This window comes from Adiantum capillus-veneris, chromosome 15 (genome assembly GCF_014529385.1).
Source record: "Adiantum capillus-veneris isolate H3 chromosome 15, ASM1452938v2, whole genome shotgun sequence".
Classification (NCBI taxonomy): domain Eukaryota; kingdom Viridiplantae; phylum Streptophyta; class Polypodiopsida; order Polypodiales; family Pteridaceae; genus Adiantum; species Adiantum capillus-veneris.
In genome coordinates this window covers 42266123-42338211 of record NC_140945.1, presented here as the reverse complement: position 1 = coordinate 42338211, position 72089 = coordinate 42266123, and positions in this window count along the sequence as shown.

Below are 72089 nucleotides of genomic sequence, written 5' to 3'. Positions count from 1 at the left end.
AGAGAAATGCATCCATTTCGTCTGTGAGAAACTGCAAGTAGAGAACCAAGGAGTAACAAGATCTACAGTCATAAACTTGCATATTGCAGAGCTCCTAGCCATATTAGTGCTCCTAAGATTGCATTGAGACAAGATCGTGAAGCTTTTAAGCAAACTCCTTGTAGCAAAGTATCTGCAATGGCTTTGGGAACATGCCAAGAATGGAAAGCTCATGCATCGGGATGTGACACAATCCTCCGGTACGGTATGATTGTATGATTGTGTCTCATTCACATCCAAATGGCCTAAGATCCTAGTGGGTAATTACTTATGATATCTTAGTTCCACGCCAGCAAATTTCACACATAGGCCCTTCATTTCTTGAGGCTGCCCCCATGATCCCTCCTTAGGGATATTTCCCCACTTGATGTACATTCGCGATGATTGATGTACAGTTATTTCGATAGGTTATATCCGGCATCGGATGCCCTTCGAGCACGTGCATTTGGATCTCGGATGAGCGCACATCCAACATAACGCTAGTGGACAGGGTCTCTTGCAGAAAGCTCGTAAGCAATCATCTGTAGAACTTTTCTAAGCCAGAGGGAGAAGATGCGCTTTGTGATGTAGCTTATCATTCTGCTTTGTGATGTAGGAAGGACGAAAACATTGGCAAATGATAGCGTGGAGAGCAGATCAATTTTGTACCCAGTTATAAATAAAATGAATCTATACCCCAGACGCGCGCGGACGAGCAGCGAGCTCGTCCGAGGGAGGAAAAGAGAGAGCAAGGAGCAAACGTGTGAGAGGGGGAGCGCAGGACGTTCGCGACTTCACAAAGCAGGAGCCAAACTCTACAAGCAGACGACAACCACCATTGGTGGAAAATTCATTTTCACAAACATACAAAAACTCTATTTTCTTAAATGTTCCAAACTGATTTTCTCTTTCTCTTCACCTTTGGAGGTAGGCCTGAGGCATATTTTTCTCAAACACTGACGACCATACCTTTTTGGCTTAGAGAATTTAAGAAAATAGAGTTAAATTGCAAAATACTGTCGATTATTTTACAAAATTTCCTCTTTGGATCTACTCCAAAGGGAATTTTGTATTTTTGTGAAATTGATCTTTCCTGAACTCTGCTTGTGTGCTATAGCTTGCCTCCCAGGTGCAAGAATTCTATGTTAAAGTGCTCACCTAGAGAGTCTGCACATTTCTAAGGGGCACATGTAGTGTTTTGTAAAAGTGTGCCTCAGCTTAGCCTCCCCCATAAGTCGGCTCAAGGCCATAGATTAAAGAAATAAAATAATGTGAGGATAATATAAAGTTATGGAGAAATATATATTTTTAAACATATTTATATATATACATATACAAAAAATGTGTGTATATACATTCATGTATGTGTGTGTGTATTTTAATGTATAGATAAAAAAAATGTACTTAATTGCATCCCACTTATTTTAATTATACATGTGCGTGTGTATTCTAATGTGTGGGTATATATCTATATCTATATATATATTTGTTTATTTATTTATTTACACTGGTGTATATGTGTATGTGTGTGTGTGTGTGTGTATGTGTGTAGACATGCTTACTCAATCAATTTCTGAAATAAAGAAGACAAATAGATGTAGTCACTCATTCTCTCTCTATGTGTGTGGGGGATGAGAATTCATTTTTCATTCTTTTGACGGGTATACAGTTTATCCCCATTAATTTTGAATCCTTCCACACAATCACTCATTTTATTATGTGAGATCTTCCCTCTCATTTGATTATGTGAATCGACATGATTTTTCCACATTCAATCAGTCTTCCTTAGCTAACAACACTCAATCATGAGTGCTCCAAGCTTTGTGTTGATCTCTTGGCACATGGGTGGTGCAAGGATCTGTCCGAGGCACATCAATGTGTGCAGATCCCACACTACATGGTGACAAGGAAATTGCGCAACAAAATAAGAGAGGGACAAGCAATGTCGTTAGTTCTCATCGTCTAGAATATGGAATGGAGTCAAAAGTTGGAGGTCATCCATGACATACTAGATTTGAAACCATGGAGTCAGGCAATAGTGAAGAAGAGGAGATAGAGGAAGACTAAACGCCCAAAAATGATTATTTGATATGCAAAGCAAAGCAACCAATCTATGGTAGAGGAAGTTGATGTTCATGTGAACAATGGGCCTTGTGCAAGATGCCAGTTCATTGTATTAGAAAGTGCTTTGGTTATATGGGCAGAAAAATTTGTGAAAACACTCTTAATAGTCATAGCATACGTTTGGTTATACCATGCATGTGGTAAAAAGATCCTACAAAGACAAGACCATAGCACAGTGGCTATGGTTTTACAATCATGATGTGGAGCACGCAAAGGCAGCTAAAAACCAAGTGAAGGAGGTACCAACTGCCCCTACACTCTGGACCATTGCAAGGAGGCTTGTCCAACAATGGCAGGTTTTCAAGTGGCTAGTATTACTACACCAAATTGCAAGGGAAGCAGGGTTTCCTCGCAATGTGGAGAAGGAGGTTCAAGTAGTAGGCAATAAAAGTGGAGGCATGTTATTTAAAAGGAAGCATAGAAAAGGTTTGAGGCAGCTAGTCTCTATGATTCAAAGGAACATGTGTTGTTAAGTATACTCCACTGAAAGCTATTATGATATTCACATCAAAGGCGAGTCAAGGTGTACATGTCTAGATTTCCAAAAAAGAGTGCTATCTCAAAAGTTGTTCATTGCTTGCAAGCACATGTATTATGTGTATGTACATGTCTTGGCCTTCAACCTAAGGAGCACATGGTAACACATCAACCTACACTAACCCCGATCGATGTTGCATTCATACTTAGTCAACCTCGTATTGAAATCCCCGTTCTATGAACCCTAAACCCCAAATATAGAAAATAGGCAACTCCATTTTTCCCCTCCCCCCAATTTAGTGTACTGTGCTCTTAAGTTTTTGATCACACAATGTTTTAAGGCTTCTTCACTACCACCTTTTGCTCTTTGTGCTGAAGTAGAAAGATTCACTCTTTGGCCCTTAATTTTTCCTTCTTTCCACAGCTTGAAAATATCTTCTTGATGCTCCCAAAGGTCACCATCACGAAAAGTCAATTGAAAAAAGTTATCATATCCTCGGATGTTATGCTTAATACCCCTCTCACCCTTCTTCAACTTCTTTGTTGCAAGTCCTACTTGTTCATAGAGTGTGACTCTAAAAGCTTCATCTGCCTTTTTACCTTGACTTAAGTGATTGACCCACTCATTGTGAAAATAATGTATCGTCTGAAGAAATTACATGGAAAGTCGCATTTTTGAATCCACATTATGATCCCACGCCAATTTTTTAGCATCCTCATCAGAAAGACCTGCGTAAACCCATGCTAAAACTATCTTGTAACTCTCAACAAATGGATACTTTGCACAAAGCTCTTTCTTGGCAACAAGAGAGTGTTTTCCATTAAGAACAAAGTACCTGTAACTCTCAATTTTTGACTTAACAAAGGATGCTTTATCTGAACAAGTCTATGGATCAAGAAGAACAAGCAATGGAAGAACATTGGTGGTTGGTTTTTCTTTCATCTGTAACTTCAGATTACTTCCATGAGCAGGAATAATGGAGCGAACTTCCAAAGGTCTTGTTTGAGTAATTAGGTCAAGTGGTGGGTGATAAATTCTCTCAACAAACAAGATAATAGGTCTCTCATCAATCATGTTAAACCTTTTGGTCCTCTCACGGACAATGTTGAAATCAGAGTCACCAGGAGTAGCACTAGGAGCACTAGGACCAAAGAAAAGAGGCTCTCCTTCTTCATGTTCAACTATTTCATGAATCTCTTCAACATCTCTGCCGACATTTGAGTCATTGTCATCAATTTCTCCAGTTTCATCTAAATCTTTAAAACTTGAATCACCTTCGAAACCACCTTTCATGTTGTAGATATTGTCCTGAAACTCAACAAAAGCTTGACAAAATGTCTAGCAAAAAATTAGTCAAGAATAAGAAAAGTGACAAGAAGTGCGAAGATAAATGTGTTTTAAAAATGTCCTCTCAACTTCAAACGTCATTTTGAAAAATCTTTGCAACTAGAAAGTAAAGATCAAGTGTAACACTTGTATTCCGGAATACAAGTGTAAGGCACTTGTATTCCAGAATACATGTACAAAGCAATTGTCCTATAAAATTCATAAGCTAATCACTTTATTTCTAGAAGAAATGTCCTTCACACTGGTGTTTTGGAATGAAAGTACTTGATACTTACATTCTAGTGTGCATTACATTTGTATTCTAGAATACAAGTCCAAAGAACTTGTATTCCAGAAATACAAATACAAAGTACTTGTCTTCCAAAATGCAATTCTAGAGCACTTGCTTTCTTTAATACAAGTAGCATGCAACTCTATTTAACATATACATAAAACTAGTACTTGTTTTTCATAAAAACAAACTGCAAACATAATTGAGAAAAGTTTAGTTTCACTTACTTGTTTCCTAGTAAGCATGGAATCTTTGAATTCGTCTTGTCAAGAAGTTGGATACACTTCTTCTATCTTGAAATTCTTCCGTGCAAGTTTGAAAGCATATTTCTTCTCTTTGTCATTCACAAATTGTTTTTCTTTCCCTTCTACAAAGCAATATACAATGTCTTGCCAGGTATTTTCTCTAACATCAACAAGACGACCTACCACTTTGAAAACACTTTCCTTATTGATGGGATCTTTATCGTCAACGACACAAACAAATGGAATGAGAGGCTCAATAATTGTTCGATTCTACCCAAAACACCTACTCGAATTGACCAAGCATGACCTTCACGCTTCTTGTGTTGTGCATGCTCCCAAAGAACTTGAACATCATGAGTTGATGGTTATTTTTGTTTTTGAGTGGTAGTAAGCATACCTCTAGGGGGAACAATGGCTCTGTCTAAAGGTATTGTCGGTAAAGTCTCATCAGTACCTTGAGCTTGTTCTGGAAACTGATGAGCAGCTAATAATTGTTGTTGAGGAGCATCACTTCCAAAAGTGGGAGGAGGTGGAAGAAGCTGTCTTCTAGAATCTGCTTCGGCAATTGACACACGTACTCTAGGTGCTTGAAAGTGAGGGCTGATGAGAGCAGGTTTATAACAAGAGGGAGTGAGTGAACCTGTACGACCTGAACCAATTGGGACAGTTGGAACAGATGAAGACTGATTAGCAAGAGAAGATTGTTGTCCTCTTCTTTGTTTCTTGGAAACACGAGCATCACTAGAAGGAGAAGCCATTACGAAGAAGAAGCTGCAAACATTGACAAAATAAACATTTTTTCTTGTAAACAAGCATACAAAAACCAAAATATTTACTTAAAAACAATAAGAAACATATTCAATTTACAAAAAATTAAAAAACAGATTAAAAAATCTTTTATATTTCAATGCTTTCTCAAGAAGAAAATTAAGAATTTATGTGTATTTAAACAAAAAACAACCAAAGCATGTCTTTATGTCTTTATTTATGGCACAATAGATCTTTTATATATTAACAAAATGATACCAAAAGCAAGTGCATCATGCTAATCCCATTCCTTGCTCTAGTGTCCCAACAACAACTAGTACTACAACAATACTTACACTATCTCTTTGCAGAGTGGCTAGAGCAACACTCGACACTTGAATTTCCAAGCCAGCCACATAATCTCACAATTTCTTGCAACAAGTGCTTACTTAACCAAGGAAGACCAAAGAGAGTAGTTAATACTATTCAACCTATCCTCATTTGGAAGTACATCAAGAATAGAGGAAGCAATGTTTCTTCGTTGATGTGTCCTTATGCATATAACAACAAATCCGCACCATGTGTACAAAGATCTACACAACCAATAGTAATATTCTATGCACAAGATTTCCAAAACATAGCTCTCTTTGTACCCACAATCCATCATACATGTGTACTTTTAACCTCCACACTAATACATATTTTCTGTAAGATACATACAAGAAGATTTTTTGTATGGCTGAAAACTATCTTTTGTTGTGATACTCAGAACAAAATTCTAAAAGCATAAATAGCTGCAAAAGGGGGATAAAACCTCAAGACACCTATGTGAAATCTCTCGGAATAATGCTGGATATGCGAATCCAAGCTCCGGACCCGAAAACTGCCTGTAAGTTCCACACACGCGCGAAATCGTAAAAACAATTTGCACACAGCCATGCAAAATACACACATGAAGATAAAGAAAACTCACATAGAGAACAAGGACATGGAGAACACGAAGGTGGAGATGAAGATAAAAAAATACATACCTTGATACGATCTCTGGAGAGAGAAAATCCTTCTCGTTGTGTTTTGGATTAAAAGAGCATAACAAAGTTGTATTCTAGAATACACTTGTGCTACAAACTTGTATTCCAGAATACACCTGTGCTACAAAGTTGTATTCTAGAATACACTTGTGCTACAAACTTGTATTCCAGAATACACATGTGCTACAAACTTGTATTCCAGAATACACCAACGTTGCAAACTTGTATTCCAGAATACACTTGCATTCTACGTTTGTATTCTAGAATACAAGATTGTTGCAATCTTGTGTTCTAGAATAGAAAAGTGCTAAAACTTGTCTTCTAGAATACAAGAGTGAAGTACTCTTGTTTTCTAGAATGAAAAAAAAATTGAATCCTAGAATAATTATACATATTAAATGAATAAAAATCTTAACATTCGTTTATTCTAGAATACAAGTGTATTGTAAAGTTGTATTTTGGAAAAGAAATCCAGTGCAAGCTTTTATTCAAGAATACAAGAAGCTTGTACACATGTATTCTAGAATACAAGGAACTTGCACACAAAGTTGTATTTTAGAATACAAGGAGCTTGCACACATGTATTCTGGAATACGTTTATGCTACAAATTTATTTTCCAAACAAAAAATTGACACACAGGTCGTCAATTTTTTTTTAAATCAAATGAGTTTTATTTTAAAAATAAAAATTTTACTTTTTAGAATACACTAAATAAACATGCTGTGAAAATTGCTTCAAAATTGTTTTCATTGTTTTTTTTGTCAAACAACACTTTCGAAAAACAAATTTGCATTCCAATATACAAGTTAGTGATATGTCAGTATAAAAAACTCAAAATTAATGCTTTATTGTACTAGATTTAACAATTTGGTTGAAGTTTTTTTATTTGAAATAGTCTAAAACATTCCAAATAAATAAAAGGCTCTAAAACTAACAAAAATTATACTTTAATTTTTTTTGAGACAATATTGTTCACCATATTACGGGTTAAAAAAAGTCTTAAATACAAATTTGACAATTTTTTTGCAAAAAACAAGAATTTTTTTGCTTTAAAATAATCAAATTCAGAAGGTTTTTTCTTCTATAAACAAATTGTGCAACAATAAAAAGCTAATATATCAAAACATGAAATTAAAAAACATACCTGAAAATAAACGATGGACCAAAACGTGTTGTTTTGCAAAAACGTGCTTTAGAGATCAAATGCACAAAACTCTAAGGAAGAGTGAAAAAAAATGAGACTTTCATATCTTTTTTAAGGCATAAATATATTTTTTTCTTTTTTTAAAAAAACTACATTTAAATAGGGTAAGAAGTCCCTAGGACTGCTCAGACTCATTTTAACAAGAGCTAAAGCTAAAGATTTCCTTTGTGGAATCAATTTTTTTATCATTTTCAATTTGTTGCCTCAAACATGTCATTTTCAAGCACTTCTGAATCTTTTCACTTACCTTCTTTCTTAATTACACCACCAACGGAGAATAATAGTTCTAGCGGTGAAGAGGCAATTAACCAAAGGTTTCAAGAAACGTCGGACATGCATTGAATAGCGCTTTTGGTTCTCAAGGCAATGCTGAAAGTGCTGACGATTCAAACGCTACTCTGAGCAGAACAAAAAGACTACTCAAAGGATCAGCTGTGAAAGAAACTTGTCGAGAGTATTGATGTGCAAAGAATTGTTTAAGAAGTTTAGACTTCAACAAAATCAAGCAAGAAAGAGAGATATTCTTTGGGATGAAGCGATCTAACCAAAATAGTTTCTTACGTGCATCAATTGGGATAACAAATGAATACACAAGATATACAATTTTGGATGAAATTGTATGTAGAAGATGTTTTGTTAAAGTTTTTTACTTGAGCAGTCAGTGTATGAAAAAAAAAATAGCATGTTCAAGATGTGGAGACGAGGTTATGCAGTGCTCATACGCAGCACGTGATACTCCAGAGCTATCATATTTAAAGAATTGGTTGGATGTATTTGTGGGTTACAATGGCAAAAATCTTCCGAATTGTAAGTTTACACACTTACCGGATAACTTTACAAAGGCAGATGTTTACAATCTTTATGCTGAAACTCTCAAGGCTTGGAACATGCTAGTTCTTTCTCTTTGCTCATTTCTAAGAGTTTGGAGAAAACACTTCTCCCATGTAAAGATTCCAAAAAAAACAAGAACTGGTGTGTGTCAAATTTGTGCTAAATTCAAAGCAAAGCAAGCCACAGCCAAAACATCAGAACAAAAAGGTACGTTTGATCTAGATTTTGAAGTTTAAATATAATTTTTTGGATCATTCTATTCCATATCTAATACTGTTCTTTTGTTTTGAAGCTCCTATTCAACTTGCACTCAAAATCCACCAAGAACAACAAAGCGTAGAGTGACAAAAGCTAGCAAAGCATAGGAAAAAGTGTCTAGAGCACAAAGATCAATACTTGGGATTGGTCATTGATGGATGAATCAGAAGAAGACTTTACTGCCTCAACTTTTATGTGCTCCAAAAAATCTCAAAGAAGAAAATTTTGTGCAGCTACATGTGGTTGGAACACTTATCTTCAATGGTGTCATGACATCCAAAGTTTTCATCAACTTACCTAATCTACATAACAATCCAAACCTCACAGTCACTGTGATCCAAAAGATTTTGAATGAGTGGAAGGAGAATTACGAGGAACATTGTACGTGCAGCTTGACAACACAACTCGAGAAAACAAGAACCAAGTGTTGACAACTTACTTAAGCATGCTAGTGGAAAAAGAGGTTTTTAAGAAGATCAAACTTGGTTTTTTACTAGTGGGGTATACTCACAATCAAATTGAAATGTTCAGTAGATTTTCAGTGAAGCTGGCAAAGAAAAGTGCATTTGACCTTCCTGAAATTTGTGAAGTCCTTAGAGAATCTTACGAGCCTCAACCAGAAGTACATGTTCTTAAAGGAACATATGATTTCTATGAGTTTTCCATTGGTGGAGATTTAGGTACATCATCCTTTGTACAACTAAATGATCATAGTTTTCAACATTGATTCAAGATGAAGAAGAAAGATGGTGAAACTCGACTTTGGTGCAAGAAGTATTCTAACACAGAATCATTGCATCCTGCTGATGGTTTAAAATTCATATCATTTGTTCCAAAACAGTAGATTGTGCCATCTAGATACATGCTATTAGGATCAACAAATGAATCAGCAAAAGCTCTAAAGGAGAATCGAAGCATCAATAATCTACAGTGCTTAGCTGAAATCAAAGACACAGTACAAGAATCACATATACACTTTCCAGCATGCTCGATGGAGTGGTGGTTTAGTTTTTTTGAAGAGCAAAAACAATTAATTGAGGGCCTCAAAAGTGACACATCTGAAGTCATAAACTTGGATCCATTTTTTTGGCGGTCAATCAAACATTATTCCTAACGATAATGTTACAGAACGTGGAAATCAAGGGACTCAATGAAGAGAGGAGTTGGAGCGATTGGTGCACTGAGAGACTTGAGAAGCTTATGTCGGTGCAAGAAAAACAACATAGATACGACAACAAGAGAAAGAGATGTGGGAAGGGAATGTCAATGAGTTGACTGTGGGTGTCATGATTGCTGTGTTAGCATCAAATGATGAGAGTGGATGTCCATTTTGGATAGCCAAAGTCATCAAGATCTATGAAGAAAATCAATGTATTTATTCGATTGATGTTCACTGGTGCAAAGCGGTTGGAGAAGATGCAATTACCAGTAGGTAATATCCTGAAGTGATCAAGATGAATAAGAAAAAGAAAAAGGAAAGTAGTGAACGACGTATCAATAATCTAAACTTGGAGGATGTGGAAATTCTTGTTTATGGTTTCACCTTGGAGAAGTCTGGTCATCTTCATCAACAAACCATAAAAATTTTGATGGAAAAAGTTCAAGGATTGTAATTGAAATCCTTGAGTCTTCAATTGTAAGCTTTTAGGGATGTAATTGTTTCTCTAGTGGAATTTTGTGTAATTTTTTTAGAAATATTTGGACCTTTTTCGTCTCAAAAAACATTCTTTATTCACTTTAGTACAAAAAATTAAAGTTTTTTTGGTAGTGTTCACTGTCATTTTTGGAAGAAGCTCCAAAAATTGATGTTTTTTTAAGCTTTTTGACAACTTTTGGCCAAATTAAAGGTGAGGTGTAGTTTTTGCGATTTAGCTGTACTTTTTGATGACCAAGTGTTTGTAACATTTAAATAAGACACATCAAACATTCTGTAGTCATAGTCGTCCAAGGAATTTTGTAGACAAAGTTGTTGAAGGCATTGAATATGTGTAGAGCAGTCAATCCAAAGTTATGGTCATTACATGAATTAGAGAGAGAGAGAGAGAGAGAGAGAGAGAGAGGGAGGGAGAGAGAGAGAGAGAGTCGGCAGTGGTGGCATCAGACCACCGACTATTTTTAGCTTTTGGAGGACTCTTTGAGGGTTATTTTTTTAGTTTTGGAGGATTGATGCCACCAGCATGGTGACTCTCTCTCTCTCTCTCTCTCTCTCTCTCTCTCTCTCTCTCTCTCTCTCTCTCTCTCTCTCTCTCTCTCTCTCTCTGGAATTTTGATGTTGCTACCACGTCGACCACTCTTTGAGAAAAGTGTGTCTCAACTTAGCCATGAGCCAATTTATACACTCATGAATGTTTTGGGTGAGCACTAGATGTTAAAAAATAAAAATAACCAATCAAAGGGAGGGGAGAAGGAGAAAATCCGCTTGGAAAATTCATGAAAATAGAGACCTATGTGAATCTACCATAAAGGTAATTTAGTATGTTTGTAAAATTGATTTTCCACGTGTCTCTCTCTCTCTCTCTCTCTCTCTCTCTGTCTCTCTCTCTCTCTCTCTCTCTCTCTCTCTCTAAACTGATCGGAAGACACTGGTCGGAAGTTTTAAAAAATCAATACTTTGTGGGATTCCCCCATTCCCCCCCCCCTTCCCCCCCTCACCTACACCAACAAAAAAATAAAAAATAACAACACACACACACACCACACAAAACCTGCATGTGCACTTTCGTCTCCTTTCTGCAACAACCCTCGACTTCCCCGGCCTCGCTTCCCACTGAGACCTATCTACACTGTCCTCTAGAATCTTGCCACATCTCCAGCAATCATCTGCTTCTCTCTCTCTCTCTCTCTCTCTCTCTCTCTCTCTCTCTCTCTCTCTCTCTCTCTCTCTCTCTCTCTCTCTCTCTCTCTCTCTCTCTCTCTCTCTCTTTGTCGTGACAACCCTGTCTGATTTTATCGACTTGCTTCTCAACAAAGAGGATTGCCCTGTAGTAGTGCACATGGACATGCGAGAGAGAGAGAGAGAGAGAGAGAGAGAGAGAGAGAGAGAGATGCAAAAAAAGCACTTAACAAGAGAAAAATAGAGAGAGAAAGAATCTTTTGAAGATTCTTCCTAAAGCAGGATTAAAAATGAATCGTGGGGCATATTCTCTCTATTCAAAAGTATTAAAAAACCTACTAGAAACAGTTTGCGTCGACGCGGACTGTTTCTACTAGGTTCTTTTTTTAGTTTTGATAGAGAAACATAAACTCTCTCTCTTGCTCATGCATCAGAACTCTATGCTTATACCTTGCTCTCTCCCTCGCCACGCGTCTCAACTCCACAAATGCCATTAAAAACATCTCTCTTTCTATTAAAACTAAAAAAAAACTACTGCAAACAGTCCGCGCCGGCGTGGACTGTTTCCAATAGTTTTTTTATATTTGAATAGAGAGATATAAACTCTCTCTCTCTCTCTCTCTCTCTCTCACGCATCTAAACTCTATAGATGCCTCTTGCTCTCTCCATCGCTCACGCGACTAAACTATGCAGAGGCCAAGCCATGGATGGAACTGGCGAGTGAAGGAGGCATTGTCTACATTCACGCAGGTCACTTCCATCAGTACCGTCCAAGGCTTGAAATATCACTTGGAAATTGCACTATACCAAGCAAGCCTTCTCGTAGTTTTTGGCTCCCATCACCTCCCTTACCCTTGGCAATGTGAGTTCGCTGGGCTTCATCCTCAGCTGTCAGAGCCCTGCTTTCACCTACCTCCATCTCAAGCTCATTAGATATGTTGTATAGACCATGGAGAAAGGCATTGCCACGCTTTCAGTATAGCTACCACCCCGTCAACCTCTATATCTCTCTATTAAAAACTAAAAAAAAAACTACAAGAAACAGTTCGCACCGGAGCGGATTGTTTCCAGTAAGTTTTTTTTGAAGTTTATAATAGAGAGATATAGAAATTTCTCAAGCTATTTGCACAGTTCAGAGTTCAGACATGAGAGAGAGAGAGAGAGAGAGAGAGAGAGAGAGAGAGAGAGAGAGTTCTTGCCTCATCAAGAATTTAGAGAGAGAGAGAGAGAGAGAGATTTGAGAGAGTGAGTCCAGATGCGGTAGGTGCAGTCCATATGCGCCCGAGAGAGAGAGAGAGAGAGAGAGAGAGAGAGAGAGAGAGAGAGAGAGAGAGAGAGAGAGAGAGAGAGAGAGAGATTTTGGCTAGCAAGAGAGAGACACCAAAACACCTTCTTGCAAGCATTTATTTTGTGCCATTGTTCTCATCCATGCAAAAAAAAACCTACTATAAACAGTCCACGCCGACGCGGACTATTTCCAATAGGTTTTTTTTTTGTTTTTATTAGAGAGATATAGACGTTTCTCAAGCTATTTGCACAGTTCAAACTGAGAGAGAAGGAGAGAGAGTTTTTGGCTTATGAGGAATTTAGAGAGAGAGAGAGAGAGACAGAGAGAGAGAGAGATCTAAGAGAGTGAGTCCAGATGCAGCAACTGAAAACCATATGCGCCACAGAGAGAGAGAGAGAGAGAGAGAGAGAGAGAGAGAGAGAGAGAGAGAGAGAGAGAGAGAGAGAGAGAGAGAGAGAGAGAGAGAGAGAGAGAGAGAGGGAGAGAGAGAGAGAGCGAAGCCAAAACACCTTCTTGCGAGCATTTCTTTTGTTCCATTGTTCTCATCCATGCAAAAAAACCTACTGGAAACAGTCCTACAAAGTCTACATCAAATTGGTGGTACGTCATAGAGGTAGCCCCTCGTAGTGCAAGGACGTATGAAGGCTACCATGTGCCAATCACAACGGCATCAATGGAGGAGATCAGAGAAGATGCTCAATCAGAAGCCGCTGCGGTGGTGCCAAACGAGCATTAAGATGCTACTACTCTATATGGGGTGCATGCAGAGGAGCTACAAAATGAAACAGAGGATATGTGTTTAAACGGAGAGATCTATATAGATATAGGAAGTTATGCTGAGTTATGCGAGGATGAGAGAGAGATCTCTTAAAGCCACAAATATTGTATTTTAACAATTTTGCTCCGGGTTGTAAAAGCTCTGGCTCTCTAAGTACCTTCCATGGCGCTCACATCTTTTGATTGAAAATTCTGAGTTTTCGACTTGCCTCTTCTATCACTCAATTCATTGTGTCATTGTATTTATATGCGTCATTAAGTCATTGTATTTAATGCTCTTTGCGTCATTGTCTACTCTATTCATTCAATATTAAGTTTAAATATTCGTGTGTTTAATGCAGGTATGGATGATGAGGAGTTTCTTTCTTCTTTGTCACCGCAGCAGAGACAGTGGTACGTGGAGCGTCATCGCTCTGGCGCATCATCGCGCGTTCCTACTCCATCCGCATCTCCCTCTATTTCGAAGCATTCGGCGCGCTCCGAAGCTTCGGTGTCGACGAGACGAGCTTCACACTCGTCTAGACACCGCCGCTCTAGTGGTGGCGGTGGCGGTTGTTGTGGGGATTCTGCCACCGATGCCTCCACACCGCCTCGTGTTCGACGAGGCTCTTTACCCTCCCCTTCTTTGCCCGCCCCTGTTGAGATGTCGAGCTCTACACCTTGAGCTGACATCCACTACGGGTCTTGGCCGCTTACGGCATTTACTCACTGGCGCGTTAGGTGACCGACACGGAGGATCTCTGCCAGTGATTCTACAGCTGGACTACACTTATAGTGCTAGCCTAGTACGCTTCTAGCGAGTTCACACTTAGTGACCGCATGTACATATGTGATACTTTTCAGCTTTAGCACTTAGTCATTTTGTACTCTCTTTTCTGAGAAGAAGAAGAAGAAGCTTTCCATCTCTGTGTGCTTTGTGCTTGTCTTGTGTAGCTCTCTTGCATCCTCATTCTTTACATGGTATCAGAGCCTGGTGCAGGCAAGAGAGGCTAAGAGAGCAAGAGCATCACAATCCCTTTGTTCGCAATCCACGACCAAATGCCGAAGTTTCTGAACAGGTCTCCAAAGTGCAGTATACAGAGATTTACTGTACAAGTACAGTGGTTGTGAAACGCTTGATTGTGGACACTCGTTGAGTGTAGAAAGCGTTACAGGAACCACGATAGCAGGTTCAGCAGATTTGCAAGTTTTTGCAGATTGCAGCTATTTTGTCTTAGTGCTTCAAGATGTCTGACGGTTTCAGTCAGATTGTTACTGAGAAGCTTGAGAAAAATAACTACCCTGCATGGAAGTTCAGAATAACAAATTTCCTAAAAGGAAAAGGTTATTGGGACTATGTAGAAGGAGACAATGAAAAGGAACCAGAGATTCCCGAGGCAAATGCTACAGCAGAACAAAGGAAAGCTTTGAGGGACTGGCAACAAGGCCAGAGCAAAGTGATGTATTGGCTGTCTATGAGCATCACAGATGGCATGATGGGCTATCTACAGGATGCTGAAACCCCCGCCATTGCATGGAGAAACTTAGGCAGAGTGTTCGAGGTGAACACCAAGGCCAGGAAGCTTCAACTAAAGTCGGAGCTAAATCAGGTTAAGAGGAACAACCTCTCAATCAATGATAATGCCTTGAAGATCAAGAGTATCATTGAGGCTCTTGGATCTATTAAAGTCTCAGTGGAAGACGATGACATTGTCTGTGCATGCTTGGATGGTCTAGGAGATGAGTATGTACATTTTAGGTCTTCCATGAATACAAGAGACGACATCCCCGTGTTCCAAGATTTGATTTCTATGCTTATTCTTGAGGAGAAGAACCTTGACACAACATCTTCTCATGGCAGAAATAATTCTGAAAAGGCCTTCTATTCTAACTCCAACAGAGGTAGAGGTAGAGGTCGTGGTCGAGGCCCAAGGGGTTGCAGGGGCCAATTTCTGGAAGGTCAATCAAATCAAAACAATACAGGTGGTAGGGGAATTGAGTCTCAAGGCAGGGGGAGTCAAAGAGGTCGTGGTGCAGGATCAAGCAGGCAGCAACATACTCCAGATAGTAGAGAATGTTGGACTTGTGGTGAAAGAGGTCACATGTCACATGACTGTCCAAAGGGAAAAGCAAGTAGAAAGAGAGAACAGGGCAACTATGCATCTACTAGCAGAGATGCAGATGACAGCAAAAACGAGCGCATGTTTGTTATGTAGAAGATTTCCAGAATGGCTGTAAGCTGATCACAGAGGGCAAATGTGTGGGCAGAATGTTTACGCTGAATGTAGACATGCCTGAGGTAAAAGCTGCATTATTTGCACAGGGCACAGGTGTTGTGGCTGATGTTGACATTTGGCACAAACGCATTGGCCATGTCAATGAGCAGAGACTGCGCAGCATGCAATCAAAACAAATTGTAAAAGGTTTGCCCAAATTCAAGGTGGATGGTATGCATAAAGTGTGTGCAGCATGCCAGTTTGGAAAACAGTCAAAGGGCTCATTTCCACATGAGCGCAATGTATGTAAAAGGCCACTTGAGGTGGTGCACACAGATGTTTGGGGTCCAACCGATACTGCAAGTATACATGGTTGCAGGTATTATGTCTCTTTCATTGATGACCATACAAGGAAAGTATGGGTCTACTTCATGCGTAACAAAAGTGAAGTGTTTGGTCACTTTCAAGACTTCAAAGTCATGATTGAGAAGGAGACAGATATGCAAATCAAGACATTGAGGTCAGATGGAGGGGGAGAGTACTTCTCCAATGATTTTTCAGATTTTCTGCGAATGCATAGTATACACAGGCAGTTTACATGGAGATATACTCCACAGCAGAATGGGGTCGCAGAAAGGAAAAACAGGCACATTGCAGAGGTTGCATGTGCATTGATGAATGAGAAGAACATGCCTCATCATTTCTGGGCTGAAGCTGTAAATACAGCTGTGTACATTATGAACAGGACACCTACAGCTGCGGTGCATGATGTAACACCTGAGGAAAAGTTTACAGGTACAAAGCCTGATTTGGTACACTTGAAAGTGTTTGGTTGCATAGCTTACGTGCATGTACCAGATGAGTTGCGTAGGAAATTGGATCCTAAAGCAGAGAAATGTATTCTTGTGGGATATTCCCTTGAACAAAAGGGGTACAGGTGCTACAATCCTACTACACGAGAATTACGAGTGAGTAGAGATGTAGTCTTTGATGAGATGAGCAGCTGGTACAGTAATGCACATGGCACTATTGGGGCTGATGTAAAAGATGATGTGGTTGTACAAAATGTGAGGCCACAGTCACAGGTTTTGAGTGGACCACAAGAGTCCTCTTCTCGTGGCTCTGTTGAGAAACCATGGAATGGTAGACTACGTACGCAGGTTACTCCACCAACAGGTATAGGGAATGTATCACGAAAAGGAAAGGAAAAGGTTGATGAACCTCCCTTTATGGCTGATGCATCATCGGGTTTTTCACATGTAGACATGGATTCAGATGGTTCTGAACAAAGTCTTGATGAGGAATTTGGAATTCCGACTGTCAGGACACCTGGTGTAAGGAAAGTACAAGAAGATGCTAGGGGGCAAAGGAGTGACCCAGGACCGCGCAGATCTAATAGAGTCAGAAATCCAATTCAGAAATTGACTTATGATGGGTATCTAGCGCATCACCAAGCCTACATGGCTAAGGTGATACAGGATGTGGAGCCCAAATGTTTTGAGGATGCAGTTGGAAATGTGCATTGGGATGATGCAATGAATGAAGAGATGGCTGCATTGGAAGCAAATGACACATGGGAGTTGGTGCCATTGCCAAGTGGCAAGAAAGCTATTGGCTGTAAATGGGTGTATAAAACCAAGCATAAGGCTGATGGTAACATTGAGCGTCACAAGGCAAGGCTGGTCGCAAAGGGTTATGCACAGACGTATGGCATAGACTATGAGGAGACCTTTGCTCCAGTGGCAAAGATGACGACTGTGAGAGCTGTCATAGCAGTGGCTGCATTTAGAGGATGGATTATGCATCAAATGGATGTAAAGAATGCCTTCTTGAATGGTGAGTTGCAAGAGGAAGTGTATATGGATCAACCACCTGGTTATGTCGATCCAGGTTACCCAGATTATGTATGCAGACTTCTCAAAGCTTTGTATGGTTTGAAGCAGGGCTCTAGAGCATGGTATGACAGGATTGCCAAGTATCTTGTCAGTATTGGTTTTAGGAGAGCTCATGCTGATCATTCACTCTATGTACGTGAGAGTGATGTGGGGATTGTGGTCATTACCATATATGTAGATGACCTTATTATTGTTGGTGACAATGCAATGGAGATTGACCATGTGAAGGGTCTTCTCAAACAGGAGTTTGAAATGAAAGATTTAGGCGAGTTGTGCTACTTTCTTGGCATTGAGGTGATCAGGACTCCAGAGGGTGTATGGATATCACAGAGACAGTATGCTTTGGACATGTTGTCAAAGTATGGTATGGCTGATTGTAAGCCAATTTCTATTCCCTTGGATGTGAATGCAAAGCTGAGTGCAGAGAAGGGTGATGTTGTTGAGGATGTCAACATGTACAGGAAGATTGTGGGTAGTCTAATCTACTTGACTATCACGAGGCCAGACTTGAGCTACACAGTAGGCTTGGAGAGTCAGTTCATGCAGCTTCCGAGGAAGCCACATTTGGATGGAGTACGACGCACACTTAGGTATGTGCAAGGTACTCTTGACTACGCATTGTTCTATCCAGCAGATGCACCATTAGCATTGTATGGGTATACAGATGCAGATTGGGCAGGTAGCATTGTTGATAGAAGATCTACGAGTGGCTTCATGTTCTCTTTTGGGAGTGCTGCTGTTACTTGGAGCAGCAAAAAGCAGCCTACGGTTGCTTTATCGAGCACAGAGGCCGAGTACAGAGGTGCAGCAGTTGCGGCGTGCGAGGTAGCTTGGCTACGCACATTACTTGAGGACTTGGGAGTGCAGGTGGACAAGCAGATTTTCATCCATTGTGACAACCTCAGAAGCATGCAATTGGCTAGGAACCCAGTGTTCCATGCCAGGACCAAACACATAGAGGTCCATTACCACTACGTTCGAGAGCGAGTGTTGGCGGGCGACATCGACTTGGTCTACGTCAGCACAGAGGAGCAGATAGCGGATATCTTTACCAAGGCCCTCGGAGCTGAGAAGCTTCAACATTTCCGGACTATGCTTGGACTTTGCGACATGCAGAGCTCGAGGGGGAGTGTTGAGATGTCGTGCTCTACACCTTGAGCTGGCATCCACTACGGGTCTTGGCCGCTTACGGCATTTACTCACTGGCGCGTTAGGTGACCGACACGGAGGATCTCTGCCAGTGATTCTACAGCTAGACTACACTTATAGTGCCAGCCTAGTACGCTTCTAGCGAGTTCACACTTAGTGACCGCATGTACATATGTGCTACTTTTCAGCTTTAGCACTTAGTCATTTTGTACTCTCTTTTCTGAGAAGAAGAAGAAGAAGCTTTCCATCTCTGTGTGCTTTGTGCTTGTCTTGTGTAGCTCTCTTGCATCCTCATTCTTTACAGTCCCCACACCAGCCACAGCATCGCCATCTACGCCAGGTTTTGCACGGCTGACTGTTCCTAAGAGCTACACACCTCTACCTACTCCGCCAGGGGCCACCCCACTCGACACTCCTCGCTTCGGGGCCCAGACGCCGGTGGAGACACCTGACGTCCGTACCCCCATCGACACGCCGCTAAAGACCCCTGCCGGGACACCCAGGTTCACGCGTCACCGGCCAGAGGGCTTGCCTTACTCCGTCGACTTCAGCGGCGGCATCATCATGGATGATGACGGCAAGAAGGTGATCTCGCGCATGCGTGGTCTTTGCTCTCAGCTGTTTAGACACTACATACTAAACAAATGGAGTGAAGTACCAAGTGATTTAAAAAACAGAGTCATCAGCATACTTCATGATGAGTTTCCCGTTCCAACACGGGATCAGCGCTTCAATGAAGACCTGATGAAGATTCTAATGCGCGAATACTGCAAACACAAGCGTTCCGAAGTGCAAAAAGCAATCAAGCATGGGTGGAACAGGCCAGATTGGCTGGCCAAAGAAGATTGGAAGAATGCGAAGAAAGCAGCGCGCGAGAATCCCGACAAGTGGAAGCAACAAAAGGATGCAGCCAGAGCGCGAGTAGAGGCAGGGAGCTCGCACCACTTGGGGAGCGGTGGATGGGCATCATTTGAGGCCGATTTTGTAAGTGTTTTTGCATTGCTCTTTATGTTCGATAGTTTAGGGTTTATGAGTTTTTTAATTCTAACATGATGAATTCTTTGTATGTTTTGACAGTGGTCGATGACAGGACGTGATCCCACACCGTACGAGCGCGAGTACGCAGGCAGGAAGGGCTTAAACGCCCTGATGGACATTCTCAGTTCTCGCGGCGGCATGGTTAGTATTAGGGTTTACTCTTTTCTATTTTTTGTATTGTTTTATAAATGTCGTTATATGTTTATACTTACTGAAAGCTGTCTTATTGTCTTTTTTTGCAGAATCCGACAGATACACCGCTTGGACGCGATGAGACGTCTGACCAGACGATGTCAGTTTAGCCGTAGCTAGATAGCATTAGTTTAGGGTTTCTCATAGCTTATGTATCATGAGACGGATTTTATACGTCTTTTTGAACCATGTATATTATTACATTTGTCACCGCAGTTCATTTTGCCAATCAATTCTTTATGCCTATGATGTTGTACAATTGTCATTATTACATTTGCCAATCAATTCATTTTGCCTATGATGTGTACAATTGTCAATTTTACGCTTGTCAATTTTGCAAACAATGCGTCTTGTGGGTGACTATTTTGGGTCTATTATCTACCCTTGCACTTTTTTTAAAAAGTGAATCAAGTACAATATGGTTGATGGGTGGCAGGGCATTCAATGCCCTGTCACCAAAAAAAATTTCTCTCGGGCGTCGCTATAACGGTCGCTATTTATGGCTCTGTAGCGTCGCTATAGACTTCTGTGTAAACGTCGCTATAACCGTCGCTATGACCGTCGCTATGAGCGTCTCTATATAGCGATGCAAATAGCGACGCTCTCGTAGCGACGGTTTTAGCGACACCGGGGGTTATAAAAACCCAGTGTATTTCCGTCGCTAACAGCGTCACAAGAGCACACAACCTCTTGTAGTGCAAGTAGATATTGCTCCAACTTCATCCCAGAGAAGACAATTTTCAAACGAACAGCCATCGACTGAGTCCTCCCAACCAATACCTAATGTGGCATTTCAAGAAGTAGAAATGGAGCAGATATTAGACGTGTTCTTTGACATGGATCCCATCATTGAAAACATAGAAGACGACAACATTCAACACAATATTGCAGATCAACCTCAGCCATCCCGTCCATATCCACGGCATGATAGCAACGATAAAGAGAGCGAGATGATGCAAACTCTTGCACACATGCCGCTTTACAATGGTGCAAAAATATCAGTTATCCGTACCGCGTTGACAATGCTTAATTTGCAGTCTATCTACAGGTGGTCCAATGCCTCGGTCACAGAGCTTTTCAGGTAAATACATTGTATCCTAAGCATGATAAAGTGCAAATTATAGTTCAATAATGTGATCAAGGGGATAACTTGTTCATGTAACGATAGGTTGCTCAATGAGCAAATCTTGCTAAAAGGGAATCACATGTCCCCCTACCCATCCAGCCGCTAAAAAGCTTCTTAAAAATTTGGGCCTAGATTATCATAAAATACATGCATGTCCTAATGATTGTATACTTTTTCGCAATGAGTATACATATTTGGAACAATGTCCCAATTGTGGATCAAACGGGTATAGAGAGGACACACAAGGAGAATTGATCCCTCCAAAGGTCTTTGACATGTTCCTATCATTCCAAGAATAAAGAGCATGTTCAGGTGCAAGTCCATAGCCGCTTTGATGACATGGCACTCAAATACTATGACAGACGCAAAGCACAAAACGAACCCCGACGGCCTCGACGCCATAACCGTGCATAACAAGCTCGCACGATAAGTGAACAGGGGGAACCACCTAGCTTTGAGCGGCTAGGACGTGGACAATGGTGACTTAAAATAGCACAAATACTGCACACCGTAGAGAGAGAGAGAGAGAGAGAGAGAGAGAGAGAGAGAGAGAGAGAGAGAGAGAGAGAGAGACGTAGGTGATGAAAACCCCTCGGGAGGTGAGGGGAACTTGACTCAAAGCAATATTACAGAGACCTTAGTTTCTGCAAGATGGCAACTATGGTGATAGAGAAAGATAGAGAGATAGTGAGAGATTGAGAGCATATAGTGCATTCTTTAGAGGAAATTCCATATACATGGAGATTCTACTCTTATGTGTGGCAACCCTTGGAGTCAGGGTGTGTGCATAGCTTCCTTCTCAAATGCTAACTTCCAAGTGCCCCCCCCCCCTCGATAGTGACCTCTTAGTGCCCTTTTATAGGTGCAACCTAATCAGATTATCTTAAACTAATGCAGCCTCAAGCACCTTTGTTGAGCACTAGAGGCAGGGCCCTAATCTGGAGAGACAAAGCAAGGAGTTGGGTCCCAGATGGTTGACCCTTGCTTTTTCTAAGGAGAACTTTAAAATGATATCTCCTAGGTGGGCCTTTGTGACCATCACCTAGAGAGAGGTGGCAATATACAATTGAGTTTTTTATACAAGATTTTGTCTTGAAATCGAAAAAAAACCAAAATAATACCCAACGGATGTTACTGCAGAGATCTGTCATGGACAAGATGCCGGTGAAATGGCGCGCTTTGCTGGTGCATTGGTGTAGTGCGTTCGCCAGTTTCAGGGTCGGCCGGGGCATGCCTTCGATTTCATTTCTTGATTGATGGTTGCCTTCACGTGATTTTGGTTGTCTTCTTTTGTCGTTTTAGGCATCGATGTCGAGTTCTTTTGCTTTTACTTCTTGTGTGTGAGTATGGCATGTGTGTACTTGTGTGAATGGGTGCGTGCGCTCATGCATGTAGTGTACGTGTATGTATGTGCATGTGCTCGTATGTACATATGTGTATGTAATTGTGTGAGGGTGTAGGTGCTTGTGAGTGTGTGTGCATATGTATATGGGGTTGTGTGTGCGTGTGTGTGTGTGTGTAAGTAACAAGAGTGTGTGTGTGTGGAACGAGGGAGAGAAATATATTTATTTTTATATTTGGTTGGCCGTCTATAGAGAAGGAGTGAGTGAGGAGACAGAGCGGGTGATGAGGAGAGAGGGGTTGGGGTGTGTATGTGTGTGTGTGTATGTGTGTGTATGCATGTGTGTAGGTGTGTGTATAGGTGTGTGTGTGTGTCGGCAATGTGTACTAAGAGGGATTCTTCTGCCCTGCATGGTGGTCGACACATGTGAACGAGAGCAAGACAGTGAGTGTGTGTGTGTGTGTGTGTGTGTGTGTGTGTGTGTGTGTGTGTGTGTGTGTGTGTGTGTGTGTGTGTGTGTGTGTGTGAGAGAGAGAGAGAGAGAGAGAGAGAGAGAGAGAGAGAGAGAGGGGAGAGGGTGAGAGAGGGAGGGTGTGTATGTGTGGTGGGTGTTAAGAGAGAGAGAGAGAGAGAAACTTTATGCTGTGCCATATGGACTACGGACAAGAGCTAGAGAGAGAGAGAGAGAGAGAGAGAGAGAGAGAGAGTCCAGAGTGGGAGATGAGGGGAAAGAGGGAGAGAGAGTCGATGGGAGGGAGAGAGAGGGGTTGTAGTGGGCCAGGGAGAGTGGGTGATGGGAGAGAGTGAGCATGCATGGCGGCCCATCTTGGTTGACAAAGAAGAGGGGAGGGAGATATATATATATATATATATATATATATATATTATGCTAAGGATGAGAGAGGGAGAAAGTGGGAGGGCTGAACGAGAGAGAGAGAGAGAGAGAGAGAGAGAGAGAGGGAGAGAGAGCATGGATGAGAGGGGAGAGATGAGGGAGGAAGGTGTGAGAGTGTGTGTGTGTGTGTGTGAATAATGAAAGAGAGAGAGGGAGAGAGAGAGAGAGAGAGAGAGAGAGAGAGACTCTTGTCCCATGCATGGCGGGTCTTGCTTCTGCATTGAACTACGAGAGGGGAGAGAGAGAGATTTTTCATGTGTTAATGAAGGAGGGAGAGGGGATAATGGAGGAGAGGGGGGGAAGGTGATGCCAAGGGAGGCGGTCCCTATGGGCACATGCATGGGAGGGATGGTGGTGTAGGCTAAAAAAACGTTTTTTAATCATTTTTGTGTATTATGCTCCCCCTCAGCTGGGATTGGTTTCCACACCAAAATTCAAAAGCCGACCATCATTATGAAAGATTCGTAGCCATGAGGCATCGTCATCCTTGTTGGAAACCACACAAGCGATGTCAAAGTCATCCAAAAAATTGGTGGTGATGTCTTCTACCTTTTTTTCACTAAATGTGGAAAAAGAGATACTTGCCATGGTAGTGAATTGATGAGCATATAATTACTTTTTTTAAAAAATAAAATTGGAATGACTTAGTGATTCATAAAGGTTTATACATCGGTGAAAGACTTGAGCAAGGGCTAAGAAGAGCGCAAGGCTAGAATAGTATAAAGATGCTTACATCAAAAGAGTGGTAGTAATCCAGAAGGGGCAAGATGATGGAACGTGGGGATCTAAGGACTTCATCAAGCATCTTTGCTCCAAATAGGAAAACAATCTTTTGCTGGTAGAATATCTTCCTATCAATGTACACGTTTACATGCATGTGTTGCAAGAAACAAAAAGGAAAAACTTATGGCCTATTGTTATTATCCGTATTGGGTGTAGGGAAAGGATTTGACCACTAGAGTTGCGTACGTTAGGTGTTGACAAGGTGACACCTTTGCTACAAGCCTCTACCTCTTCAAATCCCACACAATCCTCCACATTGGGTTCAAAAGAGACTGGGCGAGAAGAGTCTACCTCAATCGGCTTTCCATTCTGCATGCGACAGCGACACTTGGGTGGTTGTACTTCACTTGAACTCTCTAGGCCTAGAGAGAGCTTAGGCCCATTTGCGTGCACCAAATGCCTTAGGCTTTGTGGCTTGGACTTTGCGGTTGATGTAATTGACGAGTATTCTCTAACCATTGGAGAGAAAACACTTGGTGCTACACAAATTCTGAGTGATGTGAGAGTGTTGATGCGGTTCTCAATAACAAAACTCTCCTTTCTTCACCTCCACTGTCGACACTCATTGAGAGAATGCTTTGGTTGATAGCAGTGATGACATTTTGTAGCCCTCCCTCTTGACACTCTTGATTTTCAATTAGCACAAGCAATGCAAGATGGGGAGCTTACCTCTTGGATATGGATGACGCTACAACCTGGCAGTAGCACATTGATGAAGGCCTTGAGTGATTCTACAGTCTCCTCTTCTCCGTTCTCCAATTACAGAATTCTTGCAGCCTAATTCGTCCATGATTGATGATGCGGATAATTTCAGTCTTGTAGACTGAAGGTTTTTGAGAAGCCCTCCTCCGTGGGGGCACCAAATGACCAGTGCAAAGCGTAAAACGGACCCTGATGGCCTCAACGCCACGACCGTGGATGGTGAGCTTGTCACAGTAAGTGAACACGGGGCACCACCTAGGTAGCTTTGAGCGGCTAGGACGCGGACAGTGGTGACTTAAAATAGAACAAATACTGCACACCGTAGAGAGAGAGAGAGAGAGAGAGAGAGAGAGAGAGAGAGAGAGAGAGAGAGAGAGAGAGAGATGTAGGTGATGAAAACCCCTTGGGAGGTGAGGGAAACTTGACTCAAAGAGATATTTACAAAGACCTTAGTTTCGGCGAGGTGGCGACTATGGTGATACAGAAAGATAGAGAGATAGTGAGAGATTGAGAGCCTATAATGCATTCTCTAGAGGAAATTCCATATACACAAAGGTTCTACTCGTGTGTGGCGACCCTTGGAGTCAGGGTGTGTGCATAGCTTCCTTCTCAAGTGCTAACTTCCAAGTGCCCCCCCCCCCCCCCCCCCCCCTCGATAGTGACCTCTTAGTGCCCTTTTATAGGTGCAGGGTGCATTAGTTTAGGATAATCTGATTAGGTTAGGGCCCTAATCAGGAAAAACAAAGCAAGGAGCTGGGTCCCAGACGGTTGAACTTTGCTTTGTCTTAGGATAACTTTAAAATGATATCTCCTAGGTGGGCCTTTGTGACCATCACCTAGAGAGAGGTGGCAATATACAATTGGGTTTTTTATACAAGATTTTGTCTTGAAACCGGAAAGAAAAAAAACCCTACGGATGTTACTGCAGAGATGCGTGGTGGATGAGATGCTGGTGAAATGGCAAGATTTGTTGGTGCGTCGGTGTAGCACGCTCGCCATTTATGGGTTAGTAGGGGCATGCCTTCGGCGTCATTTCTTGAAGATGGTTTCCTTCACATGATTTTGGTCATCTTCTTCTATTGTTTTAGGCATTGATGTCAAGTTCTTTTGCTTTTAATTCTTGTGTGTGCCTATGGCGTGTGTGTACTTGTGTGAATGGGTGCGTGCGTGCATGCGTGTAGTGTACGTGTATGTATGTGCATGTGCTTGTAAGTACGTATGTGGAGAGAGAGAGAGAGAGAGAGAGAGAGAGAGAGAGAGACGTAGGTGATGAAAACCCCTCGGGAGGTGAGGGAAACTTGACTCAAAGAGATATTTACAAAGAACTTAGTTTCAACAAGGTGGCGACTATGGTGATAGAGAAAGATAGAGAGATAGTGAGAGATTGAGAGCCTATAATGCATTCTCTAGAGGAAATTCCATATACACAGAGGTTCTACTCTTGTGTGTGGCGACCCTTGGAGTCAGGGTGTGTGCATAGCTTCCTTCTCAAGTGCTAACTTCCAAGTGCCCCCCCCCCCCCCCCCCCCGATAGTGACCTCTTAGTGCCCTTTTATAGGTGCAGGCTGCATTAGTTTAGGATAATCTGATTAGGTTAGGGCCCTAATCAGGAAAGACAAAGCAAGGGAGCTGGGTCCCAGACGGTTGACCTTTGCATTGTCTTAGGAGAACTTTAAAATGATATCTCCTAGGTGGGCCTTTGTGACCATCACCTAGAGAGAGGTGGCAATATACAATTGGGGTTTTTTAGACAAGATTTTGTCTTGAAACGGGAAAAAAAAAATACCCTACGGATGTTACTACAGAGATGCGTGGTGGATGAGATGTCGGTGAAATGGCAGGATTTGCATGTGCGTCGGTATAGCACGTTCGCCATTTTTGGGGTCGATCGGGGCATGCCTTCGGCGTCATTTCTTGATTGATGGTTTCCTTTATGTGATTTTGGTCATCTTCTTCTATTGTTTTAGGCTTCGATGTCGAATTATTTTGCTTTTACTTCTGGTGTGTGCGTATGGCGTGCGTGTACTTGTGTGAATGGGTGCATGCGCTCATGCGTATAGTGTACATGTATGTATGTCCATGTGCTCGTAAGTACATATGTGTATGTAATTATGTGAGGGTGTAGGTGCTTGTGAGTGAGTGTGTGTACGTATATGGGTTGTGTGTGGGTGTGTGTGTAAGCAACGAGAGTGTGTGTGTGTGTGTGTGGGAACGAGGGAGTCTTTGACGGCGTTTACTCATAAACTTAGGAAATGTTTGGCTTGATAAGTAAGTAACTAGATAGTTACTCCACTTAGGAACAGGTGACATTTGAAACAATGTTACGTGAGATATAGGTGTCTGTTTTTGACATTGAGGACAATCCTTTACAAAAGAGCGAACATCACTCCTCATAGTCGAACAAAATACTCCAAGTCTCAAAATTCGTCTCATAGTTTGGTCTTGTGCAAAGTGAAGTCCTACTATGGTAATATGTGCTTGACTTAGGTACTAGTTTTTCTCTTCAAGATTAATGCATAAGAGCAATATTCCATCTCAATTTGTTTTGTATAGCTTACCAGCTAGTAATTGATACATAGTCGATTGCTCGATTAATCCAATTGTAATAGGAAGTGGTATTTGTGAATCCACTTGAGCTATTGTCATCAATCATACTGATGGGAGCAAAGCGAACCCCGAACCCCGACGGCCTCTAAAACGCCGGGGACCGAATGGTGCGCCTCGAGCCTGTCACGGTAAAGCGAACAAGGGACACCACCTAGCTTTGAGCGGCTAGGATGCAAACCACGATGATATAAACACCGCAAACTTACACACGGAGAGAGAGAGAGAGAGAGAGAGAGAGAGAGAGAGAGAGAGAGAGAGAGAGAGAGAGAGAGAGAGATTTGCAAATGATGAAAACCCTCGGGCGTGTGAGGGAGAATTATTTCTGCAATATTTACAAATGGCACGTTGTGGTGATAGAGAGGTAGGGAGAAGAGGTGGTGCAAACTACTTGGTGCGCTCTCTAAGACGACTCAATGAATGTGAAGCTTGCTACCAAGAGTGTGTATACGTGTGTGCATCGACCATTGGAGTCAAGGGATGGACACGGATCCCTTCGCATGGTGCAATTCCCAAGGCAAACCCAACACACAAGCCCCCTCCCCGTGATGGTGATAGTGTCAACTCTTCCCACTACACTACCAAGTGCTGACTTCTCATGAACTGCCCCCCCCCCCGATAGTGACCTCTCAGTGCCAATTTATAGGTGTTGGCTGCTTGGATTATGGTAATCCCGGTGTGATTAGGGTAAGCTTAATCAGGGAGACAAAGCAAGTGGTGGGCCCGGTGTGGTTGACCCTTGCTTTGTTTTGGGAGGTTATTAAAAGATGAGAATCTCTAGGTAGGCCTTTGTGACCATCACCTAGAGAGAGGAAATTTACAAAGTGGGAATTTTACAATGGCTTGGGTGAAAATTGAAGAAATGATGAAAATAACCTATAAATTACTGAAAATGGCATTGTGGTTGCATGTTGCCGACGAATGGTGTGTTGTTGGTGCATCGATGTAGCGCGTACTTCTTTTTGGGGTCGACCGGGGCATGCCTTCGACGCATTTCCTCTTTTTGTTGTTGGCAACGCGTGATTTGGGTCCTCCTTCTTTTTCGTTGTCATCGTAGTCGTGGAATCCTTTGGTTCTTTTTTGTATTTGTAGTGCGTATATGTGTGTGTGTGTGTATGTGTGTGTGTGTGTGTGTACGTATGTGCATGTGGGCGGATGTGTGTATATATATATAGATGTGGGTGCACATGCGTGAGTGTGTGTGTGTGTATGTGTATGTGTGCACAAGCGTGCGTGGAAACGGGCTTATTATGTGTATAATATATGTTATATATATATGTTTTTTATATTTTTTTTACGGCTCTGTTGACGGCGGCCTGCTATGCGAGGATGAGGGGTGGGGGGGGATGGTGTATGTGTGTGTGTGTGGGCAAGCGTGGGGTGTGTGTGTATGTGTGTCTGGTGTGTGTATAGAGAGAGAGAGAGAGAGAGAGAGAGAGAGAGAGAGAGAGAGAGAGAGAGAGAGAGAGAGAAGTTTCTACGCCTTCTCAGGCCCGCGAGGGAAAGAGAGAGAGAGCTTACTTCGACCGGCGGGTTGGAGCCGTAAACAGAGCGAAAGAGAGAAGGGGGGCTGGAGGTGGTGAGGGAAAGAGAGAATGAGGGTGTGTGTGTGTGGTGTGGGTGTGTGGTGTGTGTGTAGAGAGAGAATGTGCTCCAGCTTCTTGTGCTGCGCCTTCGGGATGAGAAGAGCAAAAGGGAGAGAGAGAGAATGCCGGTTCGGGCTCAGCGTGCATAACGCGTGAGAGGGGAGAGGGAGGTGAGGTGGGTGTGGATAAGAGAGAGTGAGAGGGTTCTATGGTGGGTGCCCACTGTGGGGGGGGGGGGGGGGGGGGGGGGGGGGGGGGGGGAACCTTATTCTCTGTCTTGCATGGTGTCTCAAGGACGAGAGGAGGGGGGGGGAAGTCAATGGTGTGGGAGGGGAAAGAGGGTGGGGATAGCGGGCCGGGGGGGGGATAATAAGACCGAGGGTGATGCGAGCGGGTGGGGAAGAGAGAGGGGGTATTTTCTGTCTATTGTCTTGCATGGGGAGAGTGGGAGGGAGTGTGAGAGGGGGTGGGTGGGTGTGGATAAGAATACGGGAGAGAGAGAGAGATTTTGCATGCGGCTATGGGCTCAGTGTAGCAGAAGCGAGAGAGAGAAAGCGAGAGAAGGGGGGGTTGATTGCTTGAGGCCGCTCCTGGCCGAGGGTGGTCAGTAGAGGGGTGTGTGGGTGAGAGAGCGAGGATATTAGAGAGAGGTATGTAGGAAAAATAAGAGAGAGAGAGATATGTTGCCCGTCGGGGGAATAAAACTACAGGGAGAGAGAGAGAGAAGGGTATCTGAAGACGAGGGTGGCCGGCTAGGCTAGGGCATAGATGAGCGGAGGCATGAGGGTAAGGCCGGCCAATCAAAGGGGGGGGGGGGGGGGGGTGTGCCATGCCCGTAGAGGTTTCATGAGGTTGACCAGGAATTTCCGAGCCTTCCAACAGTGTCGCCAAGGCTCCAACAGAGGAAAAATAAGGTTTTTTTCTTTTTTTTCTTTGATTTTCAAAAATCGTCCATCATTAGCCCTCTCCCTTTGGATAGAGGCATTCATGCCTCTAGCCCTTCCTCTGCATCTTTAGCTGTTTGGAGTTAGAGAGTTCTCCCTCTTCTGGAATGTCTAGCATGAATTCTGGATCAAACCTAAGAAAATACCTTTTCAGTCTCCATCCATTGACCCTAGTCTTGTGAATTCTCCCATCTACTTCCATCAGCTTATAGTTGCCGTTTTCATAGTGTTTCTTGATGACGAATGGCCCTTCCCATCTGGGTTGAAATTTCTTGTCCTTCCTGGTGTCAAATCTGTTGTCGTATCTCAGCACTAACGAACCAAAATGGAGAGCATGCTCCACAAAGGAGTTCTACCAACAGTGTGCTATCGTGTGTGTGGCACCCCAGACAAGAAGAATGTTATGTTTGTTTGTTCAAGCATCAAGTCATTTGTTTGTCTCCTTGCTTCTTCTCTTTTTGTACATTGCATTTTCATTTTTTTGTTGTTGCTCAAGCAACAAACACTGTATTTGTTTTAACCTTTGCAGATGCAGGAGCATTTCAAGCTTTGACACCATATTATTTTTTCGACCATGTTTGGTTTGGCAACAAAGTAGGATAAGGCATTGGAGTTTATACAGCCTAGACTTTCCAAAAAAAGTTGTCGTGTTGGGGCTCATAGGGAATCAAGACTCAAGAGAGTGCCATCAATTTTGTTTGTTGTGGATTTTGTTATATTTCCAAGTGGCAATCGTGATATATTATTTATATGTTACACCATCCATGGACTTGAGATTCCATTGCAGTTAGTGTGAAGCTGCAAGAGAATGTGGCAGAAAAAAAGCAAGGAGAGGCCATGAGTTTTTGAGGAGTACCATGAAGAGGAAGAAGGATCAAGTTGATGGCTTTTCAAGGAGGATCATGAAGTGGAAGAAGACGAGATCAGTTTGACCTCTTCAGGGTGCCCATTTTTCATCCTAGCTTCAAGTCAAAGGAATATGCTCACAAACTTGAGTAGTGTTGACCACTATGTAGCGTTGGGCAAGGACTCGATCTCGCATGCATGGGATTCTTTGGTCCCTAGAGCCCTCAATAACATTCTCTTGATCTTTGTCCACATGCTATCCCTCTCTCCCTCCTAGAGTCCCATATGTTGTCTCTTTGCCACCTCTGCCCATTAAGCAGTCTCAAGCACCTCTTCCCGTGTTCATCTCATTACCTCACCTCTTCGCCGTGTCACCTCAGCTTTTTCATGAACCATGCTATCTAATGTTGTCCAATGTTGAGCTGCCCTGACACTGATAGAGGAGTTTCTCTTTGTCGATGCTTTGTGGAGTACGTGTTCCACAATCATGTATGAAACAATGGAGCAGATTTTGAACAGAGTAGGTCAGCCCTAGCCTCTCTTTGAAAGCACTTGCCTATGCTTTCATTTTAAAGGCCTAGGTCATCATTTGCCTTCCATAGAATATTTGAGGAGGTCACATGCCTAGCTGATAGTGAGTCAATATACTAAATACATTGCTCCTGGTGGGAATGTTGGATGCAAAAATGATGAGTTCTCTCCAAAAGAAACCACCTATGCTTGCATCTTGAGGCCAGTCATGTTTCGCAAGGAATCTGCATGCATGAGCATGAGTAGGGGCAAACAATTTTGTTGAGTGCTTCCTATTTGGGATGTGGCTCATGGGTCAAGCAACACAAGATTTTTTCACCTTAATGCTGAAGTGGTCTCTTGGCTTTTTTACATGCAATCTGGTCTCTTAGAATGTATTGATAGACAACATCTATGTTAAATATTGTGAACTTTTGTTAGGACAAGAAAACTTTGATGAGTGATTCCAATGTGGGATGTGGTTCCTTGCATGACGTGTGTGTCAGATATGGTGTGCTTTTGAAAGAGTGAAAAGTTTAAACAGGCAATTTGTATGGCATTTTTTGTTTTGGTTAGAATGTGATCTTGAAGAAAGCTATGATTGTTGAAGAGGTTTGATGAGAGCTCCCTATGTGGGATGTGATCTTGTAGAGTGCATTGATTACAAGATGTTAGGATTTTGGTATGCCGGAGTGTTATATTGTTTTGAACTGAATGTGAAGTTGCTTTGTGAAATTCCAATTTAAGATCTGATTATTGGAATGCATTGTTTTTGCAACATGCACCTACCAGGGGCAGGGTCTGAAGCATGGGCTATTTTCAATGAAAATAGAGCGAGGATTTGTCTCTTAAATGTAACATATATAGTTTCATATCAAAGGTATTTAGAAATTCAAGATTAGATGTCAAAATAATAATGGTTTTTTTTACTAGGGACCTCACTAAAAATCTGTGAAAGAAGTTTTGAAGGTGTTTGGGATGGCTCCCTTGGAATGCATTGATTGCAGAATATGCTCATGGGAAAGAGGTGTGGTTGTTTTCAACTCAATGTTGGTCTTTTAGAGTCTCTTGATATTCTTCTGTACAATCTAGACTCTTGAAATGGTTGGATTGGTTTAATATAAAGTCGTCTGCAAGCCTATTTGAGAGCCCGTCTCTTGGAATGCATTATTTGCAAGATATAATGAATAGGGGCAGGGTCAAGAAGTCACTTAAGGTGAGTGGTGAATACTTACTTGTTGGTTAATATGTATGTCAAGTGGCGTATGTGTCCAAGTACAAGTCATTGAAGAGCTTCCAAAATGGGCAAGTAAATAATTCTTTTTACTAGATGCAAAGCAAGAGTCTCCCAAAAGCTACTGAGATATGGTAGTATGCAATAAGTTGACATGATTGAGGGTCTCTTTGAAAATATTATCAACCATGCTCACATTGGGAAGGCAAATAGTTGATGAGGGGGCTTTGTACCAAGGCAATAAAGCACATTTTGATAGTCAACATTATAATGGTTATGGTCTATCCATATTCCATAATCCATGCATTCAATCCATAACCCAAAAATCTATCTCAAGACTGGGACTTGAAATAATGGATGTCAATTTATCTTTTGGAAATCAATCTTCAACTCATAACCATGTCATAAATGTGTACAAGTCACCCAAGACACCAATAAGTACACTTCTTTCATAACTCCAACGCTTGATACAAGACAATGATAAAAAAAACTTGAGCATCATATTAGGAGACTTAGACATTGATATCGTCACCACAAACACCCAATACCAACATTTAGAAGCTCTACTTCTTTTTTTCACCATAAAGGGCGTGAAAATTATATTAAGTAGAGACAAAACGATACAAGATACAAAACCCTGCAGGATTGCAGTTGGTTCACGATTACCTTCCAATTTACATTCCGACTTCCTAGGGGACTATAATCAACTTTACATTCGAATTTTGCTACAAAAAAGAGGGGACTGCGGGCTTTCACGGGCTGCCTCCCAGACTCCTTCCCCCTAGAAATGAACTGATTACTTCTTGAAAATGGTTAAGAATTCTAATCCCATTGTTGAGATGCCGCCTTACTTTCTCTCCTTCAGCCTTGCATTCATCTATCATTTTCTGCAGGTGGGAGTATGAACATCTAGCAAAATCTCCTGCTGTTTACTGATGTTCGCACTGTTGTAGTATCCCATGCAGTCCTTTTTGTAAAGAATGAGGATGCAAGAGAGCTACACAAGACAAGCACAAAGCACACAGAGATGGAAAGCTTCTTCTTCTTCGTAGAAAAGAGAGTACGAAATGACTAAGTGCTAAAACTGAAAAGTAGCACATATGTACATGCGGTCACTAAGTGTGAACTCGCTAGAAGCGTACTAGGCTGGCACTATAAGTGTGGTCCAGCTGTAGAATCACTGGCAAAGATCCTCCGTGTCGGTCACCTAACGCGCCAGTGAGTAAATGTCGTAAGCGGCCAAGACCCGTAGTGGATGCTAGCTCAATATGTAGAGCTCGACATCTCAACACTCCCCCTTGAGCTCTGCATGTCGCAGAGTCCAATCATAGTCCGGAAACGTCGAAGCTTCTCAGCTCCGAGCGCCTTGGTAAAGATATCCGCTATCTACTCCTCTGTGCTGACGTAGACCAAGTCGATGTCGCCCGCCAACACTCGCTCTCGAACGTAGTGGTAATGGACCTCTATGTGCTTGGTCCTGGCATGGAACACTGGGTTCCTAGCCAACTGCATGTTGCTGAGGTTGTCACAATGGATGAAAATCTGCTAGTCCACTTGCACTCCCAAGTCCTCAAGTAATGTGCGTAGCCAAGCTACCTCGCACGCCGCAACTGCTGCACCTCTGTACTCGGCCTCTGTGCTCGATAAAGCAACCGTAGGCTGCTTTTTGCTGCTCCAAGTAACTGCAGCACTCCCAAAAGAGAACATGAAGCCACTCGTAGATCTCCTATCAACAATGCTACCTGTCCAATCTGCATCTGTATACCCATACAATGCTAATGGCGCATCTGCTGCATAGAACAATGCATAGTCAAGAGTCCCTTGCACATACCGAAGTGTGCGTCGTACTCCATCCAAATGTGGCTTCCTCGGAAGCTGCATGAACTGACTCTCCAAGCCTACTATGTAGATCAAGTCTGGCCTCGTGATAGTCAAGTAGATTAGACTACCCACAATCTTCCTGTACATCTTGACATCCTCAACAACATCACCCTTCTCTGCACTCAGCTTTGCATTCACATCCAAGGGAATAGAAATTGGCTTACAATCAGCCATACCATACTTTGACAACATGTCCAAAGCATACTGTCTCTGTGACAGCCATACACCCTCTGGAGTCCTGATCACCTCAATTCCAAGAAAGTAGCGCAACTCGCCCAAATCTTTCATTTCAAACTCCTGTTTGAGAAGACCCTTCACATGGTCAATCTCCATAGCATTGTCACCCACAATAATAAGGTCATCTACATATATGGTAATGACCACAATCCCCACATCACTCTTACGCACATAGAGTGAATGATCAGCATGAGCTCTCCTAAACCCAATACTGACAAGATACTTGGCAATCCTGTCATACCATGCTCTAGAGCCCTGCTTCAAACCATACAAAGCTTTGAGAAGTCTGCATACATAATCTGGATAACCTGGATCGACATAACTAGGTGGGTGATCCATATACACTTCCTCTTGCAACTCACCATTCAAGAAGGCATTCTTTACATCCATTTGATGCATAATCCATCCTCTAGATGCAGCCACTGCTATGACAGCTCTCACAGTCGTCATCTTTGCCACTGGAGCAAAGGTCTCCTCATAGTCTATGCCATACGTGTGTGCATAACCCTTTGCGACCAGCCTTGCCTTGTGACACTCAATGTTACCATCAGCCATATGCTTGGTTTTATACACCCATTTACAACCAATAGCTTTCTTGCCACTTGGCAATGGCACCAGCTCCCATGTGTCATTTGCTTCCAATGCAGCCATCTCTTCATTCATTGCATCATCCCAATGCACATTTCCAACTGCATCTTCAAAACATGTGGGCTCCACATCTTGTATCACCTTAGCCATGTAGGCTTGGTGATGCGCTAGATACCCATCATAAGTCAATTTTTGAAGTGGATTTTTGACTCTGTTAGATCTGCGCGGTCCTGGGCCACTCCTTTGCCCTCTAGCATCTTCTTGTACTTTCCTTACACCAGGTGTCCTGACAGCCGGAATTCCAAATTCCTCATCAAGACTTTGTTCAGAACCATCTGAATCCATGTCTACATGTGAAAAACCTGATGATGCATCAGCCATAAAGGGAGGTTCGTCAACCTTTTCCTTTCCTTTTCGTGATACATTCCCTGTACCTGCTGGTGGAGTAACCTGCGTACGTAGTCTACCATTCCATGGCTTCTCAACAGAGCCACGAGAAGAGGACTCTTGTGGTCCACTCAAAACCTGTGACTGTGGCCTCACATTTTGTACAACCACATCATCTTTTACATCAACCCCAATAGTGCCATGTGCATTACTATACCAGCTGCTCATCTCATCAAAGACTACATCTCTGCTCACTCGTAATTCTTGTGTAGTAGGATTGTAGCACCTGTACCCCTTTTGTTCAAGGGAATATCCCACAAGAATACATTTCTCTGCTTTAGGATCCAATTTCCTACGCAACTCATCTGGTACATGCACGTAAGCTATGCATCCAAACACTTTCAAGTGTGCCAAATCAGGCTTTGTACCTATAAACTTTTCCTCAGGTGTTACATCATGCACCGCAGCTGTAGGTGTCCTATTCATAATGTACACAGCTGTATTTACAGCTTCAGCCCAGAAATGATGAGGCATGTTCTTCTCATTCATCAATGCACGTGCAACCTCTGCAATGTGCCTGTTTTTCCTTTCTGCGACCCCATTCTGCTGTGGAGTATATCTGCATGTAAACTGCCTGCGTATACCATGCATTCGTAGAAAATCTGAAAAATCATTGAAGAAGTACTCTTCCCTTCCATCTGAACTCAATGTCTTGATTTGCATATCTATCTCCTTCTCAATCATGACTTTAAAGTCTTGAAAGTGACCAAACACTTCACTTTTGTAACGCATGAAGTAGACCCATACTTTCCTTGTATGGTCATCAATGAAAGAGACATAATACCTGCAACCATGTATACTTGCAGTATTGGTTGGACCCCAAACATCTGTGTGCACTACCTCAAGTGGCTTTTTACATACATTGCGCTCATGTGGAAATGAGCCCTTTGACTGTTTTCCAAACTGGCATGCTGCACACACTTTATGCATACCATCCACCTTGAATTTGGGCAAACCTTTTACAATCTGTTTTGATTGCATGCTGCGCAATCTCTGCTCATTTACATGGCCAATGCGTTTGTGCCAAATGTCAACATCAGCCACAACATCTGTGCCCTGTGCAAATAATGCAGCTTTTACCTCAGGCATGTCTACATTCAACGTAAACATTCTGCCCACACATTTTCCCTCTGTGATGACCATACAGCCATTTTGAAAATCTTCTACATAACAACCATTCGGATTGAAGCGAACCTGCAAACCCTGCTCAACCATTTGTCCAACAGAAACAAGATTCTTTGTAATGTTTGGGACATGAAGTACATCTGCTAAGTACTTTGATTTCGCACTCTTTGTATTTAGGGGTATGTCCCCTACATGAGCAATGGGGTGAGCTGTGTCATCTCCTTTCTGCACATAGCCTGACACATCTGGTTTGCGCATATCTCTAAACCACTCTCCACGAGATGTCATGTGATTAGAGGCACCTGAATCCACATACCAAACATCATCTTGGGTGGAATTCTCTACAGTCATTGTATTCATTACATGCTGCATAACAAACATGCACTCGTTTTTGCTGTCATCTGCATCTATGCTAGTAGATGCATAGTTGCCATGTTCTCTCTTTCCACTTGCTTTTCCCTTTGGACAGTCACGTGATATGTGACCTCTTTCACCACAAGTCTAACATTCTCTGCTATCTGGAGTATGTTGCTGCATGCTTGTTCCTGCACCACGACCTCTTTGACTCCCCCTGCCTTAAGACTGGTTTCCCCTGCCACCTGTATTGTTTTGATTTGATTGACCTTCTTGAAATTGGCCCCTGCAACCCCTTGGGCCTCAACCACGACCTCTACCTCTACCTCTGTTGGAGTTAGAATAGAAGGCCTGTTCAGAATTATTTCTGCCATGAGAAGAAGATGTGTCAAGGTTCTTCTCCTCAAGAATAAGCATAGAAATCAAATCTTGGAACACGGGGATGTCGTCTCTTGTATTCATGGAAGACCTGAAATGTACATACTCATCTCCTAGACCATCCAAGCATGCACGGACAATGTCATCGTCTTCCACTGAGACTTTAATAGATCCAAGAGCCTCAATGATACTCTTGATCTTCAAGGCATAATCATTGATTGAGAGGTTGTTCCTCTTAACCTGATTTAGCTCCGACTTTAGTTGAAGCTTCCTGGCCTTGGTATTCACCTCGAACACTCTGCCTAAGTTTTTCCATGCAATGGCGGGGGTTTTAGCATCCTGTAGATAGCCCATCATGCCATCTGTGATGCTCATAGAAAGCCAATACATCACTTTTCTCTGGCCTTGTTGCCAGTCCCTCAAAGCTTTTCTTTGTTCTGCTGTAGCATTTGCCTCGAGAATCTATGGTTCCTTTTCATTGTCTCCTTCTACATAGTCCCAATAACCTTTTCCTTTTAGGAAATTAGTTATTCTGAACTTCCATGCAGGGTAGTTATTTTTCTCAAGCTTCTCAGTAACAATCTGACTGAAACTGTCAGACATCTTGAAGCACTAAGACAAAATAGCTGCAATTTGCAAAAAACTGCAAATCTGCTGAACCTGCTATCGTGGTACCTGTAATGCTTTCTACACTCAACCAGTGTCCACAATCAAGCGTACATACAACCACTGTACTTGTACAGTAAATCTCTGTGTACTGCACTTTGGAGACGGGATTACGAACAAAGGGATTGTGATGCTCTTGCTCTCTTAGCCTCTCTTGCCTGCACCATGCTCTAATACCATGTAAAGAATGAGGATGCAAGAGAGCTACACAAGACAAGCACAAAGCACACAGAGATGGAAAGCTTCTTCTTCTTCGTAGAAAAGAGAGTACGAAATGACTAAGTGCTAAAACTGAAAAGTAGCACATATGTACATGCGGTCACTAAGTGTGAACTCGCTAGAAGTGTACTAGGCTGGCACTATAAGTGTAGTCTAGATGTAGAATCATTGGCAGAGATCCTCCGTGTCGGTCACCTAACGCGCCAGTGAGTAAATGTCGTAAACAGCCAAGACCCGTAGTGGATGCTAGCTCAAGATGTAGAGCTTGACATCTCAACACTTTTTGCACTTTATAGTTTGCTTGGTAAATTCTGCACTGCTCTAGGTTTAGGTGATTTACCTGCACAAAAAAGTGGAAGAACAATACTCTCAGACTTTTAGTCTGGTAGGCCTCATAAAAAAAACAGCTATTCCGTTCTTTTGGGCCAATATTTCTCTGTTAGCAGGATAGTTAATGAATAGGTGGGGGATGTCTTCATCGTTTCCATTACATCTCCTACAGTGCCCATCCCCCATGCCTGCATGGGTCATTCTGTAGCCCGTCCATATTGCTTTGTGCATGATGAGCCATAGCAGTACCGATTGTTTGGCCGGTATATCTTGATGCCAAAGGGTTTTAAATTTGAAGTTCTGCTATCTTTTATCAAGGGACAGGTGCCATTTTCTATTGAGAGTGACGTGGATAGGTTCTTTTAGGGTTGGTGGGCGGTTGGGAGGGTTGGTGAGGGCACCCCCTCCTACCCAGTAAAGTGCCTTGGATGACTGGTTAGGCTGCTCAGAGAGCGCCCATTCCTTCTCTTTTGGGAACGTGGTAGTCCTAGATTAGATAAGGGTGAGCTCCCATGGTTGCAGGTGATACCTTCCTAGGAGTTCAATTTCATTCTTCCACATGTGCTCAGTTGTATTCCATACATCTTTCCAGGTGATAATACCTTTATTGTGTTGTCTTTTTGTTGACCTTAGCTGTCTCTATTTCAACTGGGGGATAGGGGGGAGGGACCACCATATTGATTCAGAAGACCTAATGTGTCTACTATACTTCGATTACCAGTTGATTCTAATTAGGCTTCTGCATTTGTTCCAAGCATTCCACAGAGATTTAATCAGGCATGACCCCTTAGATACGACTTCTAGGGATCCAAATGTAAGGACATGGGTCCTATGGGCAAGGCCACCATTACGGCCGGATAGTGTGTACGCTAGGGGGAGGCTATAAGATGGCAATGTTGGGTGGACACTAGCACACGCATTACCACCCCCCTTTCACTGGTATTCAAGCTATTTTTTGAGAAGACGAAAAGCGGGTTGCATGTGTATGCGATGCGCTGCTTCTCTCCCACGTTCCGCAGACATCGACGTCTCCGCTGCGTAGTAAAAGGAGCCAGGCATGCTTTCCTATGTGCAATGCGTGGACAGACAATGACAGCCAACCGCGGCGGTCCCATCTATGTCCTCCACAGTGCACGACTAAGGTAGGCGACCAAGGCAAAATCGACCGGCAACTCGAAGACGGTGAGGCTCCGAAGGCTTCCATTGGCTGCGCGCATAGGAAGACCCGCTTTAACCTTGCATGAAGGAGGGTTGAACCCACCCCATAAGGGTAAGAGTCCAACACTTTACCATCAAGATATTGACCCTTTTTGTGTATAACAAGGAAAGATAGCATACTTGTGTTGAAAGGAAAACTAGAAAAGGAAAGAGAAAGCTTCAAACTTCAAGGAAGTAGCTTCACCCTTCCTTTTCACTTCTTTTTCTTTTCTAGCAAAACTCACAATTGTGAGTGACTTATATTTATCAACCCAAATAATAACAAGGTCTTGACATTCTCATGTTGAGCCATGACGTTATCCAAGGACCATAATTACATCGGCTATAAGGGCAGCCATCCCACCCAACTGGCCCCCTTATCCTTGATACATAGGGTCCCTTATCATGTTCTTCTGAGATCTTTTAATTACCGATAGCCAAGATTTTCCCTCGTCCTAGGCATGCCCTCTGCTGTCAACAAGGCACAAGTAGTCCTAGACCAATCCTCCAAGTCTTGCTTGTGTCCGAGCGTCCATATTACCACTTTTCTCTCTTGTATAATTTTTGTGAAGCTTGCCACCTCAACACCTCCTTCAAACACAAGGCGGTTCCTTGTCTACCATACATTATGTAAGAAGACGTACCTGACAATTTGAGTGTTGATGAGGATGGCAGGACCACGCGAATTCTTCCATCCAAGGAAAAGATCAGTCTTGTAAGAACCAATTTTCCATGTTCTTTGGACCCACTTACATATTTTCCCTGCGAGGTCTTTGATAGTTGGGCAATCCATGAAGAGGTAAGCCAGATCTTCACTAGCCAACCTTCATCCCAAGCATCGATCTAACCCAATCCCTCTTTCCTGAATCTTCACCCCCGTCGGTAGAGCACCCCAAATTACCTTCCACAAAAATATCTTCATGTGTTGTGGAATCTTTGGCTTCCAGATGTTCTCCATTACTTGCTCCCACCTTTCCTCCGGCCATTGTTTTTTCCATATCTTGTTAAGGGGACTAGACCAATTCTTCTTATGCATCATTGTCTGGTGAATGTCTTTAGGATGGGGTTTCCAGAAGAGACTGCTTCTAGGCCATTTCCAGGCATTCCAAACAAACTCCGAATCACAGATAGGCATCACTATATTGTCAAGCTCTTTCCTCACTTCGTGGAACAACAAGACCTCCAAGCTATTCAGTTGGTACTGGGTAACTAGAAGGTCAATGGTTTTCCAACTCTTGTTGTCATTGTCTTAGAAATGCCCCAACCGATTCAGACCCTTATTATTCAGCTTCATGGCTGTCTCTATCCAATAGGGAATTTGTGGCAGATTACAACTTTGGAAAGCCAGGGGGACCAATGCAAAATGGACTTCTTGAAGTATCTGGTTTTTTCCTCCCACTTTAAGACTCCTGCTGTTCTATTGCATTTTCTTACCAATTCTCTTGTGCTGCCCCCCAGTCTTAGGGTAGTCCACGTCGGGGCTAACAGCTTGTCATGAACCTCCATCCCTCTCCACTTTCCCCCTTTCGAGCCAAGTTTAGTTGCTTCTATCATATCTTTGATCATGACAGCCCAAACTTGATCCTGTTTAGCCAAGGAAACAACAAATTTGGTGCAACGAGCTTTTGCATGGTCCACAGGGTTGAGAATTCCGAGGCCTCCTTAATTAACCGGCCGATCATCTAATTCCCAACGGGCCCATTACCATGGCCTGAGGATTTCATGTTGTTTTTCCATAAAAACCTTTTCACTGGTTTTAAGAAATCTTTCTAGTGACACTTAGCCATCTTGAGAATCGGGCTAGTGAAGGCAATATAAGGAATCATAAAGGCATTTATCACTTTTATCCAACTTGGGAATGGGAGAAGAGCATACTCCCACCTACTCATTTTTGTTTTGATTTTTTCAAGCACCCACTCAAATCTTTGCTTGTGAGTTACGTCCAACCCCAAGGAGGCTCCCAGATGTCTGAATATATTCCCTTTTGTGACAATCTCCCCCAACCAGTCAGAAGGGTCAAATGAGTCATTTTCCGATAGGGACATCAGCCTTGACTTCTCTATATTACACTGGGACCCCGAAGCTACTGAGAATATTTGTACAATCTCCAGAGCTTTCCTGATGACCTGGGGGCACGCCTTCAAGAAGAGGAGAGAATCGTCTGCAAAAAGTTTTGCTAGTAGTTGGCTATTTCCTGGCAAAGCCAGACCTTGCAACTCCCCTCGTTCTGCACTAGCTTCGAGCTTCGTGATTAGAGGATGTGATCCTATGGCAAAAAGTGGGGGGGCCAGAGGGCATCCCTGCTTAATAGTCCTTTTGACCTCAAAAGAGCCCACAACTCTATTGTTGAATAGGAGCTCTGACTGGCTTCCAGCTCCAAATACACTTACCAGACGACAAAGGCGCGGCCCAAAGCCCAGAGCTTCCATGACGGCTTCTATAGATGTCCATGTTATTTTGTCATAAGCCTTATCCAGGTCTAATTGTAGCAGTACAAACTCTTGCTTTGTGACAGTTGCGTACTTGATGCCCACCATTGCTGCCAAGATGTTATCGTAAATGGACCTTCCTTTAATGAACCCATGTTGATGGGGAGAGATGATCTTGGTTGGTAAGGGGGCTAGTCTGAGGGCTACAGCTTTAGCAATAATTTTGTAGGCCACCAACATCATCGTTATTGGGCGCCTGTGTTTCAATTGAGAGCCACACATCTGTTTGGGGATGGGTTTGATAAGCCCTCTCTTTACACTTCTCTCCAACGACCCTTTGCCAATGGCTTTATTGGCCAGCCTTGTGATTGGGACCTTCAAATCGTCCCAAAATTCTCTATAGAATTCCACTGTCATCCCATCCCAACTGGGGGACTTTTCCTTGACAAGGGCTTGCAATGCTAGTGAACATTCATCTTCAGAAAATGCCCTTTCCAAGAAAATACCTTCTGAGTGGGAAATCTTCTTCTTGACTGAAAGGACAGAGGAACTGAACATGCTCATCACCACCCAGCCATGCCCTATATAGGCCCTTGGCCTTCTAAATATAGGGACCCCCTTGACTGCATGTCCGTCCTGGCCCTTGGCCCTGGCCCTTGGCCCGGACTAGTCCTACCCTTGTCCTGACATTACTCCCCCCTTGGAGACGCGTTTTTATCCACAAAAACACAAGTGATGGTATCTTCATAAGAACACTAATGTTTTCTACCGTAACATCCCACATGGATCCAACAGTTCATTTGAGCGGAACCCGGTTCAGTAGGAGGTTCAATGAAACCAAGAGTAACATCTTGATTTTCTACATTGTTGTCCATTTGTAACCATCTGATGGTACCGGTTCCTATCCAAACATAGTGTGTAGACTCCATTGAGAACTCTCATGAGCATGGTAAACGAGTTTATCACAACATCGGTGTACCAAAAAGAGTACCTCTTGTCACTTTCCATGAAAGTAACTTGCTGACATAACTCATCAGCCAATTTTAAGTCCTTGACTTGGCCCTCTTCTTCATCATAAGTAAACAACCCCACCCTAACGAGTGTTCAAGGTTGAGAACCCGAGTTATACATGAAGAGACTACCTAGTCGCAACATGCGTTAACTGATAGTAAGTAAACTCCAAAAAGAGTAATAAATGCTTATGAAGCTAATGTACGCACTTTGCATATCCTTTAGCCCAAGATTACACTTTGTAATCTGTCAATCCCCTTGGATACTGACAGTACTGAGGTGTGTTTTCCCCACGGTTTACAGACAGTCTTCCTAGATGACTAGTAAACGGGAAATCACAATAGCGTATAACATTGTTGAGGAATCAACAATGTGTGGAATAACCATCGTGGTTAATTAAAAAAATCCACAAACACCCAAACCGAGCCATGACTTCTATTGGTGATTAGTAGACTCAAAGGTAATCTCATAGAGATAGTGCACATAAAGTGCAAAATGCTTCATAAGAAATAACTTGAGGAGTATGCATGCCGTTCCAAATCGGCCTTTGCGAAACACTAGGGCCCATAACACCTAGTGTGCATGCATTTAGCAAAAAACAGATCCGAACCTGTATTTCCATGGTAATTCTTGCCAATACTTATGGCAAATGTGATGCGCCTAGCACACATTAACAGGAATGTAAATAGTTCAGAAAAGGAATTAAATATTTTCATTTGCAATCTTTTGTAAGCTTTGCTTAAATTATCTGAACCATAATAGAATGTGAAACAGTGATCACTTCTAGATACAAACAATGAAACTTTTTCATTTGCTATATGTATAAACAACCATCTGTAATGTTGTTTAGCAATACTTGTACCTTAACAAGTCATTCTAAGTATCCGACAATTTTTGGCCACGAAATTGCTCCTGATATGTCGTGCTAAAAATGGTCTAGAAAACAGATGTGACCAGCACTTAGAGACTTTGTCGTGACACATAATTGAATAATGGCGCCAGTGTCAGTCCAGAGACTCATATTCTCCACATGTGGAATATGTCTCATGTAAGGATGTGTAAAAAAGAACATCCTTCAAGTACAAGATGTACTTGTGTGTGGAGGTAACTACAAACACTCTGCGACGCGAGTGAGAGGGACCCTCGTTATCATGCTCCACACTGGCTAAACCGAACTCCTTGAGTTCCTAGACCATGTTGTATCCCATGTGACAACATGTGCCAAATCGAACCCTACAATAAGGTTCGTAACAGCATAAGGCAGAAAGGTAGATTGGACACTTGGCTCAAAATACTTTGTGCCAACATTCCCTTGGCATGGCTCTGTAGCATTCAAGCGTACTTATACGTCTTGGAAAAAAACAAGCAAAGCATAGAAAAGTTGGAAACACCAAATCAATATATGTGTACCTAGAGGTTTGAACGTAGTGTTCACTTACCCATATTCAAACGGAGAGGAGCACATCTCCTACCTGAAAAAACAAACAGCATTGCACTGGGAACCGTGGGTGTTGCCGTTCGCAATCCAACCCCTTTGGTTAAAATCTACAAAGTCAAACCCTTTGGTAAGACCCTTTGTAGAAACGGCTCAACTCGCAGGTAACAGTAACCAACATAGTTAACCGTGTACGTAATGATTGAAATCAACTTGAAAAGTTACATTTGTCCACTACCGCATGGTAGATTGCAGAATTCTTTCCTTGAAAGTCTAACGAGAATAGATCGAACTGTGATCCTCCATGACTATGGGGTGATTTAGCAATCACCCGTCGGGTCTTACCCCAAAACTGTGTTTCCATAGACACTCGTAGTGCTATAGAGAGAGCAGGAGATCCACATAAGTGAAACACCTAGCTCTTATAGACAACCATGCTATCTCAACTGATTGATGCATCTATACGTCGCGTTATAGATCAGCCTATGCGAGTGTAAGTTCATTCAAAACTCAGCTCAATTGTTGCATCAAAACATGTAATGCATACGAAATACACATATGTAATGGCAAGACTCTTGCTTGGCCATTAATGTCAATGAGGAGTCCACTAGGTAGGCCTGTTCAAGCTGGAGAACAGTCTCCCAAGGAATACCAATAGATGGGTCTTACCCGAGATCTGACAATGACTCTTAGCCAGTGTGTGTGGCTCATAGCCCTTATGGCAATTAGTGTTCAATCGAGTGAGCCGATGAAGACTAATTTAGATGGCGTATTGCCCAATTTCTAGCTGAGTTAGAGCACCCTGGCTCAGGCTGACTCCCAAACAAAACATGTTCAAAAGATTCTTAAAAAGTTCTCATTATTATGTGAGAGAAATAAGAGAGAGAAGAAGAGCATGCTGGGCTGATGAATTTTCCTTAATTTTCTAGAGTGTGTGCCCAATCTGTGTGCTCTTATGCATCTTATGCTTGACTTGCAGCTTATCCTATAAGCATTCCACAGTTTTTTGGTATGACGCTCTCATCGAGAGAGATAACAAAAAAACACAAAACTCATCCTGAGTCACCTACCTTGCAAGGATCGTGATTGTATGAGGACGACTTAGCATTGGCACTTTGCCCGTGAAATAAGTCCTAGATTTAGGTTCCTTTTAGTGTTGTTGTGTGTTGATAGCAACCAACAATCATGTTAACAATCCATCACTTAGTCTGTCCTTAACAGAGTTGCGAGTGTGATAGCGGAAGCGTAATCCATGAAGTGGTGGAATTCATGCCACCTGATTAGCATGCCTTGCATGCAAAAGTGTAAGCCCTTGGCTACTATGATGGTCTCAAGCGTGAGAGCCAAAACCATAAGTGCCTTGCAGAGTCTGTACTGGTAGTGGTACAGTACAACGAGATGGTGTCACATCGAAAATGTGAGCAAAAATTCCCATTTTACCAGTTCCCCAAACTTGTGTGCCAATGCTCTGTAATCCAACTCAATGGGCAGTATCGCGGCACAAGAAAGAAGCCTTGCTTTGTACAAAGCTGTCGTAGTTGCCAAGTAAAGTGTAAACATGGAAAAAGAAAAACAAGAAAACTGAAACTTCGCTAACCTGGTCGGCCGACTGCCACCACTTGTCACGAAACTCTCCTTCCAAACCGGCTCATAGCTGTATTTTCTTTGCGAGAGAGAGTTATCACATATGCATATACGCCCTCGTGTATCCTATACACCCATCTGGTACGTAATGAAATAGCATGCAAACACCTTGCCTAATCCTTCCCAAGTGTGTATGCTCATAGCATATGCCAAGTGTCCAAATTGAAGCCTTGATTCACATAAATACTTTTGATCTCGTAGGCAAGAGGTGATGCTACCACCATAAATATATCATGGCAAAAGAGAATCGACCGTGTTGAACATATGCAACTGGAATTGCTAATGTTGTTGCATGGTAAGTATTCTCCGCCGTTTGCTAGAAACGGTGACAAGCATCCAGCCCTGCAACATGGCTTCTGATCGAAAGTATTTTTTATTCAAGCCATGCTTGACTGGGTCTTCCAACCAATCAGTGATGCTTAACAAAATCAGTGCTTAAATGTTTTGAGTGCTTAGAGCACACACACCTCGTGTGCATGGCACAATGAGCAATCACATCCGAATCAAAAACACAAAACAATTGCATACCTCATGAATTGCGTGACGAGTTAAACTACCACGGTGTCAATCTGCAACATCATGTATGACAAGATATAGCTTGCCTTGGAGCTTTGCATCCATGCCATCATAACTTACACGCAGAACCGTGTCTATCTTCATGCATGTTTTGGATTCCCCTTGCAAGCGTTATGGTTGCAGTAGCTTCCTCTTGCAGTAGCATACCGCACCACTTGCAAGAGCATGCACGATGCCATAGCTGAGGGAACGCGGACTTCAATTCCCTTTTTCGGCTACATGGCTTTTCGGCCTTTGGCACCTTGCCGATTGTAGCTGACGACCACGACTTTGTGGAAAAATTCAATTCCCAAAACACGGGCAACTCGTACTTGCCAAGCGGGAAATTGACGGGTCTCATCCCACGTAAATCCGCAATCTCTGAAACCTGCGGTGTCATGGCCATCTTGTGCAATCCTGCATATCACAGGCAACCTCCTCCCTGCGTGGGAGGGGGCGCTTAGGATGACCCTAGGCCACCCCCCCTTGGGCGGTGTTGGAGCCCAACTTTTCCAACTGTTGTAATGTGCCCACCTTGTAAAGCCTATCAAATTCCCATTTTTATGTCAAAGACGTCTTATCATTTTTTATCCACTTGTCTGGGTTATGTAAAGATTAATCAGTCAGTCAGGACCCAGATGTGTTTCCACTTTGTAATTATGATGAAGAGAACCCCATGTACATTTTTGAGCTAAGGTGACTAAAGTATAAAATTCACCTTAGAACCATTTTTTAAACAACATTTGAATATTAATCCTGTGTTGTACGAGTCTGAGAGAGAGAGAGAGAGTGTGCGTGTCTTATCCTCTTCGCTACACGCTTCTCCCTCACCGGATTCACGACGTGACCACACCATCGCGGTAGCCTCTCCGAGAGCTACGCGCCCACACCACGCATTCACATTTTTGAGTTGTTCGCGATCGATCCTTCCTTGAGCTTGTTTTGCTTGTAAGTAGCACAAACAGTGTCTGTTTTCAACAATCAAGTGTTTTATGGAATGAGAGAGAGATTAGCTACACATAGATACTCATAGATTTAGGTTTCTCACACTTTTGGATTATGACATGTGAGTCTATCGCAACTGTATTCAAGATAACTAGGGTTCAAATCTGGTGAGATTAGACTTATAGGTAAGTATATCCTATTGAGAGGATGGTGCCTAGTAAATTTGATGTGATTCCGAGTTCATTTGAGGTGTAAACGGTGTTGTGAGCGCTTAGGGATAGAGTGGGTTGCATTCTACAAGGGTTAATGATTGATGCATCATAGAAGTGTGTATGTGTAGATTGGTCTCAGCCTGACAAGCTAACGAGATTGCCTCCGTGCACCTACGGGTTAGTCGTGTCATCGAATGATAAGTATGTTTTCTGTGTCGTGCTTATGAGCATGAACAGGGGAGTAGTTTTGCCCTAAAACATTGGCGCCACTACCGGGGACACAAGACCTTAAGTAGGGAGATCTATGTCACTCGTGTGATGGTTAGCTTACTTTAGTTTTGACTAGAGAGAGATTAAACTTTTAGAACAAGATCCAGGATAGAGTATCCTGAGGTCTAGTGGATAGCCAGGAAGCCTGTGTCTTACCGAGGGTTTGTGACTAGTTAGATTTAGTTAAGTACGATAATGTGGAGCTATGGTTTTTTGGTTTTGAGTGCTTGTTATACTTGTGTAGGAAAAACGCTGTAAAAACGCAAAACAAACAAAAAGAAGAAACAATAAGGCTGTTTGCTTGCCTTGAAAGCAAAACCCACACCATATACTCTTTAAGGGGGTGAAAAGAGTAGACATTGGAATTTATGATCCAACACTTGAGAAAACATAAAAATTGCGACCAAAACCAACAAAAAGAAACAGGTGATTGTCATAAGAAAACACTAAGTGAACCTAAAGAGGCCAAGAAGAGATATAACCATTAGCCCAGGGTAAACTGCCTGTCTCATGTGGTACGACTGATATTCACAAGCTTAAGATGAAGTTTCATCAAATTTGCATCACTTTAAGTGCATTTGAGTTGTGAATTGCCATAGAAAAGTGAAATTTGTGAAGTTCTTGAGTCCAAGGTCAAAATAAGTCCAAACTTCATAAAACTTGAGGGTTAGACTTATATGGGCACAGAGAACACAACTGTCTAAAAACAGACAAAAAATCAAGTCCCAATTGCTCTCTGCTGAGTCTATCTCAATATACTGATGAAGTTGGTGATTGACTAACAACAGGAAAAACCCTTTATACCACAGGTTTAACACATCAATACAAGGGTACTCACAAAAATTGAATGAAAATGAACACCATCTTGACCACAAAACTTCAAAACTGGTGTTCTAGAGTCTGAATTCAGAGACAAAGGCAAGAAGGCTTTGACCAAATGTCCAAACAGTGCAAAAACTTGTCAATGCACTACACAGGGAGTGGGTGAACCACCTGTGGAGATAACTTGAGAAAAATGCCAACAGTGGAGAACATGCCGAGTCTATACCGATAGACTAGGGAAACTGCTGCTGATAACCTTATCTTTCAAATTTCCCCTACGGAGAGCTTTGGCAGAGCCTATACAGAATACACACCAAATTTCAAGGCATTTAGATCACTGAAAGTGAATCTAAGGCCCAGATAGAGACTCAAGCTCTGACCAAAATACTAAAATTGGACCAAAACCCAAACCAAGTGTCCAAACTTCATAAAACTTGAGAGATAGACTATAGAGGGTAAAAGGAACTCAAAGGTGAAGTCACAATTTTAAATTGACTTATGCTGAGCAATTTGTGAGTCTATCGCGATAGACTAGGAAAGTGGTGATTCAGACATATTTTGCAAGTTGTGACTATACTGCTAGGACATACTCTCCACATAGATCCCAGCCATCATTTCATATTTGAAATTGGACCACCAGAAGAATGACTAAGTGGTTGTTGTACATACTTGAAATATTTTTCATGGTTCAAGGAAAACCCTTGTGAACAGACTAACCATACTTGTGTAGATCCCAGAAGGAGATCATCACAGAGCCGCACAGGAAGAAGGAGTCCAGGTAAGCTTTAAGTTTGCAACCCAGCTTTCATTCTTATGTATTTAAGGTTGGGAGCCTTTGTTAAGTCAGGAGCTAAAAGTGTCAAAAGTCAAGTAAGCACCACGTCCACCGAAGAGAGTGTAACTCAGACGAGACCATACCCTTTAGCACCGATCATTGAAGAGGGTAGTGATACTGACACTTCGTCGGAGAAGTCCTTCTTTATGATGGGGAGTCAACAGCCAGGAGGTTCCTATGGTGAAGGACCAATGCCAAGGGGAAGCACCTCCCTACATCCTTTAAACGAAACCAAGTTCACTATAATCTTCTTGGAAGGAACAAACTCGAGGGGAGCCTTAATTTATTCTGACTATCGAGGACGCAAGTGTATTTGTATTGAAGAAAGACCGACTCAGAGACTGGAGATAATTCGAGTCTATGATGATGGAGACAGATTCCGAGACGAAAAGGGGAACCACTATCCGATAGTTAGTAACCCTGAGGATTACAATAGATATGGAGATAACGTGGCAAAAGGGAAAATGGTTTCAGAAACCCAAGAACCGCCTCCTAACATTGATCGACCTAGAGCGCTTTTTATGTATGATAAGAAAACAACCAGGGTCCCAACCTATAATGAGAATGTGGGGATTTACAAGCATGAAAGCGAGGGAATAGTCTCTTACTTTCGATGCAAGGAACCCTACCCAAACGAATTAAGCAAAGACAAGATTCTTTACTTATTTTCTTATGAAACTGCTATGGGGAAGGATATTGTTTTTGTTGACAGGTACAGGCGAGAATACAAACGTATTCTCCCAGAGGAGTTTGAAAAGGCAACAGTTCCAGGGGCAGTCGAGTCAGCACCTTTCTAAGAGTTGAACTTGAATAAGCCTCCATGGGATTTAGACGCTAAATCATTTCAAGGTGATAATGGTTCAGTTGCATCCAAAGATAGCAGACCAGCATCACTCAGAACTTTACCACCATACATGGGAGACTATGAAGCAAGGTCAGAAATTCAAAGAGTACCTTCTCAAAGAATAGGAGGGTCAAATCAATTGGACACTAAAATCTTGACAGACTTGTTGACCACTCCGGTCAAGTGCACAATCACATTGGCAGAATTGTTAAAAATTAGGCCAAGCATGTGGACGGAAGTGGGCAAATGTCTTGAAACATTTGGTATAAGGATGCCTCTTAAGTTCTTCAAAACTGAGCTTAATGACACAAAACCGAAGAGAGTCAACACTAGACCAGTGCCACTCAACAAGGTTGGAGAGTATTGTGAGGGTGAAGACGGCAACACTGCTCTACCAGTTGATTATAATGGCATAGAGACTAAGGCCATACTTGATAGCGGAGCTGGCATTGCCATTGCGACCAAAGTGCTATGGGAAAAATGGGAAAAAACGGCAATTAGAGAGGGTCTTGGAAGACGATGCCTATATACAAGAACCCTTTCCTGAAGAGAAGCTCGAACCCCTAGAATGGTCTCAAATTTTGGCTACATTGGATGTATGCGTCAATGAAGTCACTCCCACCAAATTTTGTGACAAGAATGGCTACGATATCGTACCATACTACATGTTGAGCAAAGTTGTGGAGGAAGACGAGAACGATGGAGATACTGAGAATACGAGGATCAATAAAACGGAAACGAAACTTGAGATTAAGATAGTGGGCTATGTGGACATCCCCGCTAAAGAAATCAAGAAGGATGGAGAAGAATTTTATGATTCTTCTGATCAATGTGAAAACAAAGATAATGCGGATGACGAGAAGTCGGAAAATACGGAGGAAGACGACCATCAAGATCAAGGCAATGACGTCTTCTACAATTTCCCAAACCAAAGTGAGAGACGCCAAGAGTAGGCGACACCATAACAGTCTACCAACTAGGCTGATACCTATGTCGGAGTTCAGGGGTAAGACACATTTCCTTATAAACATTCATGTTGTTGATTGTGCTAAGGACAAAGTGTCAGGAAGATTTCTTAATGTTGCTGAAGACTCAGGTTTTAAGTCTAGACTGTTGAAACCTAAAAAAACCAGCAAAGCAAAAAAAAGAGTTGCAACAGAAAAATTGGATGTCTCTAGCGATCCAATTATAACGAAAGTTGAGCGGAAAAAGAGATACAATCATTTGAAACAAAAACTGAAAAATGTATGGACAGCTGAAATGGAAAGTAGCGATGGAGCAAACGCTAGTGATGGGAGTAAAAAGATAGATGTACCTCCTCACTATTGTAAGTACACCATTCAGGAAAGAAAATTGGTGGTTCAGCAACCAACGAGAGAGCCTAAATCAAACGAGTCCTACGCTGGGCCAGAGAACGCCAAGAAAATAGACCTAGCAGAGCCAGGAGAAATTCCTCGACGTGCTTACATTGCCACAGATCTAAGCCGGGAAGAAGAGGACTTACTGATCAAAACGCTTAAGGAATTTTGTGATGTATTTGCCTGGTCGTACAAAGATCTGAAGGGGGTGGATCCTAACATTTGTGAACATTCAATCCCTCTGAAGTCTAATGCAAAGCCAAGCAAACAACGTCCATACACGTACAATGATACATTTGCCAAAAGGATAAAGGAAGAGATAGACAAACTTATGGAGGCTGAATTTATTTATGAGATAGAGCACACGGACTGGGTGTCTCCTGTAGTGGTGGTACCTAAGAAAAACGGGAAATTACGAGTGTGTGTGAATCTCAAGAAGGTAAACGCAGCAACAATAAGGGACAGCTATCCTCTTCCTATCACGGAACACGTCTTGGAACGAGTAGCAGGCAAGCAAGCCTATAGCTTTATGGACGGATTCTCTAGTTATAACCAATTGGGGGTCAAACTAGAAGATCAATACAAAACAGCGTTTGCAACAAAATGGGGCATATATGCGTTTAGGGTAATGCCATTTGGCTTGACCAATGCTCCAGCCACATTTCAGAGATTAATGACACATGATTTTAAAGAATACTTGAGAATATTCTTGGATATTTACATGGATGACTTGTGTGTCTATTCTCTATTGAGAGAAGACCATATAGATCATCTTAGAAAGGTATTCAAAAAATGCAGAACGTATAGGATTTGCCTCAACCCAGAAAAATGTGTATTCATGGTACACAAGGTAAAATCCTAGGCCACATAGTATCGGCTAATGGAATTACCACTAATGAAGACAAGGTAAAGGTGATCATAGAATTGCCAAGACCAAACATTGTACGAGAGGTACAATCATTTATGGGACATCATGGATACTACCGACGTTTTATCTACATGTACGCTGTAATAGCAAAACCCTTGTATAGTCTAATCACGATCTGCATATGGACCAACGAATGTGAGAAGTCATTCCAGAAACTAAAAGATGCATTGGTATTTGCACCAATTATAAAAGCACTAGATTGGTCAAAGATCTTCCATGTACATGTAGATGCTTCGGCATTTGCAATAGGCTGTATATTAGTACAACTAGGGGAGGAAATATAGATTTTTCCATCAGTTATGCTAGTAGACAACTCAACAGTGCAGAGAAGAATTATACAACCACTGAAAGAGAAGGATTGGGTATGATATATGTGGTAAAGAAATTTCGGCATTACTTACTTGTGAACAAATTCACATTTCTTGTGGATCATCAGGCACTCTTGTACTTAGTAAACAAACCTTGTAACACGAGACGAATTGTAAGATGGTTCATTGTGTTGCTGGAATTTGATTTTACGGTAGTAGTTAAGAAAGGAAAAACTCATCAAAGAGCAGACCGCCTTTCTCAATTACTACATGGCGAAAAAGCTACTGGGGTAGATGATGATCTCCCAGACACATACCTGTTTAATATAGAAATGGTACAGAAATGGTCAGAGCAAATTATTCCGTTGTTGACATATGGAATGAATCTTGACGACAGACACACGGTGGAAGACGTTAGACAAGCACAAAATTACACAATGCTTGCGAGAATAATGTACCATCATGGAAACGATGGGATTCTAAGGTTGTGTATAGGCCCAGAGAAGTACGATGCGTATCTAGAGGAGGCCCATACACAAACAGGGGGATTCCATTGAGGAAATCAAATGAACTATGAACAATTAAGAAGACTTGGAGTGTATTGGCCAGGAATGGTAGGCGATGTAGCTAATTACATCAAGAAATGCAACTTTTGCACATCCAATACCACTGTGGATTATGCCACATTATACCAAGTGACAGTAGCACCCGCATGGAGTCATGCTATTGTGGAATATTTGACTAATAAGGAGTTTCCAGGAGATTGGTCTAAAGCCAGACAAAAGGCTTTACAAATCAAAGCGAATAGGTATACCCTCATTAGTGACCAATTGTATAAAAGAGGAATTGATGACCAATTGAGGTTAGTTCCTCATCAAAATGACTACTTTCCATTATTGGAACAAGCTCATGTAGGCATAGCAGGAGGTCGTTTTTCAGCGGAGAGAACCGTAAAAATCATTATGGTTGCAAGCATATGGTGGCCGACCATGATTTAAGATGCAGCAGAATTTGTGAAAAGGTGTGATTAATGTCAACACACTAACAGTTAAAAGAGACGAAATGCCTTTAAAACCAATGATGAGTGCATGAGCATTCGCTAAATGGGGATTGGACTTTGTTGGTCCTATTACTCCACCAGCGTATCATTCACAAGCACAATATATCATAGTGGCCACGGATTACATGACCAAATGGGTGGAAGCAAAAGCCACAACGAAAGCAGACGCTAGAACCACGGCACAATTCTTATATGAATATGTGTTTACACGTTATGGCCTTCCAATCGAGCTGGTGAGTGATAGAGGGACACACTTTGTAAATGAAGTTATCCAACATCTCTTAAATGAGTTTATGGTAATTCATCGCAAATCTACACCCTACCATCCACAAGCCAATGGTCAAGCAGAAGCGACCAACAAAATATTGTGCACAGTTCTTACAAAACTGGTTAGTGAAACAAGAACGAACTGGGATCAAATGCTATATTCAACATTGTGGGCTTATCGAGTTGCATATAAAACAACACTCAATGCTACATCATTTAATATGGTATATGGGTTAAATGCAATATTGCCTATTGAATGTTTGATTCCCACACTAAGGGTAGCCACACAGTTGGATTGGACGGGGCATGGGCTTTTAGAACGATTAGCGGACCTTGAAAAATTAGATGAGTTACGACTCAATGCTGTAGCAGCCATATATGCAAAAAAAGACAACAGAAAGAGTTTTTTGACAAACATGTCAAAAACAAGGACTTTAAAATGGGCGACTATGTCTTAGTATACACCCTTAAACAACATGCCAAGAAGCTAAAGAAAAGGGGAATGGGGCCTTATTTGATCCAAGAAATATCGTCCAGTGGAGCAGTAAAACTCTCGATACTAGATGGAAAAGAAATGCCGAACTGGATTAGTGGGTGTCATTTGAAAAAGTATCATCTACCTTTAACACCGGAAATGTTGTTTCAATTGCATTATGGCAAAGCCTATAGACAGGAACAGCAACGAATTTAGGACCAAGCACAACAAGAAGCCAAGGAACGCATTGCTAAGCAAAAGCAGTTTCTAAGGACAATAAACATGGTCACACCAATGATGACTGACGAATATCCTCTTTCGACATTCCGAACAATCAAAGCGGATATACAAAGCGAAGAATTAGCAAAGACAATAACAGACTTTATGGCTCAAGACGAAAGCACCATTGACAACTTGGAAAATATGTAGTGTAGTCCTTACATAAAAGCTTATGTAGGCATAGAGAAAGTTGAAATCTATGCATTGCTTGACACTGGAGCAAACATGAGTGTCATCAGCTTTGAGCTCTTTCAGAAACTTGGACCAATGAGGAAATTCCCAGAGACACACAGGTTGAAAGTAGCATCGGGTGATGAGGTGACCACGTTGTGGTCTATTATATTACCAATCACAGTGCAGGCACACACGTACACTACCAAGTTCCATGTACTGCCACCAAGTAGATCAGCAACACCGTGTATCTTAGCAGTGTCATGGATGAAAGCTAACAGGGTATTCATTGATTTGGATACGAATGAAGCACTGTTCAAAAATAAAAACTTTTCAGAACCGTTCTTATCATATGACCAATACATGTCAAGGTGGAGACAGGAGTCAATACATCCGCAAAGCATTGACCAACAACAAACAAAGTTTACATGTCAAGAAATGTATTATCAAAAATCAACAATCATGCAGGGAACCAGGCAAGTTTGGGTACGACATACAGATCTAGCCGGGGCACAATCTCATCAAGGGCAAAAATATAAAGTTTGGCTCAAGCAAGACAGCTTAATTCCTGTAAAAAAGTGGACAAAAGAACAGACAAAACACCCAAAGCGAGCAAATCTTCAAAGAACAATTATCAACCAGTCGAATCCGCAACGGACTATATTCGTATGGCGGCCAAAATTACCAATTCATAACGTGCCAACAACACAAGTATGGATGCCAAAGAAGACCAACGAACAATTGTCTACAACTGTCAATGACAAGCTAAATCCTACAGCCAGCACGCGGAAACAAGCAGAGTCCACAACAAAAACTACGAGGATCTGTACGACCAAAGTCATCCAATGGAAACGAAAGAATGTTCCACCTGAACATGCAACAAAATATACAACAATATCGACTTCAAAGGAGCCACATACACCAATTCAAAAACCGTGGAAAAAAATCAAACAAAGATCGGCAGATTTACAACTTCTTCTTGCAAAGAAAATCTGCCAACCAACTCAGGCTACCACAGGAAACCTCAACGACAAATGCCAATAAGCGAATCGCTTATACCTTCCTCTTCCACCGCATAATTTTTTTCTAAATGCATTGACTGTGCATGCATATAGGGCTACATTACAAGGCCTGCATTAGCACGAGTTCACGCCCATGCATAGCACATACCCGTGACGATACCCTGTCATCCGGGGGGACTCCAACTAGGAGGGGGGGAGGCATTCCAAATGCGGACTCACGTCATATATTAGAGGGCAATGTTTGTGATTAATTTTTCAACCATTTTTGCATTTTATTGTGTGATTTTTGGGAAAAGAATATGCCCTCGTAATTAATCAGAATTGGAGACCAAATGATCATATATGAGCCCCTAGGGATGTGTATATACTATAAAGAGAGTCAAAACTAGCCAAAAACCGTCTAAAAACAGCAAAAAATAGGCCAAGGTTGACGATTAAGAGTGAGAATGTACATAGACGAGAGAAAAGTGAGCTACAAAGTGTTTTTCTTTTCATTGGTATTTTTGTAGGTTAAAATTGCTATTTTCGGGTTATTTTGGGATTTATTTGCTTTATTTTAGCCATTTTCTAGCAAAAAATATTTTTAAAGATCCATAATCCAGATGGAAACACAATAGAAGAGACGCCTGACCAGAGCAAGGTAAAGAAGACACAGAAAAAATAGGGACTGCGAAGGTGACAGGGCAAAAATGACCATCTTCATGACGGGACCTCCAAAAGGAGAAATCTGTAAAAATTGTAGAACTGGAGCAAACGAGGTCCAAATCAGGAAATTTGCAAGCCTAAACCGCGTCTCGCAAAAAGTTATGGCCACAGGTAAAAGATGGGAAAATTTTGTGTCGGAGTCTTGATTACATATAGAGGGGCTAGGCTAGAAATCTCTCATTTGAGTCATTTTCCATTGTGAGAGAGAGAGAGCTCCCTACAGCAGTTGAGACTTCCAGGAGCTCATCCATCGTGCACGATCACCAGATCGGCATCAGATATGAGAGGTATGCTCATCAACACTGACTCTAAGTGTTGTTTACTTCATTTAGTCGCAAAACCTCGCCAGCACTACCATCACAACCTGTGCACACATACTGTAGACCGGTTGTTGGGAAGACCTAGAGGCGACTAAATGGAACCAAAATTGAAAGGCACAATGCCTATAGCTTAGGGATCAAGCCTATGACCTCGGAAAGCGTGAAGGAAGCCGCCCAAAAAACCCTAATTTGACAGGACCTGCAGAAGGGTAGCTGAACCAAAGTGATCGGAAATGAGCCAAAACTCATAGGCAGCAAGCCAATAACCTCAACAAACCAACTGAATGGTTAGACCATGAAAAAGTTCTTCAAAATGGAGCCTAAAGTCCCTATCTGACTGAAACTGCGCAAAGCGTCACGATACTCTAACGGGCCGACCAAGTGACCAAATGACACCAAATTTGACAGGGTACATCCAAAACAGGTCAACTACGAGTTAGAATGTGTCCACTCAAGAAAAAGCTCTTCCACTAGGGCAAATGCCAGCAACAGGCCAGAAAGATGTCCAAATGGTCGTTCTTGGTGATGTAAACACCAAAAGAACAACAGACTGCTTTGACGGAAGGTCAAAAGGAAATGAAAGTTAGCCTGAATCATACAATGACCAAAAGGAACGACGACCATCACCTAAGTGGTCTACTCCGACTCCAGAACCAGCTAAGTGCTGCAAACATGGAGTACACTTTTCTAAATTGATTAAAACTTATTGTGTGTGTCTAGGAGAGCCTACTAACACCATTGTGGTCAACTAACATAAAAAAAACTTGTAAAAATGACTAGATGCTCAGTCTATCGCGATAGACTTACTCATACACTTAGACAAGTAAAATTTTGATTTGACTTCATAATGGGTACTAACAAGGGATAATGATCACAAATATCAAATCAAAGTGAAAAATTGCTCTCTCTTGACCAAGTAACTGAGTCTATCACGATAGACTTTCTATTTTTATCTTTGGGGGGAAGGCTTTTCAAAATTTTCACAAGATAGACTTGGGGAAGCATATGGAGGCAGTACACCAAATTTGGTGACAAGATGGACTCATATGGCAAGCCGAGATAGACTTGACAGCAACTCAGAGTCAGAACAGGGCATCTCAAGGGCAGACAGTTAAAATTCACATGTGAGAGGTCAAGAAACCTTACACCAACTAGGAGAAGGCAGACAGATGGTCACAGAGCCAAAATATGACAAAATGACACTAAGTCCCAGTCTATCGTGATAGACTAAGTAGAGTGATATAGGTCCATCTGATCAAAATTTTGAATCAACAATTGGCTTCAGCATGATGCAAGAGGACTACCCACTAAGTTTGAGCCCAGAATAACACAAAATGAAGGAGATAGACCAACATCTCCTTGGAGGGAATCTGAAAAAATGGAAGTTGATCCAAAAAGGGGTCACTTGACATTCATTGAGGTGGAAATGGGATCAGATCATGTGCAAGACATGAGAAACCAACTAGTGGAGTCACAAGTGGAAAATATACCCCAGTCAAAAGATAGCCAGTCTATCGCAATAAACTGGGTAGAAATTGCAAATGAACTGATTTTTAGTTTGTGACTATAGGGTGACCTTACATGCCTTATGCACATACACCACACAAAATTTCAAGGCATTTGGACTTGTTCTCCTTCATCAACAACATTAAATTGAAGCCGTCAGAGTCGGACAATGAAAGAGCTTATCTATCTGCTAACATTTTACCTTAACTCATCTTGGGATTAAGAAGGCTCATCTAGATGCATGATTAAGTGGTAATCAATTTAGAAGAGAGGTACTATGTTTGTACATTAACCGTTATTTGTGAATACAGGATCCATGGAGGCTTCTCCGGGAAAACGAAAAGGCAAGAACCTGGCAACGGAAGGTGCAATACCCTATGCACTTCTACCCAATTCATTAAAGCCAGCGGCCACCTGGATACCTGCAGACGTGCAACAGGCAGCAGCCTTTCAAATCTACCAAGGTTCCTATGTGGATGAAAAATGAAATTTAGTGGATACAGTGATGATCCCCAAGGAGGTAGAAAATTACCTAAAAATATCACCACAAAGGTCATGGCTGAAAAAAGTTGGCTTGTGGAACTTTGTTTCACTACCACCAATGGGGATAGATTTCAAGAGGGTACAACACCTAATTGAGACTATCCAAGAAGATGGAACTTGCAGGGTGGCAGGCATGGATAAGGAAGTGATGGAGATTCAGATCACCAAGGAAATCATCAAAGGGGCATTGAAATTGTCTGATCAGGGAGCCAACATGAGAGAAAGAAGGAAGAACCTTACACTTTACCTGCAAAGATCCAAACTGCCTTCTTTCGAACTCATAGCAAACCCGGAAGTAAGAGAGCTGACACAGGTATACAGTCAGTGTTTGTTGAGCTACAGCAAGAGACCGCTTAGATACACTACACCACATGGGGTCATCTCAACAACACTGACCTGGGCTATGGGAATGACACATGAGTTCTATATAGATCATGCATCATATATGTTTGAGGAAGTGACAAAGCTACGGCAGGACAAGCCAAATTACATTGCAGGAGGAGAAGTCCTCACCAGAATAATATACCAGGCCATAGGCGCGACAGATCAGCTGCAACCTGCTCCTCATTAAAACGACTGGCTGGTGTTAAGAGAGAATATTGAAGACATATCACAAAGGCGAGTACCGGCCTCTACTAACACCATTGGAGGACGCAGGCTGGAAAGAGTAACCAGAAGTACACAGGAAAAGATGGAAGAAGAAAGAAAAACTGAAGAAGAAGATTTGAGACTAAAGAAGCGGAAAGCGGAAATGGAGAACACCAGATTGCAGAAGGTAGCAAAGATGGAAAGAATGCTAGAAGGCTTTGTTCTTGAGAGATCTCTACGAGGCGATGTAGGCGCCACTTGGAGACCCTCTAGTAGCACTTACACATTGAGAACAAAGAATAAACACAACCCAGATTTTGAGCTAGACTGGTTTGAGAGGTACATCCAAGAAAGAAATACTATGGATGAACCAGAACTGCTACTAGAAGAGGAGGATCTCCAAACCTTAAGAGATCAATTAAGGCCAACTTCACGAGATCAGGAAACACCACCTCTATCTCCAAGGCCAGAGACAAGTGAGAGGCAATGAACCCCACTTGCTGACTCTCCTTCGCATTCAGAGAGCTCACATTGTGATGAGAGGGTTCATACACCACCTAATGAAGAAGAAGAAGAAAGGACAGATGATCACCCAAACACTGGAACAGTATCACACATTGATAAAGGCAAGCAAAAAGAGGTGGATCTGACAAGAGAAAAAGCTTCCTCCTCTCAAGAAATTGAGCTGGAAGCTACTATAGACCTGGATTTACAGTCAATGGAGACCCTACTAAACCGAACAAGACTGCACAGTCAGTGGTTAGCCGATCAGAACAGGTCCAACAAAACGAAGTTAGAAACAACCCATCAAAAAGTTCTGAAGTTGCAGGAGCAAAGAGATGACACCCTAAAACTGATCAGCATCAGAGATGCTGAATTCTTAGGGCTCAAAAGCAGAGTAAACCTCCTCAAGGAAAATTTACAGGAGTCAGAAAATTTCAATGCCATTTGTGAAGATACAATCAATGTATTTCTTGAAGATGTCAGTGACAGAGATGAACAAATCCAAAGGTTGTAAAAAGAAAAGCAAGATGCCCTGGAGACAGTCAAAAGTTTGCAAGTCGTAATCGATGACTTACAAATTGAAGTGAAGGATTTGAGAGCAGTAACAGATATACAAGCAAGGGAGATAGAACGAGCAAAGAAACAAAAAACGTTGCTACGAGCAACACCAGTGGTCCAACAGCAAGAAGAAGTGGCAGGACTGAAGAGAGAGCTGGAATTGGAAAGAAAACAGCGCTTAATGATAGCCGAAAGTGCGCTTAGAGCAGAGGATCAATTACAAAGGAAAATCTCGGACTTACAAAGTGAATAGCAACAAGGACCAGCTCATGACAATGAAATAGAAAGCATTGTTTCCAAGTCCCTCAGGGAGGAAAATGAAAATTTTCACATCAGGGTAAAAGAGTTAGAGGAGTCTGCAGCCCAAAAGGAGATGGAATTTCAAACTCTCCAAATCAATAATAGAACAATGGCTGCGCAAATTGCAAGTCTCCAAACTACAAGGCAACACCAAGGATAGGTATGGATGCACCTGGAGCAAGCAACCACGGATTTGGCTGGACTGGCAAAAATATATGGGGGCGAAGATGACTATGAGGAAGAATCAGATGACCTGCAGAAGATGTTGAGCCCGACGAGCTGTGTGTGGGTGTGGTTTGGCTGCTTCTCGGCTGCCCGATTTCCTAGTGCTCGGGTTTCTACTCTGGCTCACGAGCTGTTTCTCTCTCCAGAGAACTCAAAGCTCTCTTATGCCAGAGCTCTAGCTCGCGACCTGTTGCTCCCTCCAACAAAGGAACAATCCTAAGAGACCTCGATCTATCACAAGTATTGAACTCTTCCTTTTCACTTCTTGGAGGAAGGCAAGTTTTCCTCCAAAAATTCTTTTTTCCTTAAGGAGGTAGCTTCAAAGTGAACAAAAGCCTTCACAAAAACGACGGGTGTTTGTGAAGAATCAACAAAGGTGTTCTTACAACAAACGACACGTGAAGCGCTCCAATTCCTGCAAGGCAAGGTTCGCATGCAACGCAAATCGCGAAGCATACAAAACACAAAGACTTCAATTTCACAAGGTACAAGTTGACTTTTTTTTCTCTCTTTGCATTAGTGTGTGTTTACCATGGCCAGTGAGGATATCCCACCTACACATACGTATGATTTTGAGCATGTAGATCAAAATCGGGCACCACGGGTGCAGCTGACACTAATATGCATGATGACGATGATCTAGGAGATTATGGCCTTGTAGATATGGCTGCTTTCAAGACTTTGGAAGATCTCCAAAGCGTACTTGAAAGCAACCTCTCTACACTCAATGCAAATTTTACCAATCTTACGGAGTTACTTGTGAAATTTATGAATTCACAGATGACTCAAGGAGCCACAAGTGGCACGGTTCAAGGGAACCAAGCTCGCAGGACTCAAGGAGTCCAAGAGACAAGTGTTGCAGAAGATGCAGAAGGTAGCAATGAATTACTTAAGAACATCACCATTCCTGAGTTTCACGGGGAAGAGCGTGATCGCAACAAGGATGCGGTCAATACGTTCTTATACAAATGGAGTGATATTCATAGATTGAGACACACCCCAAATATAAAGATGGCTGTTGAAACAAGTCTATCTCTTAAAGGCAAGGCCTATAAGTGATGGATGACATTTCCAATAGATGTCCGTCCTCCGTCTTGGGCTGTGTTTCAAGCTTCTTTCTCCAAAGAGTTTTTGGACTCCAATGAAGAAGATAAGAATTGGTTATCATGGGATGCATGCCACATGTTTGGCCTCTCTCTCACACAATACCTTTCAAACTATCCAAAAATCATATTAAAACTAGAAGGTCTAGATGAATTCCAAAAGATACGGGGTTTTAATAGGGGTCTTGACAAAGACTATCATCTTCATGTCAAGACCCAACATCCAAAAACTTTGGAAGAAGCCATCAGTCATGCCCAAAGATATGATGATGACCAAGAGAGGAAAGGAAATGTTTCCTACACTAAGAATAATTTTGCTAAGAGCAATGTGGCTAAGAGCCAATTGCGAGGTAGATCTCCCACACGTTCCAAGAGGAATAAGATACAATCTACCTCTCCACGCCCACAAGAGGCCAAGAAGCATAAGCACTCACAAGATACTCCATGTGGGTCTCTCAGCACTGCCGATTTTGAGCGTGCAAAGAAACACAATTTGTGTTTTAGATGTCTTTTGAACCAACATAACAAGAAATATTGTCCTCTTTTTCAAGGCAAAGAAAAGGCCATGCACATGGTGCAATGCCTCACATTAGATTCATTCCTAAATATTGTGATGTAGAGGTTCTTCATATGGAAGAAAGGCACAAGTAATGTTTGAATGCTTCAATGTGGCAGCCCACCTTTGGCCCCCATGATTTGATTTGCATGCACGGCACTATTAATGGACAATGTGTTCGTATTATAGTGGATGATGGTGCAACTCATAACTTGTCGAACTATAAGCTAGTTAAGGAATCGAAGCTTACACAGACTTCCTTCTCTCACAAGTATGTGGTGGAGTAGGTGTCTGGGAATGATAAAGAAGTATGGGACACAATAGTTCAAGGGGTTGAGCTTATTGTTCAAGATCATACGATGACCCTTGACTTCCAAGTTATGAACAAGGACCATGCTGATGTAGTTTTAGGACGGGAGTGGCTGCATGGTCTAGGAAACACATTGCACTCTAGTTATGAACACAACTCCTTATCCTTTATGACCAATGGCTGTACATATAAGAGGTGCAGATGGTATATTTTTCTTGGTGAGAAAAATATACCATCTGCACCTCTTATATGTACAGCCGAGCTTTCTATTTTGTAGAAAGCAGATTTAATAGATGAAGTCTTTTTGTGTTATTGCTTGTCTCCAAGTCTTGTGAATTCTCAAGAGCAAAGTGCAATGAATTCTAGTAATGGTATGCAAAGTGCAATGAATTCCAATGGTATGCAAAGTGAAATGAATTCTAATGATAAACAAAGTGTTAACAAATCTAACGAGAAAAGTGCTCTCAATTTTAATTCTATAGAGCAAAGTGCAACTGTTGTAAACCAAACATTACAGGAATTACAAGATTCTCCATCCCAGCATAACTCTAGTTTACTTTCTCCTTTTGCACGGAAAAAACTAACTCACTTAATCACGGAGTATAGTGATGTGTTCTCAAGTGATTTACCACCAGGTTTACCCCCTACACGTGATGTGCAACATGGCATAGATATCTTGCCAGGCACTAAACCGGTGAGTAAACCACCTTATTGTATGAGTGCTAGAGAAGCCAAGGAGGTTGAGAGTCAGTTGGCTCACTACCTCGCTCGTGGTTTCATTAGACCTAGAACTTTGCCTTGGGCATTGTTTGCGGGTACGCCGCGACGGACGATGGAGCACAGCGAGAACACGGACCAACAAACTGTCAATCCGAGGACGTAGCCGACCCGACTAGGGCATGGAGGCAATCTCTGGGTTTTCAACCCTGAGCTAGACACTAACAACACTCTGCAGTCACTAATCCTACCACAACACTACCATAAAGGAAAGAAATAGACAACGCATCCTACGAAACCCCGTCAAGACCCTATGTCTTTGCTGGCCTTGACGAGTTCTTGATGTCTTAGTGTTGGTTGAAGTTGTTGTGGTAGCCTCTTCTGCAGTTGGTTGCTTTGCGTGATGTTAAAGCTGCCTTGAAGTTGTAGTTGTAGTGTATCTGAAGCCTGGACCTCTCCCCCTCCTATTGGTTGTTGTATCTTGAATTGCATGAGGTTGTATCGACTTGTTGGTGCAGCAGTTTGTTGTCATTGTAGCTCTAGTTTGCTTTTCTTGTGGTTGTTATCTGGCAGTCGGACCTGTAAGTTGACTTGAAGCTCCCGTCTGGCTTGTCAGTAGATTTGCAATTAGTAGTGTGGGGGATATCGTGGTACTTCTTGTTCTTGTTGTTATAAAAAATAAAAGGGTAAAAGTAAAATATAGCGTATATACAAAATGAAGGTCTTGGATACCTGGATAAGACTAAAGGGAAAAACCCAGTGGGAAAAAATGTCTTTAGTCATAATTAAATGTGAGGCTATATGTTCTTCGGTTCTGATGTTATAGAGTTATGCTGAGTTAAAGTACATATGGCCATATGGCTACTAGTATGGGCTTGATATACATGGATAAGTGTTAGTAGCTTGACGTCAAAGTCATTGTTGTTAAGCAAAGGCTCATAAAACCTGTTTCCGCTTGGTCATCGTCATTTGTTTGTGTAAGTGCATGGATGGAATAAAAAAGAGTGTCCAATGCATATGTCCAATGATGGGACATCTATATGCTTGCACAGAGTTATGCATGTTAAACAAGATGCGCTGCAAGAGAAGAGTATAGATGGGTTCTTCATGGAGTTAGTGTAGCGAGCAAAACATATAGCATGAGTGATTCAAAAGCTTTCACTACTCACAAGAAGGGTTTTCGTTGTCGATGTTGCTCCACTTTTCCTCACTGTGTCAAGTGCGTGAGTGATTTTGTTTTGGACTACCCGCCTTCTCCACCTTATATATTATATGGACTTTGACTCTTATGCTCACCTCTTCCAGCATGAGCGACATGACTTTATGTATGCTCAACTCTCCAGCTGGAGCTTATACCTATTAGCTAGACTCATAGACCATAGAAAAATATTAACTTGAAGCTTGGGTCTGACACTTTGCTCATTTAGTGGCTTAGCTGCCCGACTCTAGACTCTTATGCCATGTAAGTTTAATGGCAACTTAGACTTACCTAATCGCAGCCTGAAATCCAATTCCATATGCTTTTGATGTTTAGGCCTTTCTCGTTAGTTTCTGTTTGAGATGCCATGTTGTCCAATACATTGGCATATATCTGCTCTACATTCCTTGGTAGCAAATTGTGGTCGCTTGATGAGACAGGTAATGATGTTGAAGCAATGGTTGATGAAGTCTTCTTCTTCCAAATAGTGTTCTTCAAAAATGTGACCTCCACATTTACCGTTGCTTTCTTTTTGTTGTTAAGAGGCTGTAAATGAGTTGTGTATCTTTCTTGTTGTTGAGTCTCAATCTCGGATTTTGGAACCCACATTGTTCTTGGGCCTGGTGTGATCTCCTTTGCCACTTGCCTTGTTTCTTCTTTGACTTGATGGTACCTTGTTTTAATTTTCCAAATATGGTTGTTACTTCTATAAAAGCCTTGCTCTTATAGAAATTGACGAGGGATCCATCTATAGGTTGTAGTACTCTTGTGTGTAGCGGGTGGCTGCTCTTGATTTCTTGATGTTTCTTGCTTTTCCTGGGTGATTCCTTGATAAGCTACTACCTTAGGTAACCATATTTGAAAGTTACCCTCATAGAATCCTTGTGCTTTGAGTAACTCAACTGGAATGAATCTTTGGACTTGCTTGGAGGTGATCTTCACTTGACTTTGTTGGGTAGTCTGGTAGAATTCTGATTTCATTACCCAGACTTGTCGTATGGTTTGTCCAGTGGAAGACCTTTTGTTTTTCTTTTTGTACCTGTCCTTTCTCTTGGTTGAGTTATGTGATTGACGTTGACGGCTTTGTTGATTCCTGACTGAGTGGTTGGCATGGGATGGATATCGCCAGGCTGTTATCTTGGGCTTGTTGACCCAAACATCTGAATTTACTTTCTTGTAGCCTTGTGCAATAATTGACTTGCTTGATGTGATCCATCATGTTACCTTTGCTTGTTGAGGTTGTTCCTGTGATTGTATCCAAATTGGATCATTAACTTTAATATGTGCCTTGGATACTAGCACTTGCTTGACCTGTTTTGACTTCCTTTAGAGACTTTTGGGCGATGGAAACTTTGGTTGATAGACTTTTTGCTTGGGTTTCCAATGTTTTGTTGATGGTTTGGCTTTTGATGTAGAGGCTTTGTCTTGCACTTGCATTGGCTGGGCTAGAGACTGTGGGCTTACTTTAGCTTTGCCTTTTTCAATAGCCAAGAATCTTTGAACTGTTGTAGGCTTGACCTCTGTTGCCACTTGATAGCTTTTCGTGATGACCATTGTTGAAGATTCAGGCTCCTCTTCAAAGACTTGTGCCCATGGCTTGGACAAAATCAAGTGTGTTCCCATTTGTCGAGAATCTACCACCAAGAATTTTTCTTTGACATTCTGTGAGTGTAGTTGGAGAGTAGCTTCTGCAATCCCCATACTTATAACATCTACTTCAGGTGAGAGATTTACCTTTATTTGAATATCATAAAGCTTTGGCTTACCTAGAAGTAACCACATGCCATATAACATGACATTAGTCGTGGAATTTGTATCAATTTCTACCATAAAATTCATCTTGACTCCGTCTTGTGCACTTAGCAAAAAGTTGATCTTCTTTGGTACTAGATTGCTTGTGTTCTCTTGAGTGACTTGAGAAATCTTTGGCCTGGACTCCTTGTCGTCTTCTTCTTCATTGTTCACACTTGTGAGTTCATCTGTGTGTTCTAGCTCCTGCTTGACCACCATTTCCTCTGATATGTCTTTTGGAGAGACAAAATCAGCATTTGGTTCCTGTAGAGTCATAGGCTCCTCTTCCTCGACTTTAGCTATTGAAATGTCACCAATAGTGTCTGAACTTCCTTTCACTTGCTGCACCTCTGCTTTGATTGATTCCAAGTCTTCATATTTCTCGTTTGTAGGCACTGGACCTGAAGCATCTTCTTTGGATCTTAGTCCTTCTTTCTGCAACTTTGCTTCGTTGACTTGCGGCTCCTCCTTTGTACTATGCATTCGAGTTGGACAGTTTGTAATCAAATGTGTTATCGCACACTGATCGCAAAGAGCACCTATTTCTATATGACCAGTATTCAGGCTAGGTATCTGGTTTTGTGCTATCCCCATAGCTGATAACCCTGTTTCGAACTCATACTCAGATTCTTCATCTGTCTCACACATAACCCTTAGCATGTAGTAGGGGACTATGTCATACCCATTCTCATCGCAAAATTTTGTTGGTGTGGTCTCATTAACACAGACATCCAAAGTAGCCAATATCTGATTCCACTCTAGCGGTTCTAATGCCTCTTCCAAAAAAGGTTCTCTTTTGTAAGCATCATCTTCTAAGACCCTCTCTAAGTCATTCTCATTTCTCCCAAAGTCACTAAACTCCGATGCTCCCAAAGTCACTAAACTCCGATCCTCCGATGCCCATCCACGGATGGTCTCTTGATCCACTTTGTGTTGCAGAATCAAAATCTTCCACGGGCGTTCTAGTTACATCTTGGTAACTATGATTTCTCATATTTACACGTGTTGTGGTTTCAGCATGTCTCAAGTATAGATAATCATAACCCCAATCTTGTACCATCTTGAGTTGTCTCATGAATGGTCTTCCAAGGATGATTTCATAGTTTTTTTTCTTGCCAAAGTCAAATATGGCAAAAGTATGCGCATACTTTATGCCACAAGAAGACACCACTATCACTTCTAGCAATCCCATGGGTCTTTCCACATGCCCATCCGCTAACTGTAATTTTATTCTGGTTTTTCTAAAGGCGGGCCTACCCCATTTCTCCCATATTCGTTTTGTTGCTATGGCAATCCCTGCTCCGCTGTCAAGTATAGCTTTCGTTTCAATCCCATTGTACTCGACAGGCAAAGTGGCATTACCATCTTCTCCTTCACAGTACTCTCCTACTTTGTTCAGAGGTACCGGTCTTACATTTGATCTAGGCTTCTCAATCTCATCTAGTTCTTTTTCCAGGAACCTTAACGGGCTTTTGATCCCAAATTTTTCCAAGCATTTTCCTATATCCGTCCACATACTTGGCCTGATTTTCAAAAGTTCTGCCAACGTAATTGTGCACTTCACTGGCGTGGATAGCAAGTCAGTCAAAATTTTTGTGTCCAATTCTTTTGTCCCTCCTAGCCTCTATGATGGAACTCTCACAATATTAGACTTTGCCTCAAAATCTCCCAGGAGGGGTCCAAAGGTGAGGAAAAAGAGGGGGTTTTGAGAAAAGCAGGTGGACCCAAGAGGTAGGGTGCTCTAGCCCTATTCCGTCCTCCTCCATTGCAAGTTATTTGAGCCTTTGGGGAGGCTAAACTTTGGATGTAGCGGCTTGGTTTGCGGCAAGCGGGGAGGTTTGGGGGAAGGAGTATTGAGTGGGTAGTTAGGAGTTTGGAGAAGAGAGGGTAAGGAGAAGGGTTTCTAGAAGAGGGAGAGGGATTTCTTGGAGTGTTTAAAATGCATAGATTACAAGAGGGGGTGGAGTGGTGAGGGTGTAAAGTAGGGGAGGAGGGTTTGGATTTTTTAAATGGTTGATGAGTGGATTCTTCATGGGAATTTCTAGCTAAGGAAGGGTATGGTTTGGAAGGAGGGAGGCTTGGGATGGGTAGTGTGGTGAGGGCATTTGGGAAAAGAGAGTTTATGAGGAGGAGAGAGGAGCTTTTTCATTTGTGTGGTGACCTCATGATGCACCAATTCACCCACGGTTTCCTCTTTGTGAAGGGATTCCACTTCTTCTTGGAAAGAGATTTGTGACCTCTTCCTAGCATTATGAGCCGCCATGCTCAAGGAAGAGGCTAAGTGAGTTTGTAGGATTTCATTTTGTAGGAGGGCATCAAATTCATTGAGGGAAGTTTGTTTCCAAAAAAGGAGTTGGTTGGCCCAAGCCGAGGGAAGCACCCTAGGGAAGGAGATGGGTGCAAGTTTTTTAGTGAGTTCGAGAAGCCTCTCTTCCACAATATCGTGGTAGTCATCAAAGCTTTTTTGAAGATTCTTTATGAGTAAAGTTTGGGCTTGGATGTATGCCTTAGTGTAATCTAGTCGGAATTGAATGTTTAGTGCTTCTAGCTTAGCGCTCAAAAGCGCATGTGCATGAACGTCTTCCAAGGTAAGACGAGGGGTTTTCATACAGAGACTATGAGGGGCCTTTTGGTTAGCGTGAAGGCTTTGAAGGTGCGTGAGGTGGGATTTGGCTTTGTTAAGTTTGAGATTGAGGGCTTTAAATTCATCCAAAGAAAGAGATACAATTTTGTTGAATTCCAAGGGTTTCTCTATGGCGGCTAGGATGGGGAGGGATGGTGAAAAGGGAGAAAGGTTTGAAGAGCTAGCCGAGAAGGAGCCGAATGACGAGGGGAAGTAAGGGGGGGATTAGTGAGGATGCCGCTTTGAGGAAATTTAGAGAAAACACCGCCATGGTTTGGGTAGGAGGAACTCGTAAAGCCATGTGTGGAAGGGCTAGCCAAGCCGGGATGAGAAAAAAGGGCGGGGTTATCTTTGCCGCGGTTTTTGGTGGAGGGAATAGAGAGTTGGTCGAGATCCTCTATAGGTAGGTTAGCGGTGAGACCCATAATCTCCTCCGGACTAAACAAAGTTTTTTTAGTCGAGGTAATGGGGATGTTTGATGTTAGCATTGGAGAGGTTAGGTTTGAAGAGGGAGGGTTTCAGAGGCAAGCCATCGAGACGAAGCCGGGAAAAGCGATTTCATCAACGGGCAGGGTGTTTAGGTTATGGGAAACCGCAAAGGGAGAGGGGGCGGGTGTATGATCCACCGAAGTAAGGTCGGGGGTTTCATCCAAGGCCATAGCAGTGGGAACAAGGGTTAAAGATGAGGTGGAGGAAAGAGGAGAGGGGGAAGCCATAAAACCAAGAGTTTTTGGTTTGTTGTGGTCTCTGAGAGCCGTCGGCTAGCTGTAGTCACCCTGCTGCCCACTTTCTACTGACTTTTTGTTGTCGACGTCGACGCCGATGCTGCGTGCAGGTGTTGACTTTCTGATGTCGGCACCGATGCTGCGTGCAGCTGTTTACTGCTCATGACAGCAGAAAGTCAATTTACTCTAAGATCTGTAGTGCTGCTCTCAAGCTACATTTTGATAAAAAAACTTTTGGAATCGGAGTCCGTATGTGAAAGTTATGACCAAAACAGTGAGATGTAATTTGGAAAGTTGCTCTATCTGATGTTTTTGCAAGCGGTCAGTTTGAGCCCAAAATTGGTGTGTGCACTCCTTAGGCAATGATAAACCCAGTGGTATACTTGGTTTCAAGAAAAATTCTCAAAAAAATTTCATGACTTGTCTATCGCGATAGGCTCACCAAGTACCCCTTGCAGATGTCCAAATGCACTCAAACTTTGTGTAGAGGGTATGATGGGCCTTCTGAACCCAAATATGAAGTCAGATTTGAATTTTGATTTTTCTACAGTGAATTCCTCAGCCTATCGCGATAGGCTCACCAGAGTGTTACTGGGATACAGTTTTTCAACTGTTTTTACAGATTTGAGTTCCCCCTTCTCTTGAGATACTACTCACCAAGTTTCAACCAATTTGGAATACTTTTCCTTTTTAACTTGCATCAAACAACAGTCTCTTTTTCTATCTTATGAAGTAATCCTCTTAGATGCACTTACAATACTCCAAATTTACTCAAATTTTAACCATAGGCTCACAACAACATGTAGAACAAGGCCCTAAGGTCAGTTTTCAAAACTTTCAATTTCTGGGAAAAAGCCTCAGTCTATCGTGATAGACTCAGCGGATTCTTCAGTTTTGTAAATTTTCCAGATTTCTCTTCACCACTGTGTTCCCTATGCTCTGTACACCTTGCTCACCAATTTCCACTTGTTTTGGACTTCTTCTTAGGTCTCTAACTCCAACTCTAGAATTCTAAGTCTATCTGATCACTA